The sequence below is a fragment of the Metopolophium dirhodum genome, chromosome 9 (genome assembly GCF_019925205.1).
Source record: "Metopolophium dirhodum isolate CAU chromosome 9, ASM1992520v1, whole genome shotgun sequence".
Lineage (NCBI taxonomy): Eukaryota > Metazoa > Arthropoda > Insecta > Hemiptera > Aphididae > Metopolophium > Metopolophium dirhodum.
This window is the reverse complement of record NC_083568.1, coordinates 11444114-11516202: the sequence shown is the minus strand read 5'-3', so window position 1 is coordinate 11516202 and position 72089 is coordinate 11444114. Positions and strand designations below refer to the sequence as shown.

At 31.6% G+C, this 72089-nt stretch overlaps 1 protein-coding gene across 1 annotated transcript; it reads right to left on the bottom strand.

The window, feature by feature from the left end:
- Positions 1 to 38863: 38863 nt before the first annotated feature.
- On the bottom strand, positions 38864 to 66458 carry LOC132952940 (uncharacterized). Its single transcript, XM_061025467.1, has 4 exons — positions 66269 to 66458; positions 57576 to 57681; positions 57435 to 57513; positions 38864 to 39953 (listed from the first exon to the last, which is right to left on the bottom strand). Exons 1-3 carry the CDS (start codon positions 66448 to 66450, stop codon positions 57436 to 57438), a joined length of 366 nt encoding a protein of 121 aa, XP_060881450.1. The 5' UTR covers positions 66451 to 66458; the 3' UTR covers positions 38864 to 39953; position 57435.
- Between the last annotated feature and the right edge of the window lie 5631 nt (positions 66459 to 72089).

The window sequence follows — 72089 nt, the reverse complement described above, 5'->3', positions numbered from 1 at the left end:
GTAACTTTGCCGTTCATTTATTAACTACTGTGGAGTACCTATAAACTAGTATATAGATAAGGATTGCGAATTTTTACAATATTTTTATAATTATTTCTATACAAGTCGCATCCAGCCAATATACATTTTTAAAAATTTTAATCGATTAAAAACAGTATGATATTAGTATATTATACATAATACATACAAATAAACAGCAGTAAATCAAAGACATGAAAAAATCACTGCAAGAACACAAAAAACGAAATAAGTCATAACTATAATAAATAATAATATTATAGAAGAAAAAAATTCCAATTCTTGGAAATCACTGTGAATATTGTTATGATACAATGTATATTTTATTTATTACTATAAATTGCTGCAGATTGTTTAAAAAAAAAAAAATACTATTCATTTTTTGACTGAAAAATATAATAATATTATAGTACCAACATACCATAATATTATAATTAATAGCGACAAAATATGATAGCATTATATAGTCAAATGTAAAATGAACGGTAAAAAAATCATATTGTTTTCATTTTGGCCGAAACGATGGTCTCATAAAAATATGTTTACTTAGTGGACAGTTTTTTTAAAAATAATATTATAATAAATCATTTTAAAACGATTGTTGGACAGAAATCAGAATATTCTAAAATATAAAATAGTTTACGATGGGATTTTTAATATTATTTTATGTGCAAAGCCGCTATCGGCAGCGGATAACGTGTGGTTCAATTCTATGCGAGCTGGCTTATCTCTATAACCGTTTTTCCGTCGCTCGTTATCAGCCGTGTGCGTTGGCTCATGCCCGCGACCTTTGATACGCGGACGGACCCGGTCCCATTATAATAGGCGTTCCAGGCCGTAACCACGATGGGAATAACACGACCGAATATCACAGAACGCAGTCGAGTGTAATCATCGGAGTAATAATAATTATAATGATAATAATGATAATAATAATAATAATAATAATAATAATTAACTAATCGAATACTCGAACAAAGAATTGATACCACTACAGTATTAAAGTAACGGATGAACATTTTTTTTTTTTTTTTATAAACTGAACGCGAACCGATGACGTGTCACAGTGCAAGTGCTCAGCGTCTCAGAGTGTGCCATATCGCGGAGCTTGATAATGAAATAACACAACAATTTTAAAAATTATGAATTCTTTATTCAAATTAAATATATTCACAATACTATAGATATAGGTACCTACCTAATAATTGATTGCAAATAATGGCGTGAGTTTTATGAACGTCGTCGTGTACCTATAACCTAACGCCTAAATATAATATAAAAATATAATATGTCTTTTGGTAACGTCATAGTTATTATAGTAACTAAATAACACCACCGTTAGCACACACACGTGCTCGCGCGTATATAATATTATAATAACTATATTAGAACACTAATGTGTTGTACACACAACTATTATGAATACTTCAGCAACACGAGATATTATGTAGCAACCGTGTTTAAAACGCCATCATCGTTGTGCGAAGACAACCAATCGAGTGGAAATAATCTTTTGAATATATAATTATAATTCAACTGATAAAAATGTTATTTGAATGTTTTAATTTTAAACTATACATTGTCGACGCTCGTGTTTACGACAATCCATTAATACATTTCAGACCACTTTTTAAATAGAGTTTAAATTCTTAAAATATATTATATCAATGCAACGTTTAAAATATGCGAGTTATTTTTATATATTTATTATTATTATTATTATTTTTACTAATGACGAGACGAATTTATTGCTCCATTTGTGAATGCTAAGACTACGAAAACTTTCCAAAGTATGAAAAGTTTTTATTTTTGATTCTAGAAAATCATATTTTATTTCAATTCGTAGTGAGGGACGCGTGTTCAAAAACAGAGTATTTTTCAGTTTGTATAATCAACAAAATATTCAATGAAATCCAAGCGTAAAACGTTTTATAAACTTTTAAAATAATATGAACTTTTCACCAATCTCAAATAAAAAACCTGTACTTAAACGAAATAATTTGAAAATTATATTTGGGGACAATATATTGTAGATTTTATTTATTATTATATTAATATTATATTATTCAATCACCAACGTTCGGTGGACACATTTTAATTCAATATTAATTTATTGATAATTAATTCTAATAAATACAAAGATAGTTTCAAGCAAGGTTTATTTTATTAATCACGCATTCACGCTTGTATATTTATATACGTATAATTATTTTGTACACATTATATTACTATTGCTATTCAATAAAACCTCACAGTAAAAAGTGATCATAGAAAGTTAGTTGTATTTAACTATACCATCTAATAGTATTTAAATTGTTTGTAAATTACATTTAATTATTAGACTCTTGTATTTAATTATTTTATAATTTTCTCGGTTCAAATAGTAATTAGGATAAATGTTTCTCCAAGTACGTACCTAATATGCTAACTAGGTACGGAATATTAAAATTAATAAATTAAAATTTGTTATTTTATATTATTAGGTACGTATGCAACACTGCAGCAGAGTAATAGGTATGTTATAAGCTGTAATAAGTTAGAAAGTCAATGTCATGACAAAACAATACAATATACTCAAGGTGTCCTTTGGATCATAATTGTATTTTAATCGAATTTAAAAACATTTGTAGAACATTGTTTAACGCGATTTAGGTAGGTAAACTAAATTCAGTATTCACTGTGTATAATAAATTGTACTATTATTATGTAAGTACATAGTGTGTTGGAAAAAAAACATGAATATTTCGCATAGAAATTTACCGGTACCTAACTATATAGATTTTGTATTCATTCACTATACTTAATACAAGAAGATCTATAGTGCCTATTATTTTTGGAGTGGTATATTGAACGTGAAAAAATTATCAACGAATATTCATAACTGTACATAAAAAAAAAAATGAATATCATTATAATATTATACCTGCAGCCACCTGCGTATAATAAGCATTGGAATATTATAATATGGCTTTTAAAAGATCTATTAAAAACAATTATTTTCAAACCGATCATTAAATTAATTGCCACAGTAGCCTTCGCTATAAATTACTTCGAGAAAACTATTGAAAACTATAATCGTCTTTACGAACCTCAAGAAGTAATGTGTACATATAAAATAACGAACAGGGTCGTTTAAAAAAGGCCATACGCTTTCACGCACACAACTACTACACAAGTGCCTGTTTACTATAATGTCTTCTGTACACAGATTTCTTTATATTAACAGAGAAATGTATGGTGAGCTCCAAATTAGTTAACACACTTAAAAGATAAAACGTATATTCTATAATATTATCAACGTTTTACCTTATACACAACCGACTCTACTGTATCTACTTGGTATACAATATGATATTTTTGGTTTTTTTTTACTATTGTGGTCTCGTTAAATAAATCTTTAAAACAATGAAAATAAATAAATACTTGCAGTATTCAATATGTATGCTATGAAGTGTTGAAATTAATTTGTAACTATAATATTAACCTTCACATAATTATATAATATTGTACTTAGATATGTCATATTTGTGCATAGTATTGAGCACTAAAAAACCGAACGTATAAGTTGACACTATATAATAGACATAGACACAATACCTATAAGTATAATAACTAACGTAATAAATAATAATTTACGCTTTCCGTGATTTATCACAGTAGCAGTAATATTAAAAAAAATTTTTATTATTTGGTCGAAGAAACAAAATAATATTTCAACGCGATGAGATTTGTTGTTTAAAAAGTTCGTTCTCCAGCAACTACGCCTATCCACACAACCCAACACTAATCAAACACCACAGTACACGAACATATAGTACGTCTATAAACAATGATACAATAAACGTTCGGCATAATGACAATATTTGTCGTCGCGCACAAACAAACGAAGTCCGCGCGTATATTGGTATAATATAGATTAGATACTAACGAGCACTTCCTATAAAATATTATTGTAATATATAATATTGGTAATAAGTAATAAGTAATAACTAATAATAATATTATAAGTGACGACGCGGCTAATGACAGAAAGGCCAACATACGTTTTTTTCCGAACGACAGCGGTGAAACACAATAATATTATGCACACAACCCGACACGTGTGCTTCTTTTACTTCTTTTAAGTCGTTTGATTTTATACTTTGCCATGGCGCCCCACACAAGCCGACAATGAATTTTCTCACTCGCACTCTCTGCTGTCTGTCTCTCTTCTCACAGCGATTTTCCGCGGGCTTGACGCGTTATCCCGGGAGTCGAACGGAATACGAATATTATTTACTCGCCACCTGCTGAATACATAACAGGTGTCATGTACATTATGTAATGCTCTAAATGTACTACAGTGTAAAATCGTGGGTGCCAATCGTAAATATTTTCGTTGCAGCGTTGCTGCACATCGGCTATAGGCAAAACCTTTTTCGTGATACACGTTGGCATATTACTGTTGTTTTTATTATTATTACCATTTAATATACTAATTTTATAAAATATATTGTCGCGATTTCGTTTTGTGGTGTACCTACAATTTACCGTACACGCAGTATAATTTCACACAGCGTTTTTCCACACAGACGATTGTACGTCACACAATGCCGGATGCTGCTGCAACGTCGACTGTTTACCAAAATAATATACAACATTATTATAATTTATATAATATAATAGTAATATAATATCCGCATACCGCATGGCTCATATACAGCGTTGCGTACTTGCGTCGCGTGATCGGATGTAAATTAAACGAACCATATTTTTGACATTTTTGTGCGGGGTCGGAGACCGCAAATAAGCCCATCTCGTTGGTAAACGAATTATTTTTATACAGGGTGATTCACCAAGCCTGCTCAGTCCCGTTTTCTTCTTCAATAATGTAGCCAATAGACATTCGAAATCTAATTTTTGGAATTTTTTAAATATACTTACTTGCAGACCATATTTTTAAACCATTGTGATTCTTTGTACTCCACGGATACAAACTACCGTTTTCCAAATGACAACCCGTCTGTTCTAGTTTTTAAGCTATTTAACTTTGTGTACTAAGGTCTGAGGATAATAGGTCTATAATAATGAACTTGAAAAATATAGTTATATTGTAATTGAACATTTGAGTAAATAATATATTATATAAATTTATATGAATATTTATAATTTATAAAACTACATAGTTCAAGTATTTAAAACCGGATCCAACATTATACATCTATTTTATATTTTTATAAAATCATTTTTAAGAACTATTATCTTTAATAAAAACATAATAATAACTAAGAAACCATTCGTTCAAATTTTCAATTAGGTGGATCAACATTTAAAAAAAAAATATCTATTAAATAATAATTGACAGTAGAAAAGGGGGTTCTCATGTTTCGAAAAACCGAAGTTGGTTTGTTTCGCCACGGGACACTCGTTAAGTAATACAAAAAAAACTCGATTGTAAGCATGGTTTTTTTGTTCAACCTAAGCTAACCTAACCGAAATATACAAAAATATGATAATAGAACATTTACATATTATTATTATTATTAATGACTAGGTTCAAATATTTTTTTTAAATTAATTCCATTCCAACAAGTAATATGCATTTATTTATAATATTATTATAAAAATTATTATTAATGTATAAAAGCGCGAACGTAGTGTGTGTGAGGTGTGTGTGTGTATGTGCGAGTGGACTTTTGGCAATAGAACTCGTCTTGTAGATCTCTAATGGCCGCAACACCAGTTTTGCATTTTTTAACGTTTTCTACGATGTCTAATTTTATCTCAGTTAATAATGCAGGTATATATATGCGTACACGAAATTTGTGTTTATAGTTGGTATACCTATATATAATATAATATAAAATATACCAACCCGTTTCCCGTAACGCATTACCCAGCAGCGTACACAAAAACAGGTTTTATAATTAAAAAATCGGTTTGATTTAACATATTATAAAAAAAAAAAACATAAAGAATGAGCCAAAACGCATTATAAAATAAATTAAACGCATTTTTTTCAACATATATTACACACTTTATGTATATTATACTATACCTATTGCCTATACAAAAAAAAACATCACAATCCTTCTATATTATAGTACGGGTTGCTTATATATTATTATAATATTTTAAGGTGTACGCTCGATGACCGTCGGGAGGGCGCGGTTGGTCTATTATTTTTCAATTATCGACGTCGTATAAATCGTATAATATAATATAATATGATATATGAATATTATATGGTACGTACTTCAGTACTTGTACACTTGAAACACGGACAGTGCTTACGTCCAGGTACTCCGTCGTGGTAAATACAAATTATTTTTTTACGCACCAAACAGCAAACTTATATTCGTCGATTTGTCTACCTCACGGGCCACCGCAGCAAAACGTGCCTCGTCCCGGGCCGAGCCACCGAGATTCTCTTGCGCTCGCATATCGTCATCGCGAATACTATTTTGGGATTTTCAAAAAAAAAATACTGCTGCCGGCCTCGTCCGATTGCGAAAAAATCTATCCCTGGTTCCTACCACACCTAAAGTATATCGATACTACCATGGGCGTATTTTGGGGCACAGGGAGGGCCTCCTCCCCATTTGCTGTAGTTATTAGGTACTCAACAATAAATATTAATCTACGATTTATCCTGTTTTTGGTTATTATCAACCTATATAGCCATATAGGTCATTATAATATTATATTGTCCCATTCCAACAATGATAATATAATATTATTAAGACCATTTATAACAACACTTGTTGGAAGTTTTTAATTAATTGTTTTTCTCGACTGAACATAATAATATTAAGTTTATACCTAATACACGATAACGTTTCGCGCGATAAAGCCATCATCGTGACCTGTCGATCGCGCACAATATAAAAATGATGTTTAAATCAGTACATAAAAATAATATTATTTGGATTATCATTAATTATACCCAAGTGCAACATACCCACACATTAATTGGCCACCCCCGTGACGACCCCCCCCCCCCCCGACACCCTCGAAAAGTCACCGTCACGCGAACCGTCCCGTCGGATGCTATTACAGTCGTAATGGAACAACGCGCGAGTCGTGCGTCTGTGCCGGTGCTAACGCCGCCTGAACCGCGGGTATACGCCAAACATGGCCGTCGGCCCGTAACACTGCATGTAGCACACACACACGGGCGCGCGCACGCACACGATCGCTTCACACTCGCGTACTCGAATAATGCGGCTGCGAACGGATCGTGTTCGTGCGTGCGTGTCCGCCGGTGATGACCGGTTACCGCACCGCTACGGCACGGCGGCGGCGGCTTCGAACGTCGGCCCGTTCGCTGGTATGTCCGTACGAGTTTTTTCATCGCCCTCTCTCACTAGCTTACTCTCCGTTTGTCACTCTCTCTCTCTCTCTCTCTCTCTCTCTCTCTCTCTCTCTCTCTCTCGTTTCGTTCTTTCCACACACGCTGCCGGCGCGCCGCCGCCGAGTAGAATATAATAATACTATAATAATATGATATTATATGCTTACCGGGTACCGTGTCGTCGAAAAAATTCTGTACGTATTTGGACGAAGAATATTATAGAAAGAAAAAAAAATTCATAACATAATATTATAATAGGCAATCGGATGACAATTTTTTTTCTGTCGTCTGAAACGTCGCGCCGCACGACGCACGCCGATTTAGATAAGAACCGACGGCGTTTGTGTACACATACTACACTGGGTAAATAATATAATATTATGTCAAGTACCTTAGTGCCTATTGTACACTATGACTTATTTTCGTACACGCTGCACCCAACGTGCACTCGACGTCTCAAACATAATATTAATATTATATTATTGCTATTGGCCAACCGCAAGTATATATAGGTGCACACCTATACAAGCACACGTAACTCATCGCGTAAAATTATTATACACTTATATACCACGTCCTCATTATAAGTACACAACGACTACACAATAATATCGGCTGTGGATTAATTTTAAATCAACGGTGTCCATTTCACATTTTCACTATAATCATAATAATATCACTTTACTGTCACACGAACATTCTAAAACGATAATGGCGACAATATTATGGCCATCCAATTGATTCATTAATTATTATTGATGTGTAACATTGTCTACTTATATATATATCTTTTTTAATTTTTTTTTATCTACAGTCGGTATACACTTTTAATTTATCATTTAACTGTCCATATGAGTTGATAATAAATTAAATAAGTTCAAATTGTTTAGATAGTTTGAAAAACGCATAAATTGAAATTATTGAGCATGGATAATGATTACACAACAAGCTACATTACGGGAGGGGCGAGAGGATTAAAAAAAGTATGTACCTACCTATAGAGTGATTCGGAATGCTCTCTCCGTCCTTTTATCCTTTAATAATGGATTTAATCATTTAACAATACATTTTTTTGGAATGTTTAAAAGTGTTAAAAGACTATTTTTTATTTTATCAAATATTTAGTGGCGGTCAGACTTCATGTTTTCAAACTTCACCATTTGTTAAATTGATGATTTTTATTTTTGAAAACTTTGATGCTAGAAAATCACGACCGTATACCTATAATATACATCAATATATGAGATAATGCTTGGTAAAACATAATATTAAATATTGTACACCACGAGCCGCCACTGAGTAAGTACATATTACTATTTTAGTATATAAGGAATTATTTAATTACGGGTCGTACGATTTACAATATAGTGCAAGATATTGGTGGATATTCTATTATTTATTATTTTTGCTCAAAATTATCATACTAACGTCAGTACGTCACGGTAATTTAAACTCCATTAATACTAAATAACATTTTGAATGTCCGAAACACTAATTTCATTAGCACATCACAACACAACAGGTGTTTTTGAATCACTCGTCGAAAAAAAAACGCCGGGTCATCGACATTAGACCGGATTGGTATAAAACATGTACACACATTTCCTTTGGCTATAGGAATAACGTCGAGTAAATGTGAAAGTTTACGACCATCGTCAAAGAGGGAACAAAATATTTTTCAACCTGAAGTCTGAACTGTTTTTTTAATATCACAAACTTAATTTCGTTTCCATTAAAGTTTTTGAAATATGTTATAAGTATAATAATTAATACAACTATACAGTCTGAATAATAGCACAAGTTATACAACTTGTTAAAATAATAATCACTACCTATTATATATTATATTATATTGTATAATATAATATATTATAATGGGTATTAGAGTTTATATTTAATGCATATGTAAATATTAGTTCTATAACTCCATTTACGTTAATTTTGCATTATTCAAGCGCAACATACATAACTAATCATACAGAATAATAAAACAGGATATCTGGATATTTGTGTAGGATGATCCAGCTATCGAGGATTGTATACACCATGTATAATGTATTAGAACAATATTTTAACATACACGCACAACATTCTCCATTGTATATAGCTCGCCATTATTATGATAATATTATTGTATTATTACATTAAGAAATATTAGTTTATTCAAAAACACCCATTAATGTTTTATAAGTACTAATTTCATACATTTTTTTAAAATAAATAAATAATATAAAATGTGTAGGTATTACTTTTTTTTGAATCATGAATTAAACAGTTACGATTAAATAGGTATTAAATATATTTTATAAACTTGTATCAAGGTATTTGGGAGGGAAATTAAATTTAAGTACTTAAAATTAAAATGTCCTAAAATATACTTAAATATTCTTAATAGTCATTAACAGGTCAGACAAAACGCATTATAATTTCCAAACATAGAAATAACATCATAACGAAAATGACTGTGTTGTCAAACGTGTCTAAAATATAAAACCGAATAGTGAAATTTTGAAATAATTGTTTTCAAACTAACTGTCAAATCGTAAGACTGCAGTATAATTGTCATAAGGATACCGAGCGAAGTATACGTGTAAAAACGTAAATCGATATTTATAGTTTCATTCAAATGGTGCACGCGGAAGAGAATAATTGACATTGTTTGTCTGTACTCGGATAAAGTTTTGGTTCAAGTTTTAGGAAAAGCAATAGGAGTTTGGTGAGAGTAACGTTGTGAAACGGTGAGAATCTCTAACGCGGTCGACATTCTGAAATGGTCTCTGCGACCGCGTAAACACATTATTATTGTGTACAGACCAAACCGAAAATGTAAAGCAATAAAGACAGCACACGACTAACATAAAACTCTCGAAGTGTATAGTATTTTATATTGTATCAAATCACGTGGGGGTTCAGTTCTGTTCGCTGCAAATACCAGTCACCCGCGTCGGTACCTAACTGGCAAGGTATCCAAAACTCCGGCACATAAGACATCAAAAATAAAGGTGGAGTCCTTCGGTTATATCGTACGTATAACACACACACACACACACGCTCTACACACGCTATCGATATCAACGACTTGGGCCCCCCCTATAGAATTCCTTGTTTTTTTTTTTATGCGGGGCGACATCGTCGCTAGTTACAACACAAATCCACCTTGACATTCTCACATTTCAAACGCGTTATACACTCGCTTTTACCTCCCAACATTCCATCGCACATTACGTATTCTCTCGGAAGAGAGGTATAATATGTAAAGAAAGAGGAGAATAAAACACTAAACGCACACAAATCGCAACTGACGTTAAGGGATTCGAAGCGTATAATGTACATTATTTTCTTGGGAACATATTATATATGTGCAGTATAATATACACACGAGGAAAATATCGCAATCGGTGGAAAAACTTAGTGCGATTTTCATCAGCGATATCGGACTATATCGGAGGTATATTAACTCACGTGCGTCGGTATATTTAAAAGAAATATTGTCTCGTAATAATTTTTTTCCATGGGTATTAAAAACAGGATAATAATTATAATTTGTTAAGTTAATAGAAAGGAAAAAAAACCGACTAGATACGACTGTAGAAACCGGATATTGAACAGTCGTTTCGCTTCTATGTGCAAGAAAGAGAGTAGTGTATAATTATTATTATAAATTTGAATGAAATAATAAATCTTTGCAGACCTAAAATGGCTGCGAGCGGAGCTCGATTTAGTAGTGTTTGAATTACGTTAATTTAAAAATACTGTTAACGATCTAAAGTTCTCCAGGTAATTAATGAATAAATATTATTTTAGACATCTAATAAATACGTAGGTATTAGGTAATGACTACATGGAGTGTTATACTGTACCTATTAATATAATATACAAAACTACAAATTATACTATACAAAATTGACCAGATGTGACAAACAATTTTTGAGCTACTATAGTTTTTTTTTCTTAGCATATAGCTATTTACTACTATAGTTAAAATACCATGTCACTAGTTGGAAATCGCTTACCTTGTATTAAGTTTGTAGGTCTTTAAGAAAAATCTCAAATAGTGCAATAATTGGTATATAGTTATAAAATTGAAAAATTAAATCATCTCTAGAATAGTTAGAATAGAGTCTTCTAATAATAGAATAGTCAATATCAATTGCCATAATAATGACACAATTATTTTGTGGTAGTATTTTTGAGCGTGGTGGAATTTAACGAAAAATTGAAACACGCTACTGGTTTTTAGTTTAAACACGAATAATGATAACATACTACCAAACTACAACTACCAAACTTAACTAAAATTAAATAATTGCATAGTATTTAATTAGTATAACAAGTATAACAATTATAATTATATGTTATATATTATAATAGTATAAAAACATAATATCATCGTATTAATTATTGATTACGCTTGAAAAAAGTATCCTTCAATTCATACGATTTCTCAGTAGCTGCTTGTCTTAAATAATTCACAAGTACTCAGAACACACAGAAGTTATACTTCAGAATAATATTTTGTAGTTGAATATATTAATCTCCATCCCATTAGTTCCAGAATCCAGATCCGAATGAATGTAGAAGTATAATACAGTTGGATTTTATCGGTCAACTCTCGCTGCTTTCCGACGAGTATATAGTGATGTAAACGAGCTCACGGCAAGAATTGCATTCCTCGGAGGATTATACAATAATTTATTATCTTAAATACGATCCTATATTTTTTCTTATATAACAGGTCTTTTGGGCTGTTAGCTGTCAAGTAATACCAAAATTAACCCGATCGACAAATTTACATATTTTAAAAGATCTGTATAATAATATCGTACGTACACTAAACACAACAATAATGAAACATTTTTAAATATACATATTATGTTATCATATTCATAATAAATTAAGTCTCGTAGATTAATGAACAAAGTATAGGATTATTATATTCATTGATTTTATATTACCTATATATACCAACTCCCGTAAAATTAATAAATCTTTAATTTAATTTTTGTTTTTTTTAAAACAATTATTTTGTGAAATAACAAGAGCATTTAGTATATTATAATATATTACGAACGTTTAATTTTTTTAAATAAGATTATGAGATCAATTATTATTTTCATAAAGTTGATGTATTTTCAAACTATAATGATTATAATCAGTACGAATATAGGTACCAAACGTGGTGTGTATTTGTATAGCATACCAGTGATTGTTTAAATTACAAATTGCATTATTAAGATTTAATGCATTACATTGGCAGCCCCTCTATATTCATTTAAAAATCGATTAATACAAATTGTGTACTTCAAATCAAATAGGGGGGTAGTTTGTTTATTTAGGGCGCGTAAAATACAAACCGTCAGATTTAAAACAGTAATAAATTAGTGTGATCCTGTACTCTCCAATACTCCCCTACCTCCATTCCATAACCCTATACTAATTAAATTTTAACCGCTATAATGAATTGTTTGTTTTTTAATCGAAAAATAAACTCGACTAGTCGACTGCGTATTGACGTTCTAAACAATGTGTATAAGGGCAACGTCCATGTGCTTTTATTGACACTATTTTAATAGGGCACAGCGATTAAAAATAATTCGGGTTAGTGATGGTCTTTGGAAAATATTCAAAACCATTATTATATATAGGTAAAAGAGGTAAATTTATTATTACTATCTGGGGCGACGACTCCATACGCATCGAAGGAAGATGGGGAGGGGGGGCTAATTTTTTCATACCCTATTTTAAGGCGATTTAAAATGTTTGTAGCCTCTTTCCTCCCCTTAATAATTGTACCCGATTTCCACCTGCAGCACACAAAAATCTTTAGATTAATTTTAAAAAAACTATGCGATTTCTACGGTTAGACACGGTTGCGTCGCATGTGGTAGCTATGTCGGTTGGATAACTATTTTGGAAACGGTATGAAATCGAAAAAATCGACACTGGATAATCCAGACTCCGGAGGGCCAAATTATTATTGTGTAGGTACACGTTTTTCGTTTTCTCTCCTGCGCAAAGACACACGCACACGCACAGTCTCCTGTATTCTCCCGCCGCGGACACGTGGAACCGTGGCCTTGTCTACGTCGACGCACACGCACGCCACCAAATACACATGCAGAGTTCCTAACCCTTTTCTCTGTCGTTCCCACACGGAATAGGCCGGGGCAGAAAGAGGAACGACGCGCACACGCACAAGCGGAGAGGCGGTGTTCGGCGGCGGCGGCGTTGGGACGCTGACAAAATACTCGTGTGTGCGCGCGTACACACACGCGCACACACGCGCACACGCACAAACTGGCGCGGTGTGGACGCCACTGGCAGTGGCGACTGGCGGCGACGGGACCCGCATGCCTACGATGGAACCGGCTATATGCGTGCCGTGTACTACGACGACTACCTACTATAATAATAATAATAATAATAATGATAATAATAATAATAATAATATACAAACGGGCATTATAACGACGACGACGACGACGACAAACGCGGCAACGGTGGGCCGGCGTCGGCGGCACAAGAGAAAAAGCGCGGGACGCAGTCGTGGCGACGTTCACACAAACGACGCGGCGGCCACGGCGAAAACCGAGTATTATTCACAAACAATATTGTTATTTTCTACGACAAACGAATAAAACGGATCGTTTTTTTTTTTTTATTATTCTTTTTAGAGGAAACGTCTCATTTTTACCTGACCAAAGGTTGGTCTTTTTTTTCTTTATCGCAGTCGCACACGAAGCTCGTTTCTCGAGTCTCGGACACGACAATTATTATTATTATAGTGAGCTGCAGTGCCAGTAAAGTAGGCATTATAGGAATATATTATAAACTCGTACACAAAATATACGTTTGTTGGTTTTTATATTGTACACGCGGCAATCGTATACCGAGAAAAAATACACCGACTACGACGACACGTAGAGCGGCGCATATTGTGTACACCTGCTGCTGCCGCTGCTACTGTCCCCTCGGTTTTAGAACGGACATTTTTACGGCCACTCGAAAATAGGACAATTGACTTTTTCTCGATCGCGATGAAAATGGTTTTTTTTTTAAACTTTAATGGAATTTTAACCTGCAAGCCAGCGAAATATATTTACGACGTATTTTTACCGACGTCGTCGCCGCGCTCACGTAACGAACTTGTGTGGGGCCGTACAACGACATTAATTCTCATTTAAAAGTCATCAAAAGGTTTCCCTCGTTGTCGACTACACGAGTATTTTTTTTACGATTTTCTAATAACGTCCAACAGCTATTACGGACGAAAGAGTAGTACGCGCTCGTGTTCGATTTTCGGTTGATTTGCACGAGATGGATATCTTCGGTTTTTTACACAGAAATTCTCACACTTGTTGATGCCCATTGCCCATCGTAATCGTTGTGGACACTAGTATACTTATAGGCACACGATTTATCTGTTATCTATACATACGCACACGTAGTCTAAACTCTAAAGAACATACACAATCTCTAATTCCCACCGTACAGCTTCTCACAAAAGGTATTTCTCACTGAATCAATAAAAATCGTATACCGCAGCCGGTTTGATTCTTCGCTGTTTACTACGATATAAACTAGCTCCTTCAAACAGAAAATTTTCTCTGTCGTTATAGACATTCATGGCATAAATCTAAACTGGTTTTTATCCACTTAACTCATATAAATTCTAGTTCGATTCACTGCGAGACTTTTAATTAATAAAATATTTATATATGTGACGTATTATTGTCTAAGCCTTTGCAACAACCATCATTCTGATTCTGGTTATTTTAATGTACTTTTACAACTGCAGAGATAATATCTTTTTAACGAAATCGACATTCCACAGACGTTAAATTATTGAAAAAGTCAATAAATTGTGACAAGAAACGCATAGAAAAACATTCTAATCCGATAGAAATAAGTATAAAGTGACACGATATTTTAAGTGATCGAAAAAATATATTTTTAAGTTTTTATTTATAATTAAAATAAAACGATAATAAAAAACAAGTTCCCAGGCAACAATAATTTGAAATTTTTAACATTAAAATAAAACAAAATATAAAATACGATAGTTAAATTTCGAACTTAATTCTCGATTTGTTGTCGGAAGCACGCTTTTATAAAACACCATATTTAAACTTAAAATACATTTCCAAACAATTAGTTATTACCAAGTTTCATGGTATTTATTTTACTTATTAAAATCACTATCACATAGTTATAACACTAAAGATAGTACACATTACATAAATAATAATACTTTGCTATAATCCTTAAATCATTAATCACAAAAAGTTAAGAACCTTTAGTATAGTGAATATTTTATTATAGTAGTAATCAGTTTGGTTTTAATAAATCTATATCATACCTATATTCATTATTAAGTATACAGAGAAATTTAATGCTGGTAGGTATGTTTATTTTACTTTTAATTGTATTAAGGTATGAACAAATATTTGTCTACTAAATAATAATGATGTGTCAATGTATAGTAAAATGTATTTTATCTAACTGAAGTCCTAACCTCTGTATAAAGGCACGTTTTCACAATATACGTTCGCGAGTACGTGTATAAAAAAATTTGCTGTGATTGGTTGGTATCCATGGTAAGCATTTGGTATACCAGTGTTTATATATTCTCTTGTTTCTTACCCATGCAATAAACCACGTTACCGTGTTGATGGATCTAGCTCGAAATGTTTAAATATTCGTAAACTAGTACGTGTACGCAGCAAATTATTATTTAAAAATACTGATTAGAAGATAATATTATAATATGACCAAAATTTTCTGGCAAAACTAAAACGTTTGGGGGACCGATCGTAACGAACCTCATTAAATGCACGCACACACGAACGTTTGTAGTGGAAACCAGCTTCAAATTCAAATTTTTTAAAAACATAATAATTTGTTTTTATTAACAGAAAAAATGTCGTCACTTCGATTGTTAAATATTACCCATCCAACACCTAAATATTATAATTTTACAATCCAAACCATACTATTTAAATGTATATATAGTAGTATAACCACTAACGCAGACATATGCCAATTTTCACGAGCTTCATTAATTATTTATCATCGTATCACGCATATCCGTTGCACATATACATGATTGCACTGACTAAATATAGGGAAACAAAATTACCAGCAAAAGCTCTTGGTCTACTTGATTTTAAAACCGAATTTTTAACGACATCGTAATCGGATAAAATAAATATCAATAGAATCAACAATTTGTTATGTATGAATGCTAGCGTGGGATATCGATACTCAGTACACACACGTTGTAGGGCGAGTGGTGGTTCTTTTGAAACAAAATAAGTAGCATACACCATACACGCAGGTTCTGTTACTCTGTTAATATTCTCTTTACAATTTTAAAAATAAAAATACTCTCGACGAGGTTTGAAATGGTTTGAATTATAAATGAAAGGCAATTGAATCAACAATTTTGGAATTTCTTCAAGGCTATTTCGAGTCAGTAGTTTTTGGAGAGGGTAAAAAATGGCAAAAAAAAACAATAACCGTCGCAATTTCGTAAGACAGTGGTAGGAAGAGTTTTATCTGTACACATCGAATGTCAAATGTCAAGACCTCTTTTTTCGTCGAAACAATGGACTTCCTCTTTAACAAATACCGCCGTAATTACATAAGTAGATTAATTCGTTAAATGTATAAACTATGCCTGTACCCGAATTATATTTTCGTTCGTAGCTCAATTACTGTATATTAATTATCCACTCTTTCTTTGGTGTATATAAAATTAACTAAATCAAAAATACTATTTTTCTTATTATTAAAATTAAAATTAAGAATTATAATCTAAAGAGTTAAATTATTCATTCCATTATAAGTATTCATATAATTTTTTATCATCAATTAGCATCAGAGTAAACAAAAATATATTTTCGTAAAATAATCACTGTACCCATTTCGTAAAGAAATTTATTTTGTTACTGGAATATCTATGATTTTTTATATTGTTACACTATTAAAATGATGTAAGCGCTTACATAATTTCTTATTTTAATGTTCTACTATTATATTTACCATTTCTTTGGAACTAACGTCTTTTCAAAATAATTGTAAGGTTAGTACTAGTTACTAATTAGTAGGTAATACAATTATATTGGTTTGTATGAAATAATAATCGCGGTAAGTTTTCTAAAAACAATATAAGTACACAAATAACATAAGTTTAAAGTCATAACAGATTTAAAATTACTGTTTTCAAATCGATTGAATGTTGAAGTAGTGTTACTTATTAGCCAAAACACGAGGTTAAGAATAAAAATAGAGATTGAAACACCATTGTTGGTTCAGTTTCCTGACACATGAGATTTGGCAATAGCTGAATACTTTTAAAAAACACTTATTATTATAGAATAGGTAATATGTTTGTACCCGTATATATCTATAAATATATACAGTATTTATTCAGATGATTGTTTAACATTTTTCTACGAATTTTAATATAGCCAAGTAAAAATAATGAACGTATCCAACAGTTTTATGATATTTGTACTAAAATGTATGAATGTAAAAATGTAAAATCGTTTAAGTTATAAAAATGTACCATGCCTAGTCAGATTTGAGTTTTAAATAACAAACAATAATTATTTATAATTTGTTAAAGAAAATGAGCTACTCAAATACCTGAGGGTACTATTAAATTGCATTACTTTTGTTTGACTGCGTAATAGTGCGTATAGATAAGAAATCGATTAAGTAAAGACTAAAGATCACAGACTGTTTTACACGTCGATAATAAATTGTAAAATTGAATTCTCGGGATATTGATACTTGTTCAATAACATACATTTTATTAAATTTTGTAAAATGTTATATGTTTTTTTTAATAAACCAAAAAAAAAAATATAAAAATAAAATGAGTATTTGCGTAATTAAAATATTCAAGAGGTTTTGATACTAACAACAATTCAATAACTTTCAATTAGACGTTAAGTTAAACGCGTTTTCCATCTCAAGTTTCTATAGAAAATAATCTATGTGGTATCATAATAGTATAATGTTATATTATAGATTATCGAAATGTATGAACCGTTATATTATCCGTGATTCACCTGTTTATGGGTACACAAGTGTAACACGAAACGGTTTTATCGAGAATTTTACAAGTGTCACACTACAACAATACGTCAGTCAATACCTATTGAAAACGTGAAATGTATCTCATCACATAGGCATATTTCGTATACATGACGGCAAAAAAAAACACGTTGACGGATCACGATGGTTTTTCTTCTTATTGAAATTTCTTTGGAGTTATTATTTTTAATGAAATGGTCCTATGACAAACACACCATGCCGTTACAACACAAAAATTAAACTCTACTATATCATAAATAGGGTGTAAGGCCGACCGAGATACGTCGTCGTCTGCGATTTCAGCTGCCTGTTACGACGATGACAATAATAATAATAATGTGACTATTACAACTACAACAAATCCACTCGTCGCAGGTTTCCCAATCAGAATCGGCGTTATTACCTGCACGCGCGCGGTACTTACAAAAACACCGCCAAGAGTAGATTTATTTTATTAGATACGCAAGGGGGAAAGGAAAAAAAACACAAGCGTCGGAGAGATAATCAAAGAAGCACTTGGGATTTTTTATTTTAACGTCGTATTCGACCTAACCCTCGGAGGGCCACGGGGCACACACACACACGCATACGTGACCGACAAAACCGGTTTCCACCCCAAAGACAATAGACGGACGAAAAAAACGAAAATTAATGACAAACGAGGGTTCTTGAGCAAGGTCAGAGGTAGGACAAAAAGCGGGCGGCCGATTGTGATTTTAATCAATCTACAGGAAAAAAACATAAGTGTGGATGACTATGGTAATAATAATTAATAATAACGACGACACGGGAGGTAGGTTCAATGATAATTTTATAGTAGTAGTAATAATAATAATAATATTAATAACCAAGAGATTAATATTAAACGTACAAGTATAGGTAAGTTGCCCTCGATCATAACTTATATAAAAAAAAAAAAAATACAAAACAATAGGTTGAGTACACGATACAATAAAATAACTACCTCACGAGGAGTGAAAAAAAAATATCCACCGTAGAATGTCGCAAGTCCAAGAGCACGGTATGAAGTTCCTACGAGTAATATTCAAAATTTGAACGTAGGAACTCTATACCTCGCTAGTGGTCATTGCTGTAAAGTGTCCGTGAACGTAGAGATGATGATGATGTGGTTGTCGATGCCGTTGTGGTCGGAGAACTATAGTAGCAGGTAGTTGTAAGCGCACTGAAGACTACACCGGCGGCGTGGAGAGTCAAGAACGCGGAGAGAGCAGCAGGCGGGCCCGTCTACCGCCATCTGGGGGGGTTTTTATGTCTTTAATTTTTTTGTTACTTCAAACACGCATTCAGAAGGAACGCGAATGACGACGGGACACCCGGAGAGAGGATATTTATTGTTATTATTTTCGATTTCGAAATCGCAACTACTCTTTTGAAAAACTCGCGTACTTATTTTCTTGCCGTCACACTTCGTTTGTGTTATGTCCGTAGAGTAGACGAGACGGTTCACATACGCACACCACGTGTACTGGGCGAACACTACCGAAGACGAGGTTTCTCAGAAACAAAAATGAAATACCGAGAAAATATCACGTGAGAAATGTAAAAAGAAAAAAAACCGTAGATCGATAGACCGAATACACGTTTGTGGATAATCCTATGCCCGGCTAAGTATTAAAATATTATAGACGTAAACGATGACACCACGCGGTATTTATTCTCGTATTAGTGGTAAGGTAAGCAAAAAAAAAAAATTATACGCGTTCGATATTCGGAAAAAAAAATTATTTTATTATAATATTATATTTTAGTAAACGCGAATAGAAAAAAAATTAAAACGTAAAAAAAATTTAATGAAAACCATGTGGTGGTTACGACGCGACACACGGCGGAGGCGGCCACGATACACGCCCTACAGCGGACTAGAACGCGCGCACAAGTGAAGTATAATAAAAAATTGACATATTTTTTTTTTTATTTGTTTGAAAAAATTACTAGTTAAAATGCACACGCAAAGAATGAAAAAAAAAAAAAAGAAATTTGAAAAACATAAAATGAAAAAAAAAAATTGAGACTCACCTGTACGAAGGTCTGTAGCAGCGGTGACGCCGGTCTGATGTTGAGTAACAGACAACGGTGTGAGTGATACAGTTGGCGTGCCGGTGCGGCGCAAGAGGCAGTCAACGGACACGACCGATCGTCAAGGCGGTGGCGGAGAAAAGGACGGTGGGATCGCCAGTGGTCGGACGCGCCGCGTTCGCTCGGCCCGAGTCGGCGGCCGTCGGGCCGCGCCACTTGTCCGCCGCGCATCACCACCGCAGTCGACGATGGTGTGGGGGGGAGAGAAGCGCGTGCGCACTGAGCAACGCCGCGACCCGCTTTCGACTTCGCCACCGTCGTCGTCGTCATCACCGTCGCCGTCGCCACCGCCACGTCAAATGCTGCCACCACCGCACTCCGCCCGTCCACGACGACCGACGCCACCGGACACGCGCAACCTTCGCTCGTACGCGACGACTGTTCAACAAACAATGTACGGCTAGCGCGCCACGTTTACCGCCAAAAACTAAAACGAAACGCACTGGCGACGCGTAGGCACTTTCGAAAACGATTTTATACGATTTTCACGGCCCCACCCGACGAAAACTCCCACCAAACCGAAAGCACCGCCGCCGCCGCCGTCACCGCCTAGAGCATATTAACATTATCATGGGTAGATGGGTAGGTGGGTTGGTTGGTTGGTTGGGTAAACGAAATCGGTCCGTTAAAATTATGCGGTCACACCAAAACGTGCAATTATTATTATGTTTTAATATTATAATATTGTCGCGACAAACTCACGAGAACTACGCCACGGTTTAGGTCGTTTTCGGAAACCATTGTAACCGCGGTTCAGGAAAAAAGATCTAATAGACGAACATCGTATGAATATATTATTATTTTTGCCTATCGAGTCAACCGACTCACGGCTGTTATACATATTATTTTATATTTATACAGTTAATTATTTTTGAAATATTATATGGTACCTATATGTTACTGCCACCTAGTGGATTTGACGAGAAATAATTTTGATAAGCGAGCATAATAACTAATATTATACGCGCTTTACGTACTATATGTTACACGTCGTTTGTGTTTAATTACCGTGGTGATTAATAAACTAATGTAAAATTTTAGGTGAATTATGAGTTTCAGATTTAAGCATATTATAATATTACATAAGGAAAAATAATTATGACAGTGGTTATTTACTGTGTAATACTCTATACGAGCACAAAAATGAATTTTAATATTTGAAAGTATTTACTTTTATATTACCATTAACATGTTATCCCGTGGCGTTTTTAAAATTACGTTAAAACGTTTCGCGATCGACTTAATTAACTGCACTTAATTAACTGTTCGCTATTTTTCGGTCATAAATTACACTTTATATCTTACTACTTATACTAAACACGACAGAATTTGTTTGGAAAACGGTACCTATATTTATACGAAAAAAAAGTAAAGTTAGATAACGGACAAAATAATAAATACCTAACTAATTTAAGCTTTTTGACAGACGACAGACACAATATTATGATAAAATATATAATAATATAATGTATATTATTTTTTTGAACACGCGACGGTCGCCATTGTAGTAGAAATGAACAAATACAATTTCGAACGTTGCCCGGTTATCGTCGAAGAAATATAACGTACTATTTATGTTTGCATATGATTCTGTGCGTGTGGGGAACAATCGTACATGCCGCACCCCCTTTCAAAAGTTTTTTTCATACTTATTTTTTATTCTGGTCGGGGGTATCGTCCCGGACGACCTAACACACAAAATCGATCCGCCGCCGGATTTGTCAACAACAACGCATCGACCCCGTCGGAGTAATCCAATAAAAATGTACTCCACGATCGGGGGACGCACACACGAAAAAAATAAAGCCAAAAACACGTATTCCACCCCCTTTTGCGAACGTCGTCGGCAGTCGTCGCCATTGACCTTATATTATAATCGTATAATATGTGTACAATAATATATAAAATATGCACCGCGGTGATACGTATTCCGGACCTGTATATCATATAGATTGATTATTAATTTTAACGATCCCAAGACCGGGATGAAAAACAATCGTTTTTACAACAGTTATCGGGTATAAAAAAAAATATATATAATATAATATTAATATTTGTACGATAATTTTATTGAGACGATGAAATGCATACGGAAGTGTACCCACGTCGAGAAATATTCAAACCACGTGTTCGAGGAGCGCCATTCGCCGACCGGTGTTACGACCGTGTGTGTTTGGTTGTCTGTCAAATACGCCTAGAATTGCGTCTGACGTATAAAATATTATAATATATTATTTTCGGAAAAAAAACTTGCGCGTGTCTGGGAATGTTTAAAAAAGAGCACAGTTATACCACGGGAGACTACCACACGCATCGCGATAATATTAGGAACAATATGTACGAAACGCGTTGAAGTTTTTTAAACGAACAGTATAATAATATTATGGGTACCTATATTATACACATGTATTATTATTGTAATAGTAGAAAACGTTTATTTTTAAACACGGATTCGGTTTTTTTTTTGTCTCTGGCGTGAGTGTGTTATGATTTACATTTTTTAAATGCAATTATACGTTACAGGATACGAAAAATGGTTTAAACATGATCATATGACATTTGAATATTACCACCGGGACACCTAGTATATTATATGAATATTCAAAGAGGGCCTAAAAAAAAAAAAAATTATAAATAAAGACGATAGTCGTTTAACCTTCGGTGACAAGACTTTTGAGGACCGAAAACCATATACATTTGCGTGGTGTGTAAAAAACAATACTTTCAAACTTCAAAACATTAAATTTAAATTTAGGTACTGACCGTTAGTCAATTAAAAAAACTATAATAATAACGTATAATTTATGAATTATTGAGTGGTCACTAAAGTCTTAAGTATTATATAATATTTAGGTATATTATAATTTATCTGCCATAATGAAAAATGCATTATACATTTGTGTGTTAGGTATAAGTTTTTTTTAAACTGTTTAAAAAAAAATTACTCAATGGTAGGTAGGTATACATATAATAAAAGATATAATATTGTTTTGAAATAACGATAAAATATTAGTTATCTCAAGGTACCGGATTATATTAATTATTTTATCAAGTTTATTTTTTTTTTTTTATTAAATTATTGCCTAACAACATTTCTAGATAAGTAGATTAAAAAATTAAATTTACTTTAATTATGTACTTGTAAAATTATTTACTTGAATCAAACGTCATTGAAAAATTAAAAAAAACAATATTTCATCGATGTACCTACTATTATTTTATTTTTAATTTATAAAAAGTGTACCTATCTAATTCTTTTATTAAAAACAACAAAATAAATAATAATGATGGCACCTAAAATTGTTAAACACTAAATAAACAATAGGTATAATACAATATTTATATGTTTACTATAATTCTTACTATAATAAAGGTACAGATAATTGATTTTTATTCGATATGATTGGATAATATTTTACAAATTGTTCAAGTTCTTTAAAAGAACTTATACATTGATATTTTTTTATTATTGATATTTTAAATTAGTTATAACATTTTATAGTGAATATCTACATTTAAATTTTCGTGTTATAATTAATATTATTTTATCGAAAACCGAGATTAACGAATAGATAGCGAACCAACGGTTTTAATTAGTCCTAAAAAATTACAAGTAAATAAAAATATGTTTTATGGTATGAAACCGCAACGTTAGCGTGACATTATTATATAGTGTCTGACACGTCGAAAAAACACCTGTGAGACTTAATTATGATCTACCAAACACAATATAGGTACCGGCAATGGTGATCATCAGTGTATATATATTATTATTATGTGGGGGTACACAAATAATTGCAGCGACAATATAATTGTTAAGCATTACAGAATAGAATCAAAAAAACGACTACAACAATAATAATAAACCAAAAACGTTATAGGTAATTATATTTAATTTTGAGACAGAGATTTACAACAATTTATTGAACTGAACGATACAAACGAATGAAATTGATAAAATTCTGACCAATTATTAGGCAATTATATTGTGTGTATTATATAAACCTATAAAATATATATGTAATATGTATTTAATAATATGATGACATACTGACCTTAGTGTGCGGTGAAGGCGGCGGCAATGGCGGAGAAATAAAATAAAAAAATCGGTTACATATATTATAGGAACGCGGGAAGTCTCGTCGAGATGGAGACCACAGAAAAAATTTCGATTTGGAGAAAATAAAAAAAAAAATGAACGAAGTGATCCGAAACATATAATATTATTACGTGTGTTGCGGGAGAGGCGGCGCGTGTTCGAGTGATGAGAGTGTTACGGGCGGAACGGGGAGCGAGAGAGATGGAATGAGTGACTGAGTGAGCGATCGGTGAAAGAACGGGATATAAAAAAAAAATTGGAATGTTCTCCGAGTTGGCAGAAACGGCCGCGGGTGTGAACGGGACTCGTGTGCGTGCGCGCGCGTGTGGGGAGGGCGCCGACGGAGTGACCGTGGCCGATGGCCGGCGGCGAGTGTCGGCGCGCGTGCGCGGTCCGTCGAGCGTGTTGCCGGCCGAGAGCTCGCGAAGAGAGTGTCGACACTCGGCACGGTGTCCGCGGTAGTCTCGTCGTCGGACGCGCGGCACCACCGTCGGCGGCGGTACGGGCGCTTGCGCTCGTTCCATTGGCCGGACGGCCTCGTGTCGACACGCCTTCCGCCGCCTCGCGCGCAGTCGTAGCTTCGGCCACCGTGGCCAGTGTTACCGGTGCCGCCATCTGTGGCTGCAGATGTCATGGCAGCCATAGATTCGATCAGCGTACAGGCAGCGTTGACATCGCTATTGCCGCCGCGAGTGCAGATGGCGTTCACGTGCCGCGTGGCCACGACCGCTAGATGGCGCGTCGTGTACGTCCCACCACGTTATTCTAACAATATTATTACATCGGTATGTGCGGTTATCGGTATTTTTAGTCTGTGGAAAATTTGCGGGGGGGGGGGGGGGGGCAAAATATTAAGTACATTAATATTAGATTATAAAAAAATCCAATAGCAATCCTAGCAATACAATATTTAATGAGGAAATAGCTTAAAGCACAAAACAAATACTGAAATACAGTTGTATACAATATACTTGTTGACTTAACGTATCGATGGTTTTATTTCATACTATTATACTAATATTATGATAAATACATTTAAATAGTTTTGAATAATAATTAATTCATAATATAAAATTCATGATTCTATTTTGTCCTCTGACTAGCAATCCATATATATTGCTTATTATTATTTATTAAATACTTCGCTGTACCTATGAATATTAAGCAGTCTAGGCCAACTAACCAATTTTTGCTTAAATTTGACTTTAACTAAGGTTTTAACCGATGTTTGAGAACGCAATGAAATAGGTACTTATCTATTAATATAATTCATAGGTACATATGGAACAATTCACAAAACTACTCTCGTTAGAAGCTACAGATATATAGACAATATTATGAACTATGAACAATGTAACCACAAGTCACAACTCCTAATATTAGCTTAGTCGAATCAAGTATTTAAGTACATATTGATATTTCCAACTATGATTATTATTTATTAAATTGCATGATGCCACGATGTAGAGACCCAAGACTCAACTGACTCAAGACCTTAGACCAGTGTACCTATCATAAAAAAAATTGGTGATGCTCAAATAATGTTAAAGGACCTTTAAAGTACCAACTTATAAAATGTCCTATTATTCTTCTACCAACACTCACCCACACATATTTTACCTGAGAATCACTTGGACTCAAGCTATGTTTACATACAACAAAAGCACAGTGATGAGTGCATGTAAATATGTATTATTCGGCATAATATTATGTGAAAATCTTGGCGAGCCATACGTGTAAAGTGTGTAGGTACAACAATTTTATTACTTAACTAACTTTGCCTATACGCTATAATCTAGGCTATGGTGTTTTAAATATGCACTTAAAGTTTAATAAAATAAATAGGTAGAAATACTTTAGAAAAATATACTAAACTTACATTGAGCGCAATAATACTTGTCGACAGCCGAGTAATATCAGTTTCGAGTATCTATGTAATATCACCATCCCAGGCGAGTATAAACGATTTTGACTTTCTAATTGATTTTTGAGATAAAAAAATGCACAGGTCTTGAAAAATTGTACCTATAGGTATCTACGTTGTTGCATAGATAAGTCATAAAGTACACCTGAAACGAATAAACATTGTTAAATTTAGGTAGATAGGTATACTTGAATCTCATAAGTGATGGCTGATGACTGTTTAGTGTATATTAGGTACAATTTAATATTTGTAAAATGGATGTAAAAATATAATATAACCATTTTGAAATATTGTGTACACTGTATTACCCATATTATATATTTATTATCAATATCACGTTGATTTTGATACAGTATTTGTGACAAATCAAACAAATTACAAAAGTGACTAATATATACAATCTATACATGTAGGTAGGTATATTATAATGTGTAGGGTTTGGAATATTATTATTATTTAAGAAGACGCTACCCAGACATTTGTTGTCTCCGTCTTACAAGTGCGTAACACAACAAATGTACGCTCAGCAGATCACGTTTAGCTTCGTTAGTTTTAAAATTAGAGTGAATCGACTTATTATGAAACTTGATGGTGAGGACATTACCTGTGTTTGTATGAGGTTTTTTTTATACGATTGTTGAGTTTTTAAGTTAGTTATGAGTATTTTTAATTTACGCTATATTATACACGAAAAACTCGGAAAAAAATCGAACTGTCTTAAAAAGCCCACTCACAAACACAGCTAATGTTCTGATTGGATCAAACTATAAATGCCGAACGGATGGTTACGTGCAATCTACAATACCATGACGGATGCTGGAAAGTTTTTATATAATCGTGCAGTAAATAGTAGTGGATTACGTTTCGTTTACATAGTGTCACTGGCCGCAGATTTGGTTTTGTTGTCCGCGTCCGTAGGACGGGTCTGGACAAAAGGCAAGGCCGGGCTGGGTGGGGTCTGGCCCATTATCCCAGATATATGACAGCAGCTCTATCCTGACCATAGGCGTAACTAGTTGGGAGCTAGAGGGGGCTAAGCCACCGAAATATTTTTTTGTCCCCCAAATAGTGGCAAATTAAAGAGAGTCATTTATGATTTATTCGTTATAGAAACCGGAACCATTGTTACTATTAAAGTTTAATGACACCTCTGTCTCATATATAAATATATAATCCTATTATGTTTATATTGAATTACTATGTTTATGTACCGATGTCTTATACGATATTATAATCGTACCACTTACAAGGCATCGGTCGAAAACCTAACCAAGGACAGTAGACCACTGGGTTTTCGAGGTTTGTACCATTCGGTATCACAGAAAACTGTAAAAACATTCACCAGTGCGATAATCAAAGGAATTCGAGACGAAGTTAAAGATCTTCAGTTCTATTACGACATGTACATAAAGTTTAAAACCATATATACCAAGAACTTTTACGGCGAAACATCTACCTCAAAAAGTTAATGATATATAATAATATTTGTAATTAACTTTTTATAGATTTTTCTCACATTCTAATCTTTTAAACATAAAAACAAAGAATTACAATATTTCTACAGTATATGATACGTCGTGTGTCATTATTTTATTATTTTTAAACTTTGCTAAAACTTAAGGAGTTGTGGATCGACAGTTTTTGGTTATATTGAGTTCACGGTGAAACGCGATTATATAATGCGTTCGACGATTAAAACCAGCCAAAACAAGAAAAACACCCGTTCAACTAGGTCAACAGGTGGCAATCTGCTCGTTAACGCAGCCGAATTGACGCGTGTAGATGAATCGTTAATAGACACGTCACACGTACGATAAGATAAGGCATGGATTCGAATCAATAAAATGTACCTATATTTTTTGTAGGTTTTTTCGCAGTTCAGTTTAAATCGATATCCATTGAAAATAACCGAAATACGTACAGAAATCATAAAATTCTTTTATAATTCGTTTCTCAAAATATTTCAGTACCTACAACACAATTAAACAAATTACTTACAAAAAACTATACACCGTGTACTGCATAAGCATAGTAGGTACCCGATCAGTGGGCGTCTACAACTGTCTAGCCATTTTGATTGATCATATTATTGACGGCCGTGACGACAGATTGGTTTTTAAAACTAGTCAGTGAATTATATTAACGTATTAAGTGAAATCACGGATTCCGCCGTACAATAGAATATTCATTATTGTTATGTAAAGTAAAATAATTTATGGAATATGTACAGGAAAATAAAAAACGAGTACCCTACTCACACGCTTAGTTATCTAAACCGACCGACAGATGTCGTTGTGTATTGGACTGGGAACTGCATAAGTGTAATAATAAATTTATCTTTTAAAACGTGAATAATGGTATATTAATATAATATTATGTACTTATTTCACAGGGCATAGTTTAAATAATAATAATATAAATTGTATTACATGATAAATATTATATATAAGTTATAATATGAAGATACCAGCTGTAAGGTATAATACATTATTATTAACAACTATTAAGTTATTACTTTTTAGTTTCAAATGTTTCGATGTACCTAATTAAATTATATAGGTACCTACATGTGGTTTTAAGATAATATTTTCGGTTACGATATTATATTATTATTTTAATAAGAAATTTGCATGACTATTGTGCATAATATTATAATATTTAAATACAAATCGTGTTAAGATGTGTTGTATTACATGCTATTCGATTGGGAATTTGGCACCAAGCCTGTTAATAAATGAAAAATAATAATACATATTAATAAAGATTCAAGTTTTTAGTGTTTTTGTTATGACAGTGTTCTGTGATACAATAATAATAATGATACGTATGTACCTACCAACCTATATAACTTTATTGGAACAGCGGAAATAATATTATTACTATATGTTTTTAAAAATATTGCAATATTGCAATGGTTTATCATAATATACTTAGTTGGGTATACAGCGTGCTATTATATAGTTGAAAATAATTACAACCAATTATTCATATTTAGTGGGTAGGTTTGCTAATCGCCAAAAGATATTATGACTATCGATATGTTATTATACTTATTATATACTCGATATTCGATAACAATAAATCGATTAGGGTAATAAATGTATCCATTATAATATAATGCTGGCGATGAAACAAATTTAATCATTTGAAGGGTATACTTAAAACGATTGCATTTGAATATAAAAATAATAAATGCATATGAAAACTTAATCTCCAATATCATATTATACAAGCATTACAAGGTGATCCATTTAAGAATCTACACTCATTATAATTATATGAAAAGTTTTAACTTCTATAAAATATGTTTCTATATAATTTGATTGCAAAACTACATTTTTATTGTTATAATTTTTAAGTGTTTTTACTTAAACTTTTTCATAAATGTTGTTTTGCAATGATAAAAAAAATGTAAAACTTTTTTAAATAACGAGCACCTATAGAACTGAAGACACTTAAATATATCACCCTGTATAAACTGTTTAATTTACGTACAAAATATTTAAATATTATTTCGTGTATTAGCACCAATATACGGTTGATGGTTGGATTGTTACTCGACACTCGTTATTTATTTTGTACTTGTTTTTTTTTTACAATCTATACTAAAAACTGTTAACACTTATGTTATTTGAACTCTTACATATAAATTGATAGACTGTTTAAAAAACATTCATAATTAATTCACTATAAGTTGAAATCACGATTGTTATCTAGCAATAACTAACAAATGGAATTTATCGACTAAGTACGAAATAAATACATTATTATTAATATAAAAAAATATATTTTTAAACATAATTTATAACTATCATAAATTAATATAAACGGTGTGGTGTAAACGGAGACTATACACGCGATTAAACAGATTATAGGTAAGTATATACTAAGTAACTCAGAAGAAACTAACTATTTTATGGTCAATTTGAAGGAACAATAAAAGTTATAATTTCAGTTGATAACAATTCTATACTTTTATACATGATTTAGGTACAACAACCAAATATTGCTCTATTTTGTTTTGTTTTACACCGCTATAGTTATTTATTTTTATTATCTGGCCGTTGACTTACCACGTCAACGTAACACGAGAAAAAAAAAGTTATAAAATTATTTTTGCAACACGGTCACATTTTTGGTAAGGAATGGTGGGATGCTGGTAGACGTGAAGCATTCCTGTATATAGTGAAAAGTCGGGCACCGGAAAAGTAAACCCTACTATGGGAATACACCGTATGTTATGAGTATATAGTATACAATGTACCTACCTATAAATAGTGAAATAGTGCAATCTGTATATCGACATCGGGTAAAACAGGTACACATACCTACGAACAGGCATATATATATTGTTACTATTATTTACTATAGTATTTTTGGCCACATCGCGGCGGTGGTGCGTCAAAAGTACGACGACATTAATGGGATTGCGTTTGCTCGAATGGAAAGTTAATACAATTTATGCGCGTGTATGCGATGGTGTGCGCGAGCGAAGACTAATGGATTGAGCTGACAGGGACCTGTCAATAATTGTGCACACGCGTCACACCCATCCACCCACACCCACACACACACACACACACACCTATATATATTGTATCTATATACATCGTGCGTGTGTCTGAGAATATAGGTAATAAATATGGGGGCTAGCGGAATAATATGTTCGTAATAATACATAATTACATTGTGTGCATTTTACCCGAGCTGATATAGGTATAATACGTGTATTATTGTTACTATTATTATATATTTATAAAGCCTCGGCCGCAATTTTGGTCAACGCGCGTGGCACGCACTATTTTTTATACCATGTAATATTATATATAGTGTGTACAAACTACGAATAATAAAAAAATTATAAACACCGCCCACAAATGTCACCACGATAATGTCCTATACACGCGCGTATAATATAATATTATGTTATATTATGTTTATAGAAAACCGACAGCGGTACATAGACATAGTAATATAGTATACATAGTTACTTCCATGGTAACATATATAGGTACACGGAACTCGTACGAAAACTCTACACACGACTTTATACGATTCACGTGGCACTCATAATAATATACCTTCAGCTGCAGCAAAGCGGATATTATGTTTGTATAGATAATAATTTTAAAAAGTATAGCCCGATTGCGAATCAATCTGACGAGGACGACTCTGCAGAAAGTGTAAAATATATAATATTTTTGCACATTGTGCACTTGTATACATATAAGACGCATGCGCCTATACAATTCGTACAAGTACAATATAACATATTATTATTATATAATAATATATACCTATATATATAATATGCAATATATACGGATAAACGCATTATTTGGAATGCTATTATACATAATATTTGTAACAGTATCCAGAGAGCAAAATAAAAAAATCGAAGAAAACGCGTTTCATAAAACTCAGCCCCACGTGCGTCGTTTTGAAAGCCCTCTCTACCGCGATAATTCATTCCGTCGTCTCACCTGCCCATCGTTCGTGCACATTATAATATATGTACCGCAAGGCATTCTCCTCCTATACATTCACGCGTGTACCTATTTCCTATATATACATGCATCGTGTACACCGCCAACTCTACCCCAGGGATTCAATATGTAGCTAATTATAATACTGCGCTGTATACATCGTCCATATACATCCAGCTATAACTACTGAAAAGGGTTACCTCTGCTATATAGCTTACATATTGTGTACACGAGTATACAATATATAGTAGGTCAACGACCAAATATGATCGTTATACGTGCATGTGAATAATGTACTCGAACGTATCGCGTATGTATATGACGTGCGGTGATGTGTTTCAAGTGTTAAGAGATAACGTCTGCAATAAGACATGATAGCCTGTATAGTATACATATAGGAGGATGCGTATTTCATCCCGTTGCAGGAATCGATGGGGTGAAATAATTTCACGTGTATAATATATTCGTATACATATAGACCTATATTATATAGCATAAATCATATTGGATATACGTATACTATTATAGTGTATTACGGACAAAATGTATATACAGTACCTATTATATAATATATAACATTATAAAACGAAATACGATTAAAACATTTAACCACTGATAAATATTTACTGTTTTCATTTCGACATGACACATATTTCTGTAATATACCTACTTAGTACAAAAGCGGATTTATACAATATTGTATACGGTTGCGATCTTGTCATATCTATATATTGTACTCACTTACTCGCTCGTAGCCCATCGAGCCCTCGATATTTTGAAAACACTTTTAAGTCGTACAATAATAATTCAATATAATAAGACGAGTGCAAGCTGAATCGTCTTTGTTCGGGATATAGGCAGTAGGCACCTAATGATGATGAAATATACCTGTAGCGCCGGACTAGCCGACAGGTAGATTGCACTAAAGACGTCCAAATTTAAAATAAAACATATTATTAACTACACTGTACAATGTACTATATTATATGCACTATATACACGTATTATATCTACGAACATTGCACAACACGTTATCGCCCATCGTTATTATCATCATCATTATTATTGTTATTGTTATAATACATACATACTTTAAACAGAGCGCGCGCGAGAGAGAGAGAGAGAGAGAGAGAGATAGATGTGCTCGCCCGTAAAAAGGGTTTGATTATATTGTGTATGCTGCAGGTTTCGACATACTACGCGCGTAATAAAACATAATAATGATACGGTTAAAAAAATTGTTCTAGGCCAAACACACACACAGCAGCGTGCACATCAAAAGAGACCTAATAATAATAATAATAATAATAAACACTAGGTCGCGGTAGGCGTGAATAGTCATTTAACGTGAAAACAAGGTGTTGGGTATACATAATTTTTTTAACCGTTATATTGTTATATGAATTTATATAATATACCTATACACAACACACATACACACGCACACACAAACGTGTGCGGGGCATCCGAGTCAGAATTAATGGGCTGTCTGTTTGGTCCGTCTGGCCGCATAAAAGGAACATCGTTAAGGAACCACCCCGCGATATGCGTATATATAATATTATACGTATAAATATACACGTTTTTATGCAGATGGCATGCACGCACACACACACACACACTTACACGCACACAAATCATCGTATATACTGCAGGGGTGAGAAAAAAACCGATCAGCCGGCCCGCGGGGAAAGGGTTATGACGTGAGCGCCGCTGTGATCATAAAAAAAATATTATATTTCGAAAAAAAAAATAATGAAATGCTGTTTTATTTCTATTCACCTCACCGGTGTCCTTGTGCAAAAGATTTTTTCTGTTTTAATTATTTTATCATGTAGCTACAGTATATACTTAAACACATAATCATTTTACATAATAATAATAATATGTAATATGTTTTTTCTTCAAAAATCGTATTTTTTAACGTACACGGGTGCAGTGTTATCGAAGAAAAATGGTTAGTTATATAACAGCTGTATCGTCTCTGGAAACGACGGGTCTCGCGTATTTTAATTTTAAGATTCATGTGCGATTGTGCGAATAACATAATATAATATACGTATATTGTATATATTTCTATATATAATGTAGTATATATAGTATAATATACTATATAATATATAGGTAGCCACTTTTTTTGCTAACGCACCGTTTAGCGATTTACAAACATAATAATATACTTGCACGTTTACAGTCAACGTGTCTTACATTCGTATACATATTATATCTTAATATCTATTACCTGTATGGTTGTATTATATTATATACCTATTATACCTCATATATATACATATATATTTTATATACTGTATAGTATACTCTCCTCGAGGGATGTTTCCATTTATATAGTTTAAATATATAGACACTCGGATGTATACTTTGACACTGTCACGTGATCGTGTATGTAGACGTTCACTCAGTTATTTTTATTATATAATATTCGAAAAAGGTTTCCTGCGGGGAAACGTCACCGGTTACAGGTATACATATTATATGCATGGTATATGTGGTACACTTACACTTTATGTACATACATGTATATTACGCGCGCATATAGTAACCAGATACCCATGCACATTATATATATATATATATTTATGCGGTCTACCGAGTATAATATATAATATATATCATGTCTGAAATATTACGGTTGTCTTATATTATATTATTTAAATGTCATGTTATTATTCTGTATAATATACCTTTGGAATATGCGTATATACAATATATACCTACTACCACTGCTCACCGTAGACCGTAGTCATCCTTTCCACGACCGCTAAGAGTCTTTTTGCTAGAATGCGTGTATAATGTACTTAGACATAAAGTGTACACGAGACGCGTGCGTTGCAAAACCACCGTATAAAAACGTCCAGGAAAAATACTGACAATAAAAGTTTTCACTTTATAACGTGCTTAAATATATTTTTATGTACATATATATTATTTCCACGCGAGAAATAATAAACCAAGTCAGCAGCCGTTGTGGTGCAATGTCCCTAACTTTAAGTCTAAAGTGTTTTATTTTTGTTTAAGAATATTTATATACTTTGAAAGAATACCACTACCTATATATTTAAACATTAAACGAGGACAACGTTAAATAATTGCTAAAGAATTGTAGTTGTCCGTTTGAGTACATCAAACGAGTGTAACAATAAATAAATAAATAGATAAAATAGTCAATAGGAATTATAATACAGTAGAAATCATTTATAATGACACTGGTTGTAGTGACATATTCAATGGGGCCCATTATCTTCTCGAAGAATAAATAAATACTGGGTTTAATGACATAAATTAAAGGTCCCTGCAAGACTCCTATGTTGCACTATATATTTATTTTATTTTTTTATTGATTTAAAACAAAACATCGGCGACAACGGCTATTAGTTACACAATATATATCCTAAGTTTTATCGGCCGTTATGACGTTCTTATATTGACCATTTAGATGTACCTAATAACGTTTATTTTTATGAAATAAGACAAATATTTTATCTATAATGACCACACAGTTTACGGGTCGTATTATTGACGGTTTATGACAAGAATAAATGTTAAGATAAGACAAAAAACAATCAATATCAAATTGTATGATTCCTAATAACTCATAAGTAATATTAGTTCAAAAACAAATTTTGGTTGTTTTGACTGTCAGTTATTATAATATTATTGTATATCGTACCTATCTCGGTTTATTTATTTATAAATTTACTATTATAATCGATTATTTCCAACAACAAATTGTAATGTTTTAGTAAGTACCTACTTAGTACATTGGATAATATCTCAGAAATATTTTATATCCTTCAATTTCGTCGTATAGATAGTATAAAATATTCGTTAAAAGGAACTCAAGAATCTACTTTATAGATATCGTTTGAAGAAATATTAGAGATTTTCACTTTGTTGATGCCATTTATTTATTCTATCCATAAGTACATAATATAACGTATTGTCGGCGTAGTTTTACTTCGCTCGATGCTCGTACCACGAATTAATCACGAGAATCTAAATATCTAATGTATATCTTAGTTCCCTACAACAAAAAAAGTGAAATGCTGTACAAATTATTTTCCACTATCGTGTCTACAAAAAAAAATAGTTATTTAAAATACGACGTGGTCACAAATCACAATAAAATACTACGATTTAGATAAATAATGTTGTAATCGCGATCAAAGACTCTTTGATTACGGTTTTAACTCGGGTAAGCATGTTATATATTGACACGTAATATTAATAATATGATAATATGCATCTATCGAAAGAGTGATTTACATAAACATGTACGCCCGTACGTGTACAAATGAGTTTTTTTTACGAAATCGACCGTTACAAAGACTAAGTATTTTTTTAATTTTTTTTAAGCACACGTGTTTTATTACAATTGGGAATATAATATTACATTCTTATCAAAAATAACGTTGCGCGCAAGTTATCTACCTATGTATAAATGTATAATATTACAATATATATTATATAAAATGAATTATATTTAGGAGATTTAATACAATGTTATTTCCAGGCCGATGTGAAAAATCACGTTTACCTACGACACCAAATCACTGACTTATATGATCTCGTATACACGTGTATAATAGTACCTATATAATATTGAATTTTTTTCGTTTCTTGGTAACAACCATTACTGCTGACGACGATCGTTTTTACTTGTTCTATTATAATATTCCTTTTTTCTCCTATAATATATCCATTGTGTATTCCCAGTTTTTTTTTAGCGTTTCGTGGGTTTGCCGTATGTATTATACATAATATAGCAGCAGTTCAATGAGCGTATATTGTATAGGGCGACTGTCGAAGAGGGTTGGCCATTTTGGACGAGGTCCGGTAGACCGAATCGATATTAAATTATATTTTGGGGACGTCTGTCCATTGGTCGATATCGTACGTGTGCAGTTTTAAAAAAAACTTATCATCACACAAAATACACCACGCAATATACTTTACCCACAATATAGAATACCTACAATAAAGTTACTTCTTCAGAATTCACTCGATTAATAACAGTGTATTTTTGATGTTAGATTTTGAGCGTAGCGATGAATGTATTGATTTAACAATGATGTGTGTTTTTTTTAAATTTATTTTTGTGTCTGAACTCTGTTAAAATGTTAACTAATTTATAATCATTACCTATTATAATTAATAGAAAAATAAAACATTTTTTATAAATAAAACAGTCATGTGTGTTTTTTTTGTTTATGTGTTAGTAGAAAAAATGCTCTGATCGTCAACTCTGATGGAGGTTTCTTGCAGAGTGGTTATATACCTACTTTCAGTATTTTTATAATTGCTGTAGGATAAACTAATGAGCAACCATGCATTCAATTTACATAATTTTTGATCGAGAAAAATACATTTAATCAACATAAATAAAAAAGTCGGAAAGTAGGTAATCACTCTACTTTACGGTAGGACTGTAGGAGTCGTGTGTATACGAGTGAGTATACATTATACGATAAATAGATACGTACTGCAGGTATTATGGTACGAGTGAGGTATGGGGACTAATAGCTAGTGTATAATATTGTATATATTACACGAAAAATATCGGAATCCGACCTATAAATGAACTGAACATTTTACGTCCTCAGCAACGAGTCGTAACTACATGAAGACATAACTATATATAGGTACTTTATAAATGCGATTAAAAACGATCTCCTTGTCACGAGTAAACGCCGTAATGTACCCGGTAACAATATGCATATATGTACTTATATAATATTATGTATCATATAATAATATCATCGTATATGAGAAGATTTCTGACACAATCGATCGTCGTCGTCGTAGTATAATAATACAAGAACCTTACTATAATATACTTGCGTGTATATAATCGTATATGTGTGCAAGGATTATTATTATTATTATTATTATTATTATTATTATTATTGTTAATATTGTTATACCGTCGCGTATACGTATACGTGTGTGTGTGTGTACATATATATGTATTATGTATGATGCTTTTCGAATGGAAAATAACGAGGGAAACGACATATTATTCTCGTCACGGCATTTCCCTCTAGTCGCGAATTTTATTTTTTTTATATATATATTATATATTCGTATCCCTCGGCTGCTGCTGCTGCAGGTTCGTTAGAGTACGACATTGTCGCGCGTCCATCGTTAGTAGGCGACACACACACACACACATACACACATACACACGCATGAACGTACGCGCTTTGAGCTTGGGAAAATTGAATGCTGGGGTGTACGAGCGGTCGTAAACTTTGACAATGGCGTGCGCCTATTTTCCTGGTATATATTATATATTATTATTATTATAATAATATAATGCACAGTGCACACTCTCCCGCTTTCTCCGTCGTCGTAGATATACGTAATAATTTTGAAAGACGGATTTTTTTTTTCGGCATTAGTTATATACGATATGCGTTTATGATTTATTCAAAAATGTATTCACGGACAAAAAACTAAAAGTTACATTTTAAGCTCGCACAGTCGAATTATAGCGACTTGCATAGGTACGTTTTCATACGTGGTGCAGTTGCCAGTTGGTATAAATAAGCTATACTATCAGACTTCGGAAAGTTCATTTAAAAAACTAATATATTTTCATGAGCATAAAACTAACCTGCGTCTATAAAATCGTTCATTTTTCTATATGTACTAGTAAATTTATTATTAAAAAAAAAATTAGCATCTTCAATAAACACCACAATTTATTGTTCTAACAAACGTACCCACCTAAACTGGATCAAATGTCCATTGGGCCCCAGAACACCAGTCACTTAGTTTGCATCTTCAAAAACTTATATTCCAATTATCCAATTTTAAATAAAAATTGTAATTAATATTTTAGATTTTGAGTGGAGCGATGAATGTATTGATTTAACAATGATGTGTGTTTTTTTAAATTTATTTTTGTGTCTGAACTCTGTTAAAATGTTAACTAATTTATAATCATTATTATAGTTAATAGCAAAATAAAACATTTTTTTAGGGAAGCAAAATTAACTTCAACAATAAAGTTCAAATTTATTTGGTTCTACTGATCTATTGATTTAAACTAAATATGAGCTTAATTTATTCATTTTTAAATTTGAACGATTGAACTCATTTAGGTCTGGGTAATTTCATGTCTAGGAATAAATACGTATATAACATTAATATTAGGTATACATATTAACCTTACACATTAACATTATATGGACCAATATAAATACGCGTCCAAAGTCTGAAAAGATTATTGTGAAATATGTATAATATATATATATGATTAGGGGCTGAGAGTAGGAGGCATAATATACGTATCGTGGTCGTGTAAATGATCGAATTGTGTACTGTGTACCATTATATATTTAGTGTTATAAATGTTATGATGTGACATACTGTTGACAACTCGTATTGTATACGCACGAACAATGTATCACAAATGTATTACTAAAATTGTAGTAGGTACTAATCGGTCTTTTATACAGCAAACAGAAGCCTAATGTTAATTGTCACGTCGTTAATCATACGTCACATGATGCGATGTACTATATTATGTGCATTCTAATTGTACAAATTTACAATTGCAATTTAAAGATATACTGACAAAATAAGCTTTAATAGGTTCTAGGTAGGTTGGTATATTTAAATGCATGCGTTTTGATACAAAACTACAACGGCGATTTCAGTAGTTACACCTAATCAACTTTACATATACTATACTATTTTATGTTAATGAGGATTTATGAATTATAAATGTTGTGATTTCTATTGTTAGTTGTAGTTTGTATACTTCGTATGAAATAAAATAGATGATTATGCTTACCAAAAAATGTTGATGTAAACCAATAACTTCCAACGCCAAAATGGTTTTTTTCTTTTTGTTTAAATGTTATTAATCTGAAATTTAAAATATAATACGCATATCAGATAATTCAATACATAAATTATAATACTAAATATTCAGGAAGGAAAAAATTATCTATACATTTATGAGCGGAAAATTAGAATTATGATATGGAGATTTAAGACAATAAAGACATTGTACATATTATTATATGGTCTATGATTATTTACAATATTGGTAAGACGAGAAGGTACTAGGTACTGAATAGCCATAAGTATTATTTAAAAATAATGCATGTGTTACATTGATTATTATTATAATGTATCAGTTATCCAGTTTTATTCATTGTAAAATGTGTATTTTAAATTTTGAATGCAGTAAGTAAATTAATTGAATAAACCTATTAAGTTATATTCTTTACATTACAAATATTATCAATAATATTAAATAGATGAACGTGAAACCTTCGTATAATTTTATAAATTATAAGTTTATAGTGTAAATACTAAATATTTTTGCCCTGTTCGTATGAGTTGTGTATGCCAAACGCAAAACGTAATTACATTGAGCGATGACGATTTTAAGTGATTATATATTGTTCACTAAATTGAAATGTTTATTTTACCGTCCATTAATTTTTGCACAAGCGTGTAAAAACGTATTAAATGTAAACCGGAATACCGGATGATAAATGAATGCACATTGAAATGTGTTATTGTCATGATGTTTTGGAACTCTAGTCGTTAGTGGTACGATATGATTTAAAAAAACATTGACGGTTACCATGGCAATAATTATTATATTATGATGCGCATATTATGTTTATTAAATAACGTGTATATTATATATCATAGTAAGCAAATCTATATATATAAAACTGAAATCAAGCAAAAGAGGAAATCTTTGTTACGGTTTGGCTTCGAAACTTCTTATCCAATTGTCATGCAGTTTTTTTTAAATGAAAGAGGATATCACGGAGCAGATTTTAGGCATAAATAAAGTCCGATAATGTTAGTCAATAATTAGTTATCTATGATCGCTGTATCTCAAAAACTACTCAATGAACGGACTTGAAATTTGAAATAGAGGTTCTTCTCATATTATTTTCACCGTGCAATAAGAAAAGATTTTCAAAAATGTTGCGTTTTAGTGGAGTAATTAACGATTATAATTATTCACTTTATATATTAGTATAGATAAAAATGAATGTTTGTGTATAGATTAGACGAGATTCGCTAGTAAAATATATATATGAAAAATTAACTATTTGGAATTAATGATATATCTAACTTAGAATTCATAAATTAGGTTAATTTTACACAAGAAAATACGATAAAAACAAAATTTGACGCTTCAACAATGCTTTATGCCGTTTTAGATTATTGGGAATAAGGAATGGACATTAATTAATTTTTGTATTTTTTAATTTGGTTTTAAGATGTCATCTCGTCACTTTGTATCTTCAATAAACACTAATCATGGTAGTAAACTATAGTGAGAAAGCTCAACATGTTTTTATGAGCCCAGCGTACAGATAAATGCTGCCGTCTATCTAAATTCTAAATTGTCAGTATTTTTCTAGAGAATGGGAATGAACAACAAAAACAGGACACTATGAAAATATTTAAATATGTAAGTAAACATTCATTTTCAACAAAATCTAGAATCGTATTCTCTACTTAAAACTATTTTTGGAATGTGACTAATTTTTGATTACAAATGAACTCGTTTTTAGTAAATGTTATGCATATCTATTTATTATTTTGTCTTTTTGTCTTCTACACGTATAGACATGATAATAAATAATAAATAGTTAATAACAAAAAAAAAGACTAGTTTTTTGTTTTAGTTATACGCCCATCGGATTATAAATTATAATATATACTGGATCTGTTTATTATTATTTATTATTCAGTGAAAAAAAACAACAGAAAAAAATATAAATAGATAATAAAAGGTCTTTGGGGTTTCAAAAGAAGAAAATAAAAATAAAAAAAATGTTAAACGAGTAGCGGTAGTAGATTGTAATTATCTTCTTTATTTTCTATAATGCTCGTCACCATCTGCCCAGCGCGTAAATAACAAGAAAGGGTTCTCTAGAGAGACCGTTTGGGCTTCGTCATCAAACACCTGCATTGTCTTCCCCAACCTCACCTCGTCGATTAATAACCGGATGTGCATTTGCATGTGAACCACCGCATTTTATATTTAGTAGGGAAGATTTACTTTCTTCTGAAACGAAAAATAGCCCACTCGACAACGGTTTTAAAGAACCATATTATAATGTACATATTGTGTACCTAATATTATTATATAGGCCTCCCAGAATGAAATGTTATATAAAATAAATATTATAGTTACAATAAAAATTAAAGTACAATATTATTTTTTTTTTTAAGGCGAATAACGTACATTATTTTTTAGAAGAATTTTTGGAAAAAGTGAAATACTTATCCAATCGAATTTGATCAACACGGCTTATCACTTATATGTTTTGAGCAAGCTATGTATACCATTATAGACATTGTTAAAATATGTATTACTACAGTGCTATAAAAATAACAACGTTATTTTATTGATTTAGCTTGAAAAGCGGAAAGTATTATACAAAATATTACATTTTATGGCATACATAAGCGTAAAATGAAAGTTTAATGCGTTACGAAGATTTTTGATAACGTTGCCTACGTGTTCTTTATAGTTACATAAGTATTATAGAGGTATTATCGTATCTACGTAAGCACAGAAGAAACTGATAATCTATGTTTAGTCGTTATTTATAATAAAAGTATTGCAAATAGATTTAAAAATTGAAACATTCAATCGAAGTATGAGTTAAGAACTATTATTCCTAGTCCCTTGAACGTCAGTATAGATTATTTCTTCTGCAATTAGATAATGTTTTAATTTTAGATAAATGTATCCATACATATTTTACTGAGTACGATATTTAAAAAAAAACTACTCCTGTATTAATGTATTATATATTATACCTATGTCCGCGAAAACAAGATACACTATATAATTAAATTACCCATGTTAATCAGTACTCTATACATATTTTTGAATTTTGTTTGTGGGACATGAAACTAGACTATTGGATCATCAATCTCAGACAGAATTCTAAAATATATATAGGGTACTGAGTAATGTAGGTAACTGAGTTATAGTGTGTACCCAGTTTTTTCGGATACCTGGATATGTATTTTTTTTAGCAACTTTCCTCTGTTTAATTAATGTTTAAGTGATTCCAAAAGCTATTTGAAAAAGACCTGTCATGATAATAATTTAATATAATTTTATCTATTTTATCAAGTAATACCTATACACTATATAGGTAGATACGAAACCAGACGATTTATTACACCACTCAAACGTCGAAACCTAGTCAACTTGACCCATTAAACGATATTTTCACGAAGGTAATCAAGTTGTTTTTTTGGCGCTATTTCAAAGCACAAAAACTTGTGACTCCTTATCGCGAAGGCGTCTTTTGAAAAACTTTTCGTTTTTGTTCGCTTATCGGAGCTGTAAACTTATGCGCGCCGAGAGGAGTCATATATGCATATCTAACGCAGATGGGTTGTTTTTTTTGACACGAAAATATAAAATATTGTGTTGCAGGTCTGTATGGCGAGTGTTGCGTTATGTGGTGTAAGGGGTAGAAGTTCACATTATTTAAAAATCGCAAAACCGAATTGGCAACCATCATCACGCATGGCCAGTATTACATAATAGAATTACCGTAAACATTACATACATGCGTATAATATACAATGCTCGCTAAAATGCAGATTTTTTGAGGGGTTTTGACTCTCTGCAAGGTCGTTATTATTGCTATTTTTTTTTAACCGAAAAAACATGGTCCATTTAACCCATTGGCCTTGTAGACAGCAAATAAAACAAAAATTATACGTACACATAAAATATAGTATATTTATATACATAATATACACACGGGGTAATACGTAATAATATGCAAAACACACGGTCTTGACAAATGTTTAATTCCCCTGCGTTTGTTGTTTATTATTTAGAGGCACCGTCGTTAAACGGCGGTTATAATAATGTCTTTACGGTCCTTATCGTTACCGCAGCCGCTGCACACACCTTGCCGTCACCACAGCGATCAAAGGAGAAGTTAATTTGTTAGAAAATGAGAAATCTAATGAATTACGCGCCACTCACCCCATAAACGAACTAAACATAATATTCCGTTCTCTACATTTCCGGCACTTTGAATTCTGTTTTCGCGTTTTGGCAAATTATCTTTGATCGATTGTTTAACACGTTTAACAACGATAGTCATATATTTACTTATAATATATTATACGTCACATTTATTAAATAGGTGTTGTTTAATATGTATACTATAAATGTATTAAATATAATTTAAAACGTTTATGTAATGTTGCAGAAACATCGCGAAAAAAAAGAATTTGTGGCGAAAATTATACTTGAATGTAGTATAAAATGTTTCTCTTGACATGTAAATCATATAATTCATAGTTGGGTATAATTTGTTGCAAATAACTTAACTGTACATTTGTAATTGAAAAAGTAGTTTAAGTTAAAAATATAGTATGCAAGAATACAATACTAAGTTTTTTTTAACGAGAAGGAATTTTAAAATAAAACCTGGAAGTACCATTTAAAGAGCAATTTGTATAAATGCGTTTTAAAACTTATTTGAGGCAGAAAGACAAAAATTGCATTCGTTGGTTTTTTTTTAATTTTCTAAAACGTTTCCATCGAGACGATAATATTAATATATATATGCATACATATATTGTACATAATATTATACGAAATATATTTTGATATAACTGCTGAACTGCAGTTAGCAACTAAATTATGTACGTAAAATAATAATATATATACGCCTTTTATATAGAGGCAGCAGCCTTTTTTTATTTATATTAGTATACAGAACAGTGATTTTTTATTTAAAACGCTGCCGCCGAGTAGAGTTATATTGCCAATTTGATAATATTTTCCATAAAAGGGTTATGATTATTATTATTATTATTTTTTTTTGTGTGTTTCATATTTTCCTTTCTATTTTTTAGCATAAAAATGTGATACCCACGCGCGTGCACAGAGGATATATTATATGCACTCAGAGGACGCGTATTTATGCGTGTGTGTGCCTAAACATATATATATATGTACAATATACATATATGTGTAATAGTGTGTGTATATAATATGTATACGGATATACATTTTCCTCTTTATATTGACGTACGAGCGAGACACATAAGTGGGTAAGCGATAGAGGGTAGATTTTCTGCATGTTTTCGCAGATATAGAAAAGAGAACGGTCGTAAAAACTCCCTTTTTTCATGGGTTCGGTGGCAAACGGGCGGACGGAGGAGAGCAGTTGCTGCAGGGCGGGCGGGCGGTCGGGCGCGCGCGCGCGCGCGCGTTTGTAGTTCCATATATGTTCTCAAATTCCCTCATTTTTTTCGTCTCTTCCTATACCACGTCTCCTTTTCTTTTATTTATAGACACGAGCACTGTACGTATATATTATAAGTATACGATGTATATGTATACATATACATATATATATATCTATATACACCTACGTGCAAGTTACATTTCTCTCTTTCTCTATACTGTATCCCCTTACCGTTCTCCATCACTCTGTCAGCCTCTCTCTATTCCCTCGTGTAGTTGTGTATATAGGACACGTGTGCAAGTGTGTGCAAGACGAAAAGCTTCTCTCTCACGATAACCTATCTTTTTCCTCTACTGCTGCTGTATACCCTTTCCTCTCGCCATCTTCACCGCTCTCACCCGCGAGCAAGACGAACCACATGTGTATGTGTGTGTGTGTGTGTGTGTGTGTTACCTCAGGGTTTTTTTTTATATTATTGCAAGTTCGCTTTTTCATTTTATTCCGGTCCCGTACTCGGCATAACATAAAAAGGACGCGTTTTTCCTACCGCCGCCGCACTACTATATATGTACGGTTCCTCGCGTCCTATTCTATGCGCACCACCTCCGCCACTCCCGGCGTAACCCTACTATTTCCGACGTTCTTCTTATACACGATTTTATTTTTTCGTGCCGCTGCGTGTTGTATATATAATAATAAAAAAAACGACTATAGGGTGGCGGTGCGTAACTGCTGTCGAACACGGGGCCGTGGACGGAATATTATTTTCATTTTGCACTTGCGCTCAGAACATGTCGCACATACGGAATTTTATTAAACGATATATAGAGATATATTATGTATGCACACACACACACACACACACACACATATATATCATATAATACACAGAGAGATAGACATAGATAGAGATAGAGAGAGAATTGAGAAGTATATAGAGTGAAATGCAACGTAAACGCACGTTCATATACGAACGGTGAAATATAATAATATAATTGGTCGTACTATAAAATGAATCGAATATATATTTGTTCTAAATAAAATACATATTATTATATGAAGTACATCACGCACATGTCACATATCACAGTTACCACAATTAATATAGCACGATCTATCTGTATAAACCCTGATAAACTGACGATTCAATAACATGTGTTAACAATTTTCTAGTTTTAGAAATTATTTCAGCCGATTTCCCGATGTGTATATTCATTAACTTATTGTGATAAATTAAAATTATCTTTACCTTTATGAAGAAATATTTTATAACATGAAAAAAGTTAAAATGGAATGTCCATGTTTTTTTATACGTTGTACCGCTTTTATAACGTAATAAATACAAATCTTAGAGACATTTTTTTAGCCAGTGGCAAGGGAACACATCACAAGAGGAGAAACATCAAATTAAATCGTATTTAATAGGTACCTAGAGGTAAATATATTTTTCAATTTTCAAATATTAATTTTGAAATATGTTTTTCTTATCATTTAGGGAAGAATATTATAACTTATAATATCCGAGTAAATGTAAGTTGATAAATTATTATTATTATTATTATTAAATTATTATATATTATTATTCTAATATATATAATTGTGAATATGATATGTGCCTACTTAATGTTCTAATAGGTATAAATATATAAAGTACACATCATAAAAATCAGTATGTTAAACATTAACATTTTATATTTATTATGTGATTTTGTAAAATTATGCTGGTCAACTATTCGATTTAATGCTTAAACTATAGTAATGTTAAACAAATACAAACAATTACAAATTACTGCAGTATAGATTATTGTTTAGAGTACTAATTAGGTTTTTAATTACAACACTACCGAACATTGTAAAATTATTTTTTTTTTAAATATCAAATAAAAAACAAATCTTATATCAAATGAATAAATCTATTTGAACAAATTTTATCTTGCTGGAGCATTTTTTGTCGCAACATCGTTCAACGACAAAATGGATTCTAGCTATAGAACACGCCCGTTAACTTCTACTCACGTTTCTCGCAAAAGCTGAAAAAACCCCTTTTAACCTTTGTCGGATATAATATAAAACGTATACGAATTTCCACTGTATTTTCGTTTTTCTGAGGAACGAAAACGAATGGGAGGAGGGAATGAATGATGGGTGACGAAGGGTGACGGTCGGGAGGAGAGTATTAAGGCTGACTTGGTATAATAATATTACTATAGAATGTATGTATATATATATACTTATACGCGTGATATAATATATATATATATATATTACATACGCACCCCAACCAACCCCTTCGTCCAAAATCGTTCAAGAATTCCATAAAATATTGTACCGTGTCGTGCAACTGTGTGTACATCAAAATAAAAAAAACTCTGGTGTGGAAAGACGTGGCGCAGGGTAGAAAGTGAGCTGTCATGAACACGTGTGACACAACTACACGAGCCGTTGTGTCTAGGCTTTTCCATTCTTTCCTCGCACTATATTTTCCCTATATCTCTCTACCCTCCACCCACCACTGCCACATCCTAGTATTATTTTTATTGTATATATTATTATTTTTCCGCTTTACCGCACCACAAAATTGCGTTGCCGAAGCAAAAACGTTCTTTACACACGCCATACACCGCCTGTACCCTGTATATTATATGTAAGTACGTATATATTATATATATATATATATATATAAAAAAATACGCACACACCTATATGTATATGGTTAATATGCGACGCCATTATTATTATAATATAACTTACGCCGCCGGGTCTCTGGGTTGTCGATATTTTCTGAAGCAATCACTGAAATTTGGTTACAGCATTGAAGATTTATATGTATATGTGAAGCGATGGCGAGTGAATTAAACGACTAGGTATTAGAGATCAAAGTGATGAAGAGAAAATAAATTTGTTTAGAAAAAGTGTTTAGAAATAGTGTAATGTGTAAACTTAAAATAATTAACACAGAGAAATAAAGCGTACCACGATTATATTAAATAAAACAGTTCTATAGGTTGCTAAACACAACTAACTTCAGTAGATCATAAAAGCTAAAATTATAGACCTAAAATTATAAACCAATACGTTTACAACTTAAGGTATCTAAGAATATGTATAATTTATTCCGAAAATGTAAACGTGGTTGGGGTAGATATTTTTGAAAGTCATAAGTAAATTTTGTAAAAATTAATAAAAATAACAACAATTGCACTTATTCAATTTATTATGTATCATATAAGTACATAAGTATCTCATATTTTATATGTGAAGAAATAAATGAAGAATAAATAATGCTTAGGCCAACAAAATTATGAACAGAAAGATTTCTCAAAATTGTTTTTGAATAAGTGTAGGAGATAACATAATATACACACGTTTGGTGAAACACATAATGAAAGTTTTATTTTTAAACCTAGAAATATTTATAATATCATAATATTTAACGTATGTTATTGAAAAGTATACAAAATTCACAAACTAAGAAATTATTTTGTAAAAAAATTTAGCATTAAATAAATAAAACGCATTATGTACAATTTATTAAAAAATATTTCAATATTATGACTATTGACTGCTGTATATATATATGTTTCTCCTACAATATTTAAATATTTTATTAGTTGTATTTAATATGATCTTGAGTTAAAACGGTAAAATTATTTTTTCATAGTGTAGGTATTTCTTAAGTTTATAACGATCGACGGTGACACAATTTGTATAAGCTATATTAGTGACTATTATTATTCTATATTATAAATATTATAAATATTAAATATACTGTGAAGATTTGTGGATATTTTAGCAACAAAAGAAATAATTTATGTTTATTAGGTATGTATACCTATATAATTATATTATATATAATTGCTTCACATAATTTGTATGTTCCTATTATATATCGGATTGGTTTCTAACTGTTTAGAGGAGTTTGGAATCAATTAATCTAGATCTATGATTTTATATAATTATACAGGATTATACTACCTATACATCAATAATACTGTATTATACAATATTTTTGTATAATGTTTTTTGATTTTATCTTATTTCTATATTGTAGTTTTTATTACTGCACTAAATTTACTACGAGTCGAAATTAATTGCACCTGATTGTAGTCAGTACTAGGCATATCATACGACGCACCTGTAATTGTATAACTCACGGATATTATTATTCTCTCCTTTAGCCCCACAGTGTGTTTTCCGCTACAACCTAACCCTTTTACCTCTCACGTGCGAAAGTATTGATTCAATGTGCACAGTGCACACACATACGAAAAATACACAAACTTCTCGCTGTGGCGTAATGCGTATATATTAAATAAATGCGGTGGAAGGGATGTATATGTGGGAAAAGTTGCAAAGGGTTTTTCCTCTTTCTTCTTGTCGCGTCCCCCTGCTCAATTCCATTTTCTTGTCGGTCGTATATTCTCGTGTATCTTACAAAAGATATGCTGTTTGATCTCGGTGGACGAAAATCCCTTTGAGAGGAAAATAGAATTTCCAGTTATACAATGGAAGGGAAGTAGAGATGAACATTTTCCCCTTTCTCTCATACAACATAGTTGTTTTTTATTGGCCGTATAACGCGGAATATACTTTTATATTTTTTTACATCGATATTACGTATATAATATACGAGTACATACCGTGGCTTAAACTAATGCGACGTAGCAACATTATCGCATAACGATTCTTGTTGGTGACATGTATATGATTGGTAGAATAATAGGTATTACAAGCTTGTCATATTTATTATTATTGCGTTGAACAGAAAACAATTACATGTTTAATATAAAAATAAAACTACCGAACCGAATGACTGAACTGTTGCCAGAAAATTTTTGATAAAAATAAATAAAATCATAAAATAATATTAATGTAAATTATTATTTAAACGAAAAGAAACTTATACAAATTGTACAACTACCATTAACAGCGGCGAAGTATGATGCTGTAAAAACAGTAAATCAGACAATATCCTAAATATTAAATTACGAGAACGGTTAACTCTAATAGCTGATTCATATCGTCGGTATTAGAACTAAAATTATTCGTTTTAGCGACCGTTAATCCGTTAAAATGGCATTTAATACTCTGCGAAAAAAATTGATTGCAGCCTATATGTAAATAAGTGAAAAGGGTGTTCATTATAATATGCGGGCATAGAGGATAGGCGGAGCGTAAAGCGTATGTGCTTACTAGCTGTGTATAAAAAGGCACCCTTTTTTTAATGGACAATAATTTATATTTCGCGAAATATTTTTGCGTCTTCTACACGATTGTTATTATTATTTTTTTGAATTTTTTAATCCATGCGTGAAATATAATTTATGTATTCTCGGAAGGGTTTACGGAAGGGTAGTATACGCATCTGCAATCTGCATATAAGGCAATGCGTTCCCACCGGCCGACAAAAAAGAACCCTTTGCAGGTACACAAAAGGGATACAAAAATCGATTTACGGCGTGTTTGTTAGTACCTAACGTTGTAGAAAAAAAAGTGTTTGTTATTCGAAAATATAGAACAGTTTCGAGTCGGTATACGATTTCGTTACTCGGAGAACCCCGTCCAAGTATATGAAAATGGATATCATGTTCAAATGTTGCAAATGTTCAATTAAACTCGATGCAGACAATTTCAATGTAAACTTGAATTGGGGTTCACATGAAATATTATGTGTAAGTACTTTACATCGCAACTTATTCTTTTGGTTTCATAATTTATATAATATTACCCGCTGTAAAAAAAAATATTTTAAATAATCTAAGTAAAACATATTTATATTTTGTATCATGTAAAATATATATTATAATATGTGGTTAAACAGACAACACATTTACAGATATTTAATTATTTCTGTCGTGTACATATAAAATATTACTAAACCGTAAATAGTGAGATAAAATAGGTAATGATGGTGTTTTTTGTTCCAAAAGTATTATAAAATATGCATTAATAGGTATCTTAAGGATTCAAAATACGAGTTAAGACGACCGGTTGTTCACTATAGCTACTATAGTTACAATTTTGAATTTATATTTAATATTATAGTTTATTGGTAGGTATAAGAACTGGTTGGTAAAAACTGGTCGTCTGAATTACGTTCAGTTTGTGGTAAAATATTGTTGGAAACCAAAAATTCTAAGCGTGACGCAAATAAAACGAGTTATTAAAAAAGTGCCATTCAGTGAAATCTACAGTGCATATACATAAACATCCGAGGTTTCATGCGCACTTACAGTCAAAGAGATCGAGGGTTGTGGGATTCGTGATTTATTTCGGATGCTAGAGCAGTAGAGTACGTGTGAAATCGATGGACTTATTGGTGTGTCGGGTTGAAAATCAATTGACGGGAAACCGGTCCCGGGTTATAAAAGGGGAATCGCGGATGTCATTGTCATCGTAGGGACTAAGGGTAATTTTTTGTATACATCCGGGTGTACACAGTGTTCGAGTAGGACATCAATGACAGGTAGACACGTGTATACACTCAATCGAATTTGTCGGAAACAAAAAAATAATTTGAACCAAGTGCATTGGTTTTGATAAAATTATATAAAAGGAATTTCGAAAGATTGTTTAGCACGTGTTTATGATAGGTCATTTCGCAAAAAAATAACAAACGAGAATAAGTTAATAAATATATTTTTTTATTTACATAGATCCTACTTACAATCATCAAAAATACATTATAGTATAGGTTTATGGAGATGAAATTGGATTCCGTGACAATATTAAAGTTATATCAAAAGTATCATATTTTATGTGATTCATAAAAAGTCAGTTTTTCAATTATAGCTACCTAAAAGTATACCTAAAGAATAAAATAAATAATAGAATATTTTGAAATATTTTAAAATATTGCAAACAAAAATGATATGTTTATTCTTACTAACGAGTTTGACTGTTAAATTGCTTAGGTACAGGAAATGGAAATTCCAAACATATAGTATGTATTTTTTTTCAGTTACGTTCAGTAATATTTAAACCACTACCCTGTTAAGAAACAACCCTAAAAGTATTGAATGAATTGGTTTGTAATATATGTATGTGACTAACGAATTTGACACTTATTTCAAAACCATTTCTGTCCAGGTGTTTAGTATAAATACGTCACACAATTCACGTAGAGTAATTCAATTACAAATTATTATGCAAACAATTTTGATGCAGTGTATAGGTGAATTTATAATGACTTCGAATCTAGATTTGTGTGGCAATTTCTACGAAGTTTTTTTGAACTTATTTTTTTATTGAATTTCTATTTCTAAGTGCAAATTAATTAATGTACTTATTTGATTTAAAATAATAATAATAATAACTGTAGTTATAAATTTTATATAGATATTTGTTAGAAAAAACGGGAAAAAATAATAATACAATAATATTATATTATAAGCAATGATGTCTCGAAAAAAAAAAATTGGGTTAAATTAATGTTCAATTGATTGCCAAAGCACGCGTTTATGAAAAACATAAATAATGGTTTGGAGAGGAAAAGGAGGTCGACGTTGGGGCATTAACCCGAAGGATTTTACACACGCTTGTAAACAAAATGCAGTGCAAGAGAGAAGGTGGCGTTTGTGGTGGCAAGGGAAGCAGGGCAAAAGATGAATGAGTTTATTTAACGTAACGCGGATTGCGCTCTGGCGAGTAGAGGGGTAGGCTCGGCTGGCATGTTAATGACTTGACTTGCGCGCGAAATTCTCCCTCATTCACGAAATACATACCCCCCTCACACACAATCCGTCCTTGCACATCCGGGTATATGGAGTTCAATTAACTTTGTTTGCTTCCCCTTCTTTCTCTCACTCATACCCGCTCCACCTCGTCTCTTCCGGAACCATTAAAAACGAGGGCGAATAATAAAGCACTATGTGTGGGTGTGTATATGCACGCTTTTTTTATTTAAAAACTTTCTCTCATCTGTTTTCGTTCACCCTTATTATTATTTTTTCTCTTGGCCATGACCCAAATGTCTGCTCTTGACCTGCCCGACAAATTTTTGAAGCCTGAATAAGAATACATGCAGATTTTAGTCGTGTTTTTCGTTTTTCTCGAAAAATATTAAAATGTTGCATACACGCATATAACCAGAAGAAATCCATATGTGTGTACTTGTGTTGAGGAAAATGAATAAGAGAGTTGAAATACTATGTGTCTGTTACCAAGGCAACAGTTCCAGGGTCGTTTGAGGAAAATAGCGCGGGAGGGTGTATACATACATGCAATGGCCGACAATATGTAATATGTGTGCGTGTGCGGGCGTCCCTGTATACGAATGGGGTAAGTGCACACCACCCTTTTCCTCACCATGACACTAGAACGTATACCCTTAGTTGATTGATTTCGTGGAAGGAAAGCTATGGATTGAAGGTACGCAAGAAGACGGGAAAGATACGAAAAGAGTAGAACAGGGAAAAAAGACGACCTGTCGCTGCCAGTGGTTAGTGAACATTGCTTAACGAAGAGCATGCAATGGCAGATATGTAGGAAGGGGAGATTTAGAAAAATAGCGTTTTCCCAGGGGCACAAGTGTAACGAAAGGGATTTAGGGACAGGAAAACTCGAACGAGTAAGTAAAGGAAAAATAAAACAGTAGTGTACCGAAATTACGTTGTTTCCTGACCCATATAAGTTGATTTTTATTTTCCTAAAATTTAACTCTATCAGCCTTATTACTCAGAATATCTATAGGTAAATATTTCTAGATGTGTTAATTTATTAAACATTTAAAAATTCTAAATTCTGTTAAATATTAAATCGTACTAAATAGTCTATGTTGTGTGATTAATAAAAAAATTCTGACATATTATTAATTAATATTTCGCGATTGTTAAACTTCGATGAATGCGTTTACTTATTTAGAAATTAGAAGTAATTAAAAAAACAATATACAATTTTTTTTAACTATATTTGACTACTTATGACTTATGAATATTATGTGCTTACATCATAAATCAATTTTTGAAAATTTAGAACTTTTAATTTGATATACTTATGTAGGTAATTAGAATTATATTTTATCTGTTTTCAAGATATTGTATTGTAGATTAAGGTTCAAACAGTTAAATAAATATCTGATGATGATCCATGATTTTTAATAACAGCACTTCTATGAAATAAGAGGTAGCTATACTAGGCAATGTTATCTAACCCTACTTGTATGTATCAATAGTCATAATGAATTTATTTGAAACCAATAAACTCTAAGTAAAAATTTCACTGTAATAAATTATATAATAATATATTAATATGCAAGTATTTGGAACTATCTTAGGCGTTGTTCGTGCACATCAGAGTGATTTTATTGTATCTCCCTTTTCTACGTACGTACATAGAAAAAGATTCGAGTGCAGTGATACGTATGCACAAATTAGCCAATAATGTCGGCCATTGTTATTATTGCGGGGGATGGAGTGGGTCACCGCACTAACAAAAGAAGAAAATAATGGCAAAATATTCTCGTGTATTTGATACAATTGGTGCATAGTTGTCGGGGACCTGAGAAAAAGTGTTTTATATTTTTTTTTTTCCAAGAGTACATGGCAATGGTATTTTTATTATAATAATATGAAAATTCGTAATACATGTATGTGTGCATATTTACACACACGCAAAAGAGAAGTGTGCTATTCAAATAGGGTGATGTATGGAGAAGATTTCAGCCAGGGATTCGAACAAATAAAAAAAAAAGAGAGAAAAATACATATAAAAATATATATTTATATATGGGAGTATTCCAAACCGTATTACTACCGTGTGCTCGGGAGTACGGCGAGCGGGTGTTCGGAAGACGCTCGAGCGTGTGTACATTATACATTTTATATTTGACTCGAGTGGTTGTGTACACTTTTCGCATACGTCATACGTTTCTTCCAAATGGAACGGGATATATACGTGAGCGTTCGTATGTATACATATATATTATGTTATATATATATATATATATATATATATATCTGATAAAGTGAGGGCGACGGGGAAAAGGAATTTCAGTGAAATTCAAAAATCAAATCCAAGACGCCGAGATAATTCGATAAGAAAAAAAAGGGCGAAGCAAAAAACCCAGGCAAGCAAATCGAATGTCGACTGCACATATACGCATGTGACTGTCCAAAGAGAGCGTATTACCAAACGAACAGCAAAGTCAGAGAAAGGGGTGAATTGAGAGGGGTTAGGTGGTTTAGCAAAGTTCAACCTCCTTCCCTCCTTCAGCTTTATCGATTCATTATATGCGTAAAAAAATAAAAAAGTATATCATACATTATACATATTATTTATTATATTATATGCGTGTGCACGTCAAGATATATTATTATAGGCAGTTAATAAGTGATTGTTTTATATTTTATTTCTATATAAACAGAATCAAACCATATCCCCTCGTAAAGGACGAACCAGCTGTATACGCACATTATATTATTAATATTTATTATATATTATTATACGTTTCATTTTTATATATACACAATTATACGTAACACCGCAAATTAAAGAGACTTCAAAAATCGACAAGACTCGTAAAATTACGTCAGCAGGTGGTTTGCGATTCTTGTAATTAAATTATCGACTCCCTCCGGAAACCTCGTGACCTCCTTAACTTCATAAATGTATATGTATATACCTCCCCCGGAAACCGTAATTGCATGCAAATTAGCGTATTCCGTACAAGGCCTTCCAACGCCAATGTTTTACTCTTGTGACGGCACAAGACCGACACTGTGCCAACACCCTCCGAATTTTGTTTTCATGCCATACACATTGCGCAACGTCTATATTGCCAAGCACTATTCAATAGGTAGTATAAATATAATCATTATAATTTCAGGGAATCCACAAAAGTATCTAAAGTATTAAATTAAAAAAAAATTCGTTCTTTTCACAAAATATGTTATGTCAATAGTATGTGTGTTGGATACAGTTTGTAATGTTACTGTTCTTTCTTAAAATGTAAAATTGTATAGGTTTTTTCAGGTTTAAATACACAAAGCTATTGATCATTTTAACGTCCTTTCAGACTATTATAGTATTATATATTTTATATATTTTTTTGATTTATAGATTGAGATATATTATCATTATAAAAATAGGATTATTAATAGACTTCCATCGGGCTCAATCAGAAAGGGTCAAATTCTGAGGAAAATTATCACCTAACATTAATATTTCCTGGTCGGGACAGACATATGTAAGGTAGAACGTAGAAATATGTCTAATAACCGAAACAATCGTTCATTAATCATATACGCATGATATTAAACTGCAGCTTTATAATCGTGCTTGGCAAAACATTTGAAATTATTTGAAAGGGCGCGGTTTGTCTTTACTGTCATAGGATGCGTCGGATGTCAAGCTCGCGGTGGAACAATGGGAATGACAGGGGTTTGTTTTTTTTCCTTTTAGTTATTTTTTAATCGCTACTGAACCATGATAACCCTCTCAGCAGGACCTCTTTAGCATCTGTACACGTCCGGGCACGACATGTTTACCCGCAACAAAAATATACATGCTATCAATATAATATAATGGTATAATACATAGTTATGTAATTGAATAATTATTAATAAACAATACGAGACTGAAGACGACGTTTTTTTCGATGATATTATGATTAAATATTATTTTATATTGGAATTCTACGTTAAAGCCTGAAAAGAGTAACTTGTTACCTATATATGGCTATGTTGCTATACACTATACATAAATATATATAAGTATATACGCATAAAAAGAACAAAAAATATGAAATAATCATATCATATACAGAGCTTTACATTATTATTATTATATACCTATAAAATAAATAATAATAATATGTTATATAACAACATTTGTTTATAGGGTCTGTCTAAGCGCTTTTAATATTTCGTAATGATTTGCCAGATACTGCAGCGGATATTATTGTAAGTGACACTCGATTTGTCTGCTACCGAGCTAATTCCGTTGAAGCATTGCTCGTATAGTTGTATGATGCGTGGAGTGTTTAATGAAAGGGATCCGGGGATTATAATGAGCCGGGTGTATGGGTAAAAATGGTAATTTAAGAACAGGCTCCGGGTACGTAGACAATGTACGTAGAAAAATGCTAATTTATAAAACGAACCGTTTTTTTTTTTAAATATTACCCACTTACCTCAGTGCGTTGATGTGCCGGGGTACAGCTGAACCAACGTGTGTAACCCTTTCACTTCTCGTTTTTTTCCTCTCTCCTCCTATACATACATTAAAAATATTACAATAGTTCATAACCCTTTCCTCTGCACTGCCACATTACCGGTCGGGTCTTTGGAAGATAACATATGCAGTACGACTGGATCATTTGGCTGCGATCGTCACCAGCCGATGCATACATCACTCCGCATATCAGCAATCTATTTTTCCTGAAATAATAGACATTATATGCATCTTAGTCAATATTCATATAATTATATACCTATATTAAATAAATAGTTTTGTTAGTGAGATAAGTCCACGAGATATTTATGATAGCATTACGAGGATTTCAATTGGAATACAATATTTTCTGGTGAGTCATTATTAAATTAAAGAGCTGTTAACTGGCTTATTAAATAGAGTTCAATGTATTATTTTTAAGACATTTTTTTTGTTAAACTAAATGTATTTTAAGAATAATGTTAATTTTTTAATCTAAAATGCTTGTTAATATAAATAATTATATTATATTCAATAATATCATTGTATTAAAAATGAATTACCGCTTATGTATAATATGCTTATGCAGTTAAGTATATCTATTACCAGAAAATAGATACTTCATGATATAGGTATCCACTAAATATTTATGTAATAACAGCTACATTTTAACTCATCATTATTGTTGGCCAACATTTTACTAAGTATTATTTTTATTTTTATTTCACCTTAATCTTGTTTAACTATAAATATATCATTCGTCGATTTGAATGTTGAAAGACTTGCATATTTAAATATGTTAACCGACAAGATTATTTTTATTAATTATAATTTTTATAAACATCGGTCTATGAGTAAAATAACAAATACAACTTAGTACTTATAGTAAGTTATAATGTTTTAGTTCTTCCTTTCTGATATACAAATTGGACATTAAAATATAGAATCTAATTTCATAAACCCCATAAACGATGTATTACCAATTGCAGTAATTTAAACAATTTTAATACCATAGGAATTATATTTGTTTAAAGTTTTATACTAATTATTTCAATTATTTTAAATCAATCTCAAATCTTATACGCTATAAAATCAAAAATTGTATTCATAGTTGTACTCTTAAAAGTAAAATAATTTATAAATGATTACATTACTTGGTATTTTAAACATGGTAATAGTTTTAAAACTTATAGAATAACTTAAGTTTCCATGTACTATTTAACGAACAAAAATATTTTTAACTATAATGTAGGTATAAATAGCAACTATTACAATTAAAGAGTGATTAACTATATTCAAATATTAAGTGCAAAAATTGATTTATAACATAGGCACCTAAACATTTTTTATGACAAAAAAATAATTATATAAATCGCGCGTTGAGTATTATATTACTTTTTTTCCACATCGTATATTTTATGTCTATATAACTATAAATAATAGCTTTATAGTCTAACATAAAATTTTAAAGGCAGTATCGTTATAAAATACAAAGATTAAAGAAATACGATGTCGTTGATACGAATAAATGTTTTTTAGAATAATATCTGTACACCAAAGTATTATATTTTCATTGTATTGAGTATCGTAAACAACAATATTCTAAAAGTTAAAACAAAAGTTTTAGTCATAATTTTAAATTTCTGAACAACCGTTATCTTGAAAATTAAAATATATTTTATGTCATTAAAAGATCAAATAAAATATAATTGATTATTTAAAGAATATATGGTATTCATTTTTTAATTATACGATAATGATGTGTACTTGTTAAGTATAAAATCAATAAGTTTTGGTTCCTGTACTTATATTGTGTAATATTATAAAAATACGATGTGAAAATAAACTTTTTCTATGAGTTCTATTTAATTATTCAGAAGTGTATTTCTTATAATTTCGACTAGGGTCTGGTACTATAAGAATAATAATTATTACAACTAATTGAAATAGTTAAAAAAAATAAATAGTTATTTAATACAGCATTTGTAATATTTAGATTACTGCTATAATGGTAATTTTCAATTTACATTTAATTATAAATTCGTAAATAAATTATGTGTAGATACGTCAAAATATACATAATATAACTAACCAAAATAACTTAGAAAATATAATAATATATAATATATAATTTTACTATAAAAATATTTATTAGGTATTTCATAGTAATACTTGCATATGTATATATACAAATATATATTATATATGTATTTATAATTTAATATATACGTTTGTGATTATTTTGTTATTACTTATTAGTTATTATACACACATGACAAGTTTGTTTTTTTGTGTAATAAAATAAATATTTATGAAACTTATTTGATATTCATTGAAAAATTCCCATATTTTTATTCAGTTGAAATCGAATTTTTCAGAGACAAACATTAGTAGTATGACTTATATGAAAAAAATAAAATTACAAGATTCTATAAGAATGATATATAATTTTAATGCATTTTAAATAAATCATCCAACTTTAGATACGAAGTACATAGTTACGAGCTACGAATTATGAACTCTATAAAGTTATATAATATTTACCATATAAAAGGTACCTACGTAAACATTATGTATATTATATACAATTTATAATGTTAATACAATTTAATTGTCGTTATTTATTTATAATAATTTAAAGCCTCAGGGGTTAGAAACTCTTGAATAAATTATATATTGACAGTATATGTGCCTATGTACAATTAATAATATTAAAGACGGTTATCATTCACAATGTTGTATAATTCTAAAGCTTACATTTTTGTTTATTGTGATTTCCGATGCTCACAAACATCAGTATAATAGGATGTTAAAACAATATATGTTGCAATCTTGATGCTAGGGATTATTTGGTACTGTTTTATATATAAATGTATGTTATTTCGTATCCAATTTGACGTTATATTAACGGAGGGGACTATACTGACGAACACGGGAAAAAGTAATTTCCTGTGTATCTTCGAGTTATTGGTGTTTGGAATTACCGGACTTACGTCCGTGTCACCCGAAAACAAGACAAAATCCTTTGATAATCTTATTTCGAAATCATTGGGTCTTTTTAAATTGTAAAATATTATAGATAGAAACTGCTGTTGTTCGTAGGCAAGTACTAAGAGAGTCCCTCACACAAAATGGCCGCTCACCCCCAAAATAATAATATAAAAAATAGAATGCTGGGGGTGGACTGTCATGTTATACAGTCCAAATGTTTGCGAGCGACTACCGCACCCCCGTACGTACCGGAAATAATATCAGTTTTTCTTCATATTGATTATTCTGCCAACTTGCTTAGAATGGTGGAGGGAGTTACGACGATGAGGGAAAAAGTGTATACGTCTCCCTCGACCCTTTTTCCACATATACCCTTCTTTTTTTTTTTAGACGTATGTGCACGAATATATATTGAGAGTATTTTCCGACAGGCAAAACGCTTCTTTTTCCACCCCTTCTTCGAACGTGTCCCCACGGACTGACGTTCAATAAATATAAAAAGAAAAAAACTCTGCAGGTACAGGATTTGCAAAACAGAAAAATAAATACAATTTTTTTCTCTAAATATGACTACCAATGGAAAATAATAAATATATTTAATTTTTTTTCAAAATCATATTGGCCTTATTGTACCTACATTTTTTTTTATATTTAAGTTTGCATAAAAAATCAAATTAATTTATAAAAACTATTTTAGTTATTCAGCTAGTTATTGTATATACCAATATAAATATTAATAAATGTATCTAGTTTAATACAATTGAAGAATAAAGATACCATTTTATATATATTTTAAAATTATATAGTATGTATTATATTATATACATTGTACATATTACAAATTGTATGATATGATAGATGTTCATATAATATAAGGTTTTACTTATAAGTGATTACAATAAATTATACAAATAAATAGATTACTTATTCTATTAATTTATCAACAAGTTTATCATGTATAATGTATATATAATGTATTCTATGTATCTAATATCTATTAACTATATATAGAATATTATAAATATCATGGTATATGGGCATAATTCATAGGTTTTATACATTAATAGCGAATGCCCAATAGGTATAGTGTGTATCTAATATCCATAATGTTTGTATACTATTTAATATTTAAATATTAATATATTATGTACTGAAATGAGCAATAATATATTTTATTTTAAGATGCATTTACAATTTAAATAAAATACGAATTAGGTAGACTAGGAATAGGTATTTAGATTTACTAAATGCAGTTGCTTAATATCTATGTGCAATACGCATGTCATATTATACACCATACATATAGGCTCTAATGGTTGTATAAAGTCAGAAAATTTAAATTAGGTGCATAATATTTATATGTACTACCGTTTAAAATAGAAACTGGACTATAAATAACTATTAAGTAAACTATAACTAGATACCTGATGAAAAATGTCAAACAAAAAAATCTTTTTTTATTTATATATTAGCAATTAAATTAAACAGTTTTTGATTATTTATTATTCATTTTAATTATTGACAGTATTTATACTACTTTTATGAATAAGAACTAGCAATCATCCTAGAGTTCGCTCAAAAATATATAATATCTCTAAACATTTAGTTTTTATTCATAATTTGAATAATAAAATAAATGTTGATAACGAGGTTTCTTTTTTGATAATGAAATAAATATTTAAAGTAAAATAATTTTCAAACTGTAGATTTATTAAATATATTAATCACGGAGGCAATTCAAATTCTAAAGAATATAGGTTCAGCTACTTAATGTGGGAGGTTATTCTATAGTGAATGAATGTTTTAAAATGTGGAGTCAATTCGAGGGTCTGACCGGGAGACAATTCTAGTGTGTCATATTATTTATACCAATATAACACGTTTCGTTCAAATTTATAGTATTGATAAAATTAACATTATGCGATTACGAATTACATAATAGGTATACATCTATTATACGTCCTGCAGTAGGTATATTATATATAATTTATACCTATGTGGCTATGTGCATGTAATTAATATGAATTTTTTTTTAAACGTTATAATATCTGACGTTGTAACACGATTAGTGTCAGTAGCGTTTACATAATATAGTGCTGTTTATGAGGGGATGGGGATTTTGGTTGTTGAAACATCGCCTGGCCGTATTTATGTAAAAAATATACTTATTACATATTATGCTTCAGATTTCTACAAAATTGAAAATATTTATTGTCATATGGCTTCATGAGTTTTATTTAATATGATTAAATTTACCTTGATATTATTGATATTATGTGATGCTTAACATCGCGTATAAATAAATATGTATACTTAAAGTATAGAATATTAGAATATGTATATCAGGCGTTACTTAATATGACAAAATGCGTGAATTACGCTATATTACGTTTGATAATGCAATAATCACACAAACGTAAACTTTCTTGTACTTACGAAAATATAAACACAGCAATTTATGCATAGATAATTAATAACTTATAAACCTATATATAGGTAGGTATGAGTTGTAAATAAATTTTAATTCTTTAAGCGCGTGACGCGTTTTATTTATACATTATTTTACTGCACACTGCAGACCTCATCGATTGACGCACTATTTCGGAACGATTGAGAAGAAAACGCGATTTTCATTGCCGCGTTCAAGACTGCAGCCGTAGCGGGGTGGCGCGCGTTAATGACGGCGACGGCGGCGATGAATCGTAAGTGGGTCGGTGGGGCAACGCATCGCGCGTAAGAAGAAGAAACGCATTAAAAATAAAAAATAAACTCTCGGGGAAACGGAAAGAGAGAAAAACTATAAGTCACGCGTAATGATAATATGGCGGTGGCGGTGGTGGCGGCGGTGTTGTCGGCGGTGTTGGCGGCGGCGGTGGCGGCGACGGCGGTGCGCGTCCTTCGCGTGGGGTGGTTAATGAAACTACGCCCCCGTCGCCGGCCGCTCCTCGTCCATTGGGCGCGAAAATTACCCCCTCTCGTCCCCGCTCGCGCTTGTGCGTGCGTACGTGTGCGCGCGCGGAGGAACAATAATATAATAATAATAATATAATGTTTACGCACGCGCACACACGCACACACTGCAAGCAGCACACGTATAAAATGCGCAAGATGCCCGATGAGTATACATGTATGTATAATAATGTACAGCGCGAGCGTATATTTTATAGTAACCTTGACACTGAGAACGCACAGCCACCGATTAATGACGTCTCCCCGCCCGTGTCGCCGCCGACGCCGCTCATTAGCATATTACACAGCCGCGAGCCGCCGCCGCGTATAATCGATCGGTGGCCGCCGGAACGCACAAACAACAGATGATTGTTATTAGCGGCAGCGGTGGCGGCGGCGGCGGCGCGCGTATATATACATCATTATTACAGTAGTTAGTCGTGGCCAACGCAACTTTTTTCGCGCGCGTCCCTTCGCCGCCGCCGCGCACCAACAGCTGTTCATCCGGCGTCATTGCGCGATCACTGCACGACTTAGTGCCCGCGCGCGTCCTACTTGGGAATGGTTTTCCCATCCTTGCACTTATATATTATTATTGTCGTAATTAAAACGCGATCTTCCGTTTTCTTATCACATAATACTGTTATCATATTACCTACCTATTATATATGTCATACTCGTGCAATAATATCATACGCGATCGTTTTGTATCAGTGGATCGCACCATCGAGTGATGGTCGTGATACACTTATTGTGCACTATTAATGCACCATCATTTGATTGTGTGCACTGTACGATACCGCGGTTAATAATATTACAAGCGTTTTGTACATTTTAAAGACGCAGCGTGTGTATACTGTGCAGTGTATTAATATGCAGTACCTATACCTATAAATCATTGTGCAGTTAATACGAGATGGTGGTCGCATCTATAGTGGACTATAGTATACCTAAACTCATCTTACAATTTATTATAGAAGAGTCTTTTTCGGTAACTGAAGACTATACTGACTTAGGTTAGAAATTTGCTACAATACCTATACGTTTTGTAGGTATGTAAAGACCCAAAATAAATGTCACGTGGATGATATTTATCCACGTAGATTTTATAGTTATAGAAGTTATTTGGAGTTATTCGGGTGAAACTGAATTAGTCGCATGAACTCAAATGGGATACATGTCTAGAACAATACAACTATCTACGTAACTAAGTATATAGTTTATAGAATGCCAGAAAACGTAACTTATATTATGTTAACCGATTTTGACGAACGAATATTTTGTTTTTAAAAAAAAAAACCTGATGACATTTTATTAAATATGAAATATTATAATATAACATAACCCATAGGCAAAGTTTAATCGTGACCGAAGATTAACAGAACATTCAAAACAATTCCTAAACATGATAAATAATGATATAGATGTATAAATGTATTAATTAACCAACTTAAAATATAATAATTTGTAATTTATTGTATAATAATATGCGATTACCAAAATTCAGAATATCAATATATACAAATTTCTATACTATCGGTTGGTTTCAACATGGATTTCACAGTGTATACCTTCTATTAGTTTATCGTGTAAATTAACTAAGTTTTGTGTGTGAATTACCATTGTATTGATCTAATGTAGTTATATTATATAGGTATATGCGGTGTAGCATATTATATACCTAAATACCTATACATAGTTTTTATGTTTGGAAAATATAAATTCAAGTATACCTACCTAATGATTATTAAAATGGGGCGAAAAGTGTTTAAAAGAAGAGTTTTGTTAATTTTATACTCATAAATTGAAAATATATTATTATATTCATTATTAACATTAAAAAATAATAAACTAACATAACTAGGTATATAATTTATAAATAATACCTGCTGATAAGTAGTTACTACAATATTATATTCGTATAGTAATAATATTATATACACAACTATACATTTTAAAATACTTATATATATATAACATTCATAGCATAACATTCATTAAATAACTATAACATCCATATGCCTATAAATTCAATAGGTACATCAAATTATTATAATAAATTGTTATAATATAACTATTATCTATATATTTTACATAAGGAATAACCTAGTTATATATAATTAAATACATATTTTACCGCAGTCAATATTTCATTCAATTATTATTATGAATCCATATTCCTCCACTACACCTAACTTAATTCATTAATGATAATACTATATATATATTTATAATATGCGTTAGCGACGAACAGAACCAAATTTGTATTTTAAAAACTAATATCCTATTTTGTATAATACGGCGCATCCGTTCCACGAATGAGTTAAACGAAAAAAAGTATAAGAAAAGAAAATGAAGAAATTATACTGTCTGGTGATGACGGGAAGTTTTCACGGATCATTGATACGGAAATAATAATAATAACACACCAAATTTATACAATATACATATTATTATGTTTTTATATAACACGCAATAAATAAAATGATATTCTGTTTTTTTATGTTACAGGTACGATCAACAAAGGAGCCATCACTTTTAATTTTGACATACTGACTCTAAAAACCTTATAATTTTTAACCTTTTTTTTAATTTGTGCGAATAAATTATTTTCAATTATTACGTACTCCAAAACATTGTGCTAATTAATTACCCCAGCATATAATATACAGTATTGTTGTATTTATAGGTAACCTACATATTATAATATATAATTTCTTTATTCTTTAACGTAGATATGGATGAGATATAATGCGAACAATTACAGGATAAAAAATATATCATTTAGGTACAAGAGTTAAATAATAATATGTAATATAATAAGCCAATAACAATAATATATTTTAAAGTAATGAATGTATTTGTCATTCTTACCCGAGCAGAAGGTTGTTGAACGATGAGTTCCTTGAGCTGATGTGACGCTTGCTGCCGGTCGCCTCGTGGCACACACCGACCCCGTCGAAGCAGCAGCGACGGGTCACGCGTGCGCGACGGTAGCCCACCCGGGCGTAGGTGGCGGTGCCGGCGCTGAGGGGGCGAAAACGCACAGTCACCATTATGTACGAGTGCGCTCATATATGCCACAAGGGTGGAGGAGTGTATATATTATAGTGTATAGGAAATCGACAATCCGAGTGAAACGAAGGTTCCTCCTTTACATTTTCCGTTCCTATATAACACACAACCAATAACCTCGCATGTATAACTCGGGTCCTATATATACATTATGTATAAGTAAACCCGACCCAACACGCATACACTGCAGAGGCATGTGAAAGAGGAGGATATTGCTGAATTGGGAAAAAATGAAAAGTATATTATTAGTGTAATAGTGTATACTGCTGCAGTATACGTATATGGTATTATATTATATATTTGAAGAAACGCGAATTTGGTTTGGGGCAACAGGAAATCTGATTGAAAACGATATTTTGATTGGACGATTTTCGAGAAATAGTATACCTGCAGTATAATATATTATTATGCATATTTTATAGATTATCTTCATTACACGATGATATTATATGGTCGTATTGTAAAAATGTATTTTAAAAGTGGTTTAAGAAATATTTATGAGCAAGATAGTTGACTTCAGAATTGGATTTTCAAATGCAGAAAAATGAATTCATTGACAAAATGAGAAGGTTATGGTAATGAATATTTTTGCATATAAATGTATAAAAGGTAGCATAAAAATAGATTTATAATTTATAAATTATAAGTAATAATAGATAAGTTATTGTAAGTTTGATTATTAAATAATTTTTTTATTGGGCCCACATAATTTATTTTGTTAGATAAACGAATATGTTTAATGAATATTATAATATAGTTTTGATTTTTGGAAATATCGACTAGATATGGACATTACTGCCATATATTGAAAAAATAATAATGGTTAACTGTTGTTTATATAATTAAATTAAATAATACAATTAATTTAAATTAATTATACGTCTACTACATTTGTTATTCAAATGAGGCTGAAATAATAAAAATATTTAATTGGGTGTTTTATTCGAAGTTTTCACAAGAACAAAATTTAAACGTCAAGTATCTTGTAAATAAATATAATATACATACATAAAAAATGTTTTATATAAAATAATAATATTTTAGCAAGTAAAAACCACTCGTACGATCTTACTTAGACGAGTATTAGGTACATAGATTACTGTCAAATTGATCTTTCTTGATCTTTATTTATTTGTTAATGATAGATTGTATGATAATACCAAAGTTTTTAGTTCGCTAATACAGTGTAAGAACAAATTAGGTATATCGACATTCGAATATTATTGTTTTCAATTAAAACCTATAAACTCTTATCAGTTATAGGCATTAATTAAAAATCCGGTACCTGTAGTATAATATAATATAGGTACAACATAAAATACTACTTATATAATATTATAATGTACCTATGATACAATTAATTTTATCTTATATAAATATAAAAAATGAACTCTGTATTTTAACTTTTATCTATTCCTTTTGTGCATAATTTAGACGAATATGATATATTATACTCGCACAGTCGCACGCACATAATAATAATATGGAATATGCGCAGGTACCTATATAGTATTACACATGGTACATATATAAATGTATAATCATAACAGAAATGTTTGATGAATGCAGAAAAAAATACATAATATTATATTGTATACTGGAGTATAATATGATGTTCCTTTAGGTTGTACGTACGCTGGGTCGATTGTAAATGCCGATAGACGCGCAGAAATGCGGAGAGAGAAGTATTTCACGATGTAAACAATCTTATGAATAAAATCTTCTATATGATATTATAATATGGGCGTGAGCAGACTAAAATGCCTAATACGTTTTTCTTCGGGCTCGGAAAAAATGTATACATTATCACGTAAACCACTGAATTCGATTGTTGTTTGCCCCTTTGAATTATCGTCTTATACCACTCGTGTATATTTATATATAATATTAAATGTACTAGAATACTATACGCACATTATAATACTCATACAATGTACGTACTTTACGTACATAGGATCTACGCATGAACAGTACAGCAGTACAGAAGGCCTTAATAAATTATATATTTTGTACGCGTTATGTGTAAACACGAACGTGAAGTTCTTGTAGAAACAACAAAATTCGTTAGAAAAAAATAATATCACTTACTTCAGTGTTATTGTGTTAAGCGGTGGAAATGTAATTCGATAATATTATTGACATTGTATTGTAGTGGCGTAATTTGATTAAATTGTGTACGCGATAATATTATATCAAGCTTTAAACATTGAGCCTAATAGAGTAAACTTTCAGTATGTGCAAAACCATAGAACTACAGATAATTAATTACTAACACAATTTTGTACTACTACTATAAACAATAATATTAATTAAATACGATTTACAATTAGGCAGGTACTGCAAATTTGGCTTTATGGATAGTTAATGTAGATACAAATATTACTCTAGTTGCTGTTATTATACATCATGTATTAAATAGAAATAATATCAATAAGTTATAAGCATACTACCCATATATTTTCAGTTCCTGACTACGGTATCATTTATAATAAAGAGTCAAATTTCCAAATATTTTACTCGCAAATCGCAATGCACATAATGCACATATAATGCAGTTCTACTTTTAGTATTCATTACCACGTATAGTTTCAATAATTAGGTATTAAGCTATTAAGGTCTATACGGGTTGATTATTATTATTCAAACATTTAATCATTCCTAAATGTAGTCGCCGAGGGAATATGAATATGTAAAAATCAAAACTCATCTATTCCCCCACTACAGAAATGCCCTTCCAATATCGTGCGATTTCCCTACTTATTGTTGGAAAATATATACAGAATACAAGTAATTATACTTATTATAGTATTATGCACCCTTTCAATTATGCGCTGGAGTTTAACGTATTTATATATTATCATTATATATTAGGTATTTATATATTATCTGTATAGTTTATATTATTTATGTAGATACATTTAAAAGAATATATTTTTACTCTTTAAAATGTATGTATTAGGTATTTAAATATTATTTATATAAAATTATACATCAATAAAAACATTGTTATTTTTCTCAATTATATTTAATAAGCTTAACAAAATAATTTTAATTTGTTCATAATAATATCGATTATCGACCTATAATGTTCAAAACTATCATATAATTCGTATTCATTGTATTTGATGGGTGTCGACCTAAAATTCTAATAAAATAAATAATAATATGTTATACACGATTGAATGAGCAGCATAGATTAATATATGTACTAGTTGATCCTGTGTGGCATTGTCCATGACAAATTAAATGTCCATGCATTTACCCCTTCTTAAACTCCATTAAATGTAAAATGCATAGATTTTTAACATAGTTATTTTAGGTTTTTATGACCAAGTATAAAATATGGGTCTAAAATGATATCCAATCATAAAAACTATTTTATTTTCTGTAACCAATGCCAACAATGTATAAACAAAAAAAAAATGATATTCTTTCGTGAGTCAACTATATTCAACATTTACGTGTTGAAAAGTAAAAGGTAAGTAATAAAAAGTAGTAGCCTATGACACTGTGCATTTTCATATAAAGTTTATCGAGACCTACAAATATAATTACATGTAATTTCTAATTTTATGATTTTCCATTTCTTAATTCTGGATATATTTTTGATGTTAGCACAAAAAACTAGAGACATATTCATCGAACGCTTAAAAGCCCATGTAAATACAGTATGGTTAAGATTGGTAATCATCTCTATGTGTTTATATAAAAAATATGTTCAGAATAAAATTTATCTATAGATATATTATTTTAGGTCTCTTTTCTGCAGTAAATTATATTTAGTTTACGTTCTCAATCAAATAACTAGATTCTTCATATTATATCATATTTGCAAATATATAAATAATAATAACTAAGTGCTGGAGGTCGCTACCAGGTAATACCTCCAATCCTCAAATTAATTACTTGTTATTTATTATTTTTTTTTCTCTCTCTCTTTTCATTGTTATTCCTGTCACTTATAAGGAGTTACCACTGGGTACCTTCCCTAATTTTATTATCAAATAATTCTTACTCGTCACTCATCAAACCTATTTATTATACTTTTACATGTATAGATTGTAGATTACTTCAATAAAATAAAAAAAAAATAAAAAAATAATGAATCGGTTTGACATTATAATATAGGTACACTTAGTTCGTATACCTAGGTATAAACATGACGTAATCCATCGACCATCTGGTAAACGATACATGTATAATATTAAATGCATATAAATAGGAACTTAAAATAAACAACGATCACATTTGAAATAAGTCCAATTTCGTGGTAACGAGAAATGTTTTCAACACCCATATGCACCCCTATTTGTAGCACACACTGGTTCTAGTAAAGTACATAATACAAAAATTATTCTATCCCGTGAATTTAGATGAATATAATGCATAACACCCGTCATTAGTGGTCACGCGTCCTGCGGTTAGTCATTAAATCTCAAAAATCAAAAGTATTGTGGTACCTAGCAAAAGCAAAAATTAAAAAAAAAAAAATGGAAAAAACATGGACAAATTTTTCATGACAAAATCTTCTGTAATTATTATTGCACTATAATTATAATATGGTATAATATTATAATAACGGTGTGACATATATATTATACAGTGATAATTATGATCAGAAATACGCGCGCGGGATTTTATTTCTGTTAGGCTTTTCATACCGAAAGACTTGCCTCAAAATAATCCGAGTGGGTCTGTTTTTTTACTAAAAAAAATAGTAATAGGGCCCTAATAATTTTGGTGGGGTGGAGGGGGGGATAGAATTGAGTGTAAAATACATTCCCTACGTATATAGGTACGCATGCACGTGTAACTGGGCGCGGACGACAACGACGGTTGCATCACGGGCGACGCGAGGATAAACCACCTCAGGACATCACCAGTGGCGAGGTGGAAAAAATGTTTAAAAAAAAAAATTATAATAAAGGCCCCTTCTGTTTTCGGCAGCGGGTATAATATTATGCAAATGGGACCGCTGCCGGATGGGAATATGCGCGCGTATACTGCAGAGAAAGAAAGGGTTGTAGGAATGTCAACTTATTTGAATACGAACACAAACCATATGCAAATTAAAATGCCCCAGCGGAGAGACCGGAGAGCAAGCCCTCTCCGGTATTTTTGCATGCTGTACCTATTTTTTTATAGTATACACCATATTGTGTACAGGTAACGTCGTTCCCGCGTCTTCCTTTTCATTATTTTTCACGTGTACATTATTGTTTAGGAACCCCGGGGCCGGCTGAACGGGGTGAACGCACACACACACACACACACACACACACACACAAACTTATACGTATATAATATGTATAGTAAAAAAAAAAAATGTTTAAAAAAATAACTGTGCTCGCGCGCGTTCTCCCGCGGCAGTGCTCTCTATATATTTTGGTATAATAATATAATATACAATGTACATATGTTACGTATATACGTACTCGCCACAGCTTCAATTTGGATAGTAATAATATCATATATGTGTATAAAGAATTGCCGTCGTGATGTGTATTATATTATTCAAGTTCCCTTTGTTGAAGACACGACCGGAAATTTGTTTGTCGCGGTCGTAGGGATATAATAATATAATAATAGTAATAATATATTATGCACAAACGTCACGAGT

Bases quoted from the DNA above. Each gene is read 5' to 3' on its own strand.
- LOC132952940 (XM_061025467.1), bottom strand. From the start codon at position 66,450: ATGGTGACTGTGCGTTTTCGCCCCCTCAGCGCCGGCACCGCCACCTAC. The intron at 57,682-66,268 runs GTAAGAATGACA...CTATTATTTCAG, and splicing joins TTCAACAACCTTCTGCTCGG to GAAAAATAGATTGCTGATAT. The intron at 57,514-57,575 runs GTAATGTGGCAG...ATGTATGTATAG, and splicing joins ATCTTCCAAAGACCCGACCG to GAGGAGAGAGGAAAAAAACG.